This window comes from Saccopteryx leptura, chromosome X (assembly GCF_036850995.1).
Source record: "Saccopteryx leptura isolate mSacLep1 chromosome X, mSacLep1_pri_phased_curated, whole genome shotgun sequence".
NCBI lineage: Eukaryota > Metazoa > Chordata > Mammalia > Chiroptera > Emballonuridae > Saccopteryx > Saccopteryx leptura.
In genome coordinates, this window is record NC_089516.1 from 59,931,883 (window position 1) to 60,003,971 (window position 72,089).

Here is a 72,089-nt window from a genome sequence, read left to right on the forward strand (position 1 = left end):
CGCCGGTTCGAAACCCTGGGCTTGCCTGGTCAAGGCACATATGGGAGTTGATGCTTCCAGCTCCTCCCCCCCTTCTCTCTCTCTGTCTCTCCTCTCTCTCTCTCTCTCTCTCTTTGTCTCTCCCTCTCCTCTCTAAAATGAATAAATAAAAAATTTAAAAAATTAAAATATGCTTTATATATTTATATGCTCCTATATTGAGCACATAAATATTTACAATGGTTATATTCTCTTGTTGGATTGTTTTCTTTACTATTATGTAGTGACCTTCTTTGTCCTTTATTATAGCCTTGGTTTTAAAAGTTTATTTTGTCAAATATATGTAGTGCTACCCCAACTTTTTAAAAATTTTCTTTTACATAAAATATGTCTTTTTCATCACTTCACTTTCAGTCTACATGTATCTTTTTTTCTGAGGTGGGTCTCCTATAGACAGCATATATTTGGGTCTTGTTTTCTTATTCATGTAGGTGCTTTATGTCATTTTTTTTTTCATTTTAGATTTTATTTATTAATTTTAGATGGGGGAGCAAGAAGCATCAACACATTGTAGTTGTTTTCTGTATGTGTCCTGCTGAAGCAAGCCCAGAGTTTCTAACTGGAGACCTCAGCATTTCAGCTTGATGTTTGATCCACTGCATCGCTGCAGGTCATACACTTTATGTCTTTTGATTAAAGCATTTAAATTTAACCTATTTATATTTAAGGTTATTGTTGATATGTACTTATTTATTGCCACTTTATTCTTTAAAATTATAATCCCCCTCCCCTTGTTTCTTAGCATTTTTGTTTATAAATTCTCTTCTTATATCCTTTAACGTTTCTTGCAGTATTGGTTTGGTGGTAATAAACTCTTTGAGCCTTTTTTTTTTTTTTTTTTTTGTATGGGATATTCTTTATCTTTTCTTCAATTTTAAATGATAGCTTTGCTGGATAGACTGGCCTTGGCTGTAGGTTCTTGTTTTGTATCACTTTTAATATTTCTTGCCAATCCCTTGTGACCTGAAGTGTTTCTGTTGAGAAATCAGATATCAGCCTTATGGGGGCATTTTAGTAGGCAATTAATTTCTTTTCTCTTTCAGCTTTTAGCATTCTTTCTTTGTGTCTTTACTTTGGCATTTTAATTGTGATGTGTCTTGGTGTGGGCCTCTACGCATTCATCTTTAATGAGATGCTCTGTGCTTTTTGAACTTCTGTAACTCTGATCAAATTAGAAAAATTTTCTCTTATGACTTCTTCAAACAAGTTCTCTATCCCTTCTTCATTCTCTTCTCTTTCAGAAATTTCTATATCAATGTTTTTTCTCTTCATGATGTCACAGAGTCTCCAAGATTTTCCTCAGTCTTCTTTAACCCCCTTTTGTTTTTGTTTGCTTATTTGTTTGTTCTTGCTGATCTTATTCTGTGGTTACATTTACCTCATCCTTTAAATCAGTGGTCCCCAACCTTTTTTATGCCATGGACCGGTTTAATGTCAGAAAATATTTTCACAAACCGGCCTTTAGGGTGGGATGGATAAATGTATCATGTGACTGAGACAAGCATCAAGAGTGAGTCTTAGATGAATGTAACAGAGGGAATCTGGTAATTTTTTAAAAATAAAACATTGTTCAGAATTAAATATAAATAAAACGGAAATAATGTAAGTTATTTATTCTTTCTCTGCGGACTGGTACTGGTCTGTGACCCGGGGGTTGGGGGCCACTACTTTAAATCACTGATTCAATCCAGCTCTTCATCAAGCCTGATGTTGATTCCATCTAGAGCAGTCTTCATTTCAAGTATTGTATTTGACATTTATGACAGCTTCTTTTTTATGGTTTTAATGTCCTTTAATGTACTTACTGAGTTCTCTCTCTGATCATCCATTCTTACTCTAAGATCCTTGAGCATCCTAATAACATTACTTAAACTTTGTATTAGGTAATTTTTTTACTTATATTTTATTTACTCCTTTTTCTAGGAATTTCTCTTGATTCATTTGAGGCAAATTTATTTGTCCTTTCATTTTGTCTGTGTATTAGTTAGCTCTGCTCTGACTCTCAAATTTGTTTTCATGTCTTAATAAGGAAGGTATGCTCAGTGGTACTAACCTCTGGTCACTTGAGCTCCTTGTTTTAGGAATGTTTCTTGAGGGCTATATTTACCCTTCTATTGTATGTAAATCTTGATTGCCATTGGCTATTTCATGGGTTCAGTTAAACTTTCAGGTTGGCTGGCTTTAAGGGTCAACCTTGATCATGAGTATTAGACCCTATGCTGTTTCTGTTGTATGGGGTGTCATTATTCTCAGTAAGGCCTGGTGCTTGATGGACTTCTCCTTTGGGTATGCTGCTTGTGACTAGCTGAGTCTAGCAGTGGGTGATCTACTACTGTTTATGTTTGTTTTGGGTTTATTAGCAGGATTCAGGTATGGATTTTTCTCAGAAGTGGTTAGTAACCCACTGATGGCTACCTGTGTGGAGCTACCATTCTGTTTGCTGTTTGTGTCTGCATATTCAGTGCCTAAGTGTGTGTAGTACGGGCTGACCTGGCTATAAGGATTAGCTTTCTTCTTCTTAGAACTGACAGCAGCTCTGTAAAATTTCCCAAGTTCCTTCAGATTTGCCTCCAATTTTCAGCTGCTAAAACTCCTTTTGAAGTTGCCTGGTCTTCCCACAGAGTCTTCTGTAGAAAGAATGTAGAGTGGGTATAGACTGGCCTCACATTACCAACCCCTCCATAGGTCGCAAGCTTATAGGGTTAGGCCCGCTGAGGTCTGGATGATAATGTTATTGGGAGCCCCTATTTGTAGTGTCCCTTGGTTAGGAGCTCAGTATAGGAAAAATGGCCCCTACTCCAGAGATTAACCTGTCCCAGTAGAGCCCAAGCTCTATGTTGATAAGGCATCCTTGATTTGACTTCCCCACACAGTGGGACACTCCTGCTTATCAGCAGGGCTGGCAGCCTCTTTGAGACTACTCTTGAGGCAGCTATGAGGATGCTACTGATAAGTGCCGACACTAACTGCCACCAGAGGAAAGACACGACTGACACACAAATTAGCTGCAAGAATCACACAGGCAATTTCTTATTCAGAAATCCTTTTGGCATGCCTGGGTACAGCTTAAGGGGGCCCCATCAGCGTGCTTCTCTTGGCTGGCTTATATCAGAGCTCAGAGCAGCATGGAGGCAGTCCACATCAACTTTGGAGTCTGGGTGACTACTGCAGCAGGGGGCTCTCAGCTTTAGTACCTTTTTTGGCCAACACCTTCTAACTGGTGTCAATCTACAGGATTATCACCTCAAACCACCATTTTGGGAGTTCCTGCAGAAAACTCTTTTTATGTTAATCTACTGAATGTTTACATCAAACCACTTTTTAAGATGTTCTTGTTTATGTTAATTTACAAAGTTATGACACCAAGCCACTTATTATCTATGTATAACTACACACACATGCTAACTGGGCCCTGCTTTAAAGTCTGTTTATCACATCTGCACCCACTATATTTATTACTATACAAATGACATAACTTTAATTTTCTTAATTATTTTTAATATTATATTTTAATTACTTTTATATATCTTCCATATTTTTGTTTTTTATATCTTTATATATTTAATTACTATAACATTATATTACTACAACATTCCACCCCTTGATCCCAGCAAGCTATATGCTTTCAGGGATCATTACAAAACTAATTTTTATTACTTTTTAAACATATATTGCAAATGAGATTACACACCTTCCATCCAAATACAATTACAACAAACAGGCATATAAGTATTATTATTTTCTTAATTCCAGCCCATATTGATATAAAGGTATGAATACCTTGTTCAATATAATATACTGAATTTAATAAATTCAATATTGGTTTACAACTCAGTGTTGAACATATAGATCCTATAGTCTCTATAAAATTACATGTATTTTTTGTTGACTGTCATGTTCATGGTGTTGGTGATTAGTTTGCAGATGTCCACTGAGTTATCTGCAATGTTATCCATTGTCCAATTCCCTGAGTTCGCAGTGTAGTCCCAGTAGGTCAGGTTGGTGTTGCAGTGTATAAAGGCAAAGTTTCCTAAATTATAAAATGCTTCCCTCAGGGTGGTTTCCATGACGGTAGGTCAAAAAAGTTTATGACTAGCTGCTGTGTGGTTAAAACACTAAGAAATTTGAAAATAGTCACAATATCAGTAGCAGGAATAACATTATTATTATTGTTAGCATTATTAGCATTACACCCTAATATTACATTGACAAGCAGGTTAAACCACCTCATGATCATATTGGATGATTTCATTCTGGTTTGGCCAGTTTCTGAGTTGTCTCCTATGCACTCTATTTGGTGTTCTACTAATTTGCTTTCCTACTGTCTTCTCCAGAATGTTCTGTGGTCTAAAATGCAGAGAGTATTACTATTAATTTGAGAGCAGTGGAATATCTGTGTTCCATTGCTCAGGCAATTTCTATTGGCACACCAGGTTATATGTAGAATTATAATTGTATAAGGTATGATCATAAGGAGTACTAGGATCCAGATTAACAATTTTACTAAATTACACATTCTCAGTCATTTGATATAATGTTATCTACTTTGATCTGTTGTATTTATCCCTGTTTATTTACTGTCCACATGGTGTTGTGTCCTGCATTGCAAATTATTTCCTGTTGGGAGAGAGATGCATCCTTAGGGGATTTTACTATTATTTTAAAGGGTAGGTTTTTCTTAATTTTAGGTACACTTTCCATTTTAATTTTTGCTTGTTCTAAATGGGGTTTAAACAGTTCTTCCAGGGGAGAACTTCTGTTTACTCTTGGTATACTATTTAGGGAAAAGCATGCTTTGTTAAGAAGTGCTTGTAAATTGTTAAATTTTTTATCTATTACTAATGTATGATATTTGGCTTTTAATAGTCCACTATGTCTCTCTATTTACTATTCCTGATGCTGTTGAGTTATATGGCATATAAAAATTCCAATCTATATTATTTATAGCAGCAAAGGATTGTACTAGGCTGGCTGTAAAATGGGTTTTTTGATCTGAATCTATAATTTTAGGAGTTCCAAAGAATGTTTTCCACATATTTATTGTCTTAATTGTAGTGGCTGCCAATGGGTGTTTTGCTGCCAAGGCGAACATTATTCCTGTATGTACATCAACCATTGTACATGCATACTTTTGTTGGAAAGGCCATGGCAAGGGTCCAATAAAATCAATTTGGACTTAAAAATTTGGTATTTGGGGTCTATCTAACCCTGGTGGCTCTGATATCCAGAATGTATATACATTTTTACAGGCTATACATCTATTAATGCCTCTAATTTCAGGCTATACATCTATTAATGTCTCTCTATGTCTTCTAATTTTGCCTTTAAATTTCTGGTTCTAAACCATTCTATCATTGCTATTTGTCCTGGATGTCATAATCGGATATGAATTTCCTTTATACACTCTGGCAAGAAATCTAAGTATTTCTCTTGTATTTTATATTTATTCTCTTTCCTTTTAAATTGATTGTAGATATTGGGAGTACTGTATAGTCTCCTGTATCTTCATCTTTTTCTAACCTTAACTTTATCCCATATGTTTTTGTTGTATCCCTAATATTAATTTTTTTGCCTACCTTAATTCCTCTTGCTAGCTTATCTGCTATTTGATTCCCTAGTGTAGTTGAGAATTATCTATGGCATGAGCTGATATATGGGTTACATAGAGCTTTATGTGTGACGTTAATTTATCTAGTTTTTCCCAGTGTTCTCTGGACCAGAGGTCCCTTCCATTAATTTGCCAACTATTTTGTTTCCAATAATCCAATTCACTATTGGGCTTCCTTTTTTTTGCTGGGGGCCTTAATGCTAAGTATTTTGTTTACTACCATTTCTGGTATTTTCCTACCATCTGAGTTCCATTCAATTCTGAAATATTTTACTTCTGTCCCTAGGTATTGTATTTTTTCTGGATTTATTGTCCATCCTACTCCTTTCAATTGTTCTACTCATTTGTTTAAATCTTTCTGGAGGTTTTCTTTTTTCCACTATATATTATTATGTCATTGTATGGCCAGGAGCCACCATCATGGCCATTCAAATGTAGGTTCCCATTGAATTTGGACAGTCAGTAAAAAACAATGGAGCCAAGAACTGTTGGGCTATTAGTTTGAATCCTAACTTGTACCCAGTGGACAAGAAATACACATAGTGGGAAAACACTTCCCTTTTCATTCAGGGCTCCTGAAGCCACTGACTTATTCAAGTTTCCTAGAATCAAAGGTTTCTAACCTCATGAGTCTCATTTACCTCTGTTCTCCATCTCCTTCTCTCTGTAGAAACTCAGCACTAACTGGCTTCTCCCTCAGCACTCCACCATCTTGGCAGCTTCTCCTGGTCTCCTCCACGTGGCCTTTCTCTGATCTCCTCTCTAATGCTAATCTCAGGAACGACAAGCGCAAGCTCCTGGTCTGCCCCAATTTTATAGTGTAGAAATTAAAACCTTTAATTCAATATACAAACAAAGAAGTCTCTGATACAAAGTCACTTATCTGAGCCATAATGAAATTCCTCATGAGAGTGCACCACCCCACATCAAAAAGAGTGGGAAAGACTTAGTTCCAAAACCAAGCCCCAGGCTACAAGGATCCTGCCTGCCCACAACCTACCCCCAACACACATTAATATAATCACGCCCATCCCAAGCAGGAAGGGCAACTGATATCATCACGTGGGAGATGGGCTTCCACGTAGGCAGCACCATCTTTTACAAAGTGAGCATAATATATTTTATCTGCACAACAATTATTAATATATGTAATAATTTTGAATTGGTAATCTTTTGGATTTATGCTAGATGCTAATAAATTATGTACAATTGCTGGTGAATTTTTGTATCCCTGTGGCAACCTTTTAAATTGATACTGCTTTCTTTGCCACGTGAAAGTTGTAATTGGTCTGGAATCCTCATGAATTGGTATTGCATAAAACATATCTGAGAGATCAATTGCTGCCATAAATTTTGGATTGTCCTTTTGTAAAATGTTAATTACTTCTTGTGCATCAGGTAAGGTTCCATCTATACTAGGAGAATTTTGTTGATATTTCTATAGTCTTTTGTAATTCTATAGGTTCCATTTGGCTTTTGTACTGGCCACACTGGACTATTATATATGTGATCTTCCTACCTCAATTATGTCTCCATCTATTAATTTACTTATAGCCTCTATCACTTCTTGATGTCCACCTTTTAATAGGTATTGGGGGGTAAAAGAGGCTTTTAAAGGTTTTGGTAAAAATATGGGTTTTATTTGCAACTGTGCTACATTTGTTTGAAATTTATGTAATCTTGATGTATATATTTTTAATTACAAGGAATATGGTAATATACCCATTCCTATAATATTTTAAAAATGTAGGTTTACATAAAAGGTTACTTCCTTTGTTAATTGTTTATAATATATAATTCCATCTCTTGCTGCTGCTATTAATGAATCTCCTGTTATTCCTTCAACTCCAATTAATATTTTTGAATTACATACTCCCCTTAATAAGGAAACTTGGGAACCTATATCTATGAGAAATTATGTTTGAAATTTTTTACCACTATCTAGAAATTTTACTTCACAGGTAATATAAGGTCTGATATCTCCTGGTTTATGTGTTGTTGTACTGCTTAATTCCTTTGCCATTGCTTGTATTTGCCCCCTTTGTAGTTCCTTGGGGGCTACTTACTTTTTTACTGTTTTTGCTGGAATGTGTTATTTATATTTTTATTTTGATCAGAGAAAGAATTATTCTCGTTTCTCCAATTTTTATTTTGATTTTCCTGTTGTTCCCTAAATTTGAAAGGGTTATTTTTATTTTGTTGATTAAATGGATTATTTCTTTTCCAATAAGGGCTTTTTGGATTTTTTTAAATAGTTGGGGTTTCCCTGTTTAATAGGGCCCCTATATGATGATTTAAAGTTATTATTTTTATTATTTATTCTCTTATATTGGAACCTATTTGTGGTTCTTCTACCTAGGTTTGGCATAGTTGTGTAATATGTAAATTGCATAGTTGTGTAATATGTAAATTGATTTTCCCATTTAAGTCCTGATGTGATTGTATCCTTTCTCTAATATTTTCTGCTGTGGATGCCTCTTGTGTGGGTCAGATAAGTTTGCAAATAAGATCTATATGTTTGCTTGCTTATTGTTTGCATTGGGTGTGGGGGACAGGCTGTAAGCAGGCAGAATCCTTATAGCCTAAGGCTTGGTTTTAAGACTAAGCCTTTTTCACCCTTTTAATCCTAAAATCTTCTCAAAACTAAGCTTTTCCCTACACCCTTGACTGTTGCATGGTGGGGTGGTGCATTCTTATGAGGAATCCCATTATGTCTCAGATAAGTGACTTTGTATCACAGACATCCTCGTTTGTATATTGGATTAAAGGTTTTGATTTCTACAATATAAAATGGGACAGAACAAGAGCTTGCTCCCTCTCAGTTCCTGAGATTAGCATTAGAGGAAAGAGCAGAGAAAGGAGAGCAGAGAAAACCATGTGGGAGAGAGAAGAAGCAGCCAAGATGACAGAGTGCTGAAGGAAAAGCCAGTTTGTGCAAAGTTTGTACAGAGAGAAGGAGATGGAAAACAGAGGTGAATAAGGTTAGTGAGCTAGAAACCTTTGACTCTAAGAAACCAGGATAAGTCAGTAGCTTTGTGAGCACTGAATGAGTGGGTTTTGGAGTGCAGTGTGTGTTTTTACCTGCCCACTGGGTGCAAGCTAGGATTAAAGTTAATGGCCCACCAGTTTTTGGCTTTGTTGTTTCATTACCATCTGTCTGAATCAAATGTCAACCTTCATGGACCATGAGGCTATGGTGGTGGCCATGGCTACTGACTTTACATTTGGCGTAGTCTGTGGCAGGATTTGATACAGTTCTGTAAAGCCAGTAGCCAGGGCCGCCACTACAGCCGCCCGGCCCATGCAGGTTCGCATTGGATTCGGACAGTGGGTAAAGAAACAATGGAGCCAAAAACTGGTGGGTCATTTTCATTAATCCTATCTTGCACCTGGTGGGCAAGTAAAAAACGCACATTGGGCTCCAAAACCCACTCACATTCAGTGCTCACAAAGCTACTGATTTATCCGAGTTTCCTAGAATCAAAGTTTTCTAGCTCACCAGACTTATTCACCTCTGTTCCCCATCTCCTTCCTTCTCCCTGCACAAACTCTGTACAAACTGGCTTCTCACTCAACACTCCGCCATCTTGGCTGCTTCTCCTGGCCTCCTCCACATGGCCTTTCTCTGTTCTCTTCTCTGCTCTCTCCTCTAATGATAATCTCAGGAACCAAGAGCGCAAGCTGCCATTCTGCCCCTATTTTATAGTGTAGAAATCCAAACCTTTAATCTAATATACAAAATAGGGAAGTCTCTAATACAAAGTCAAAGTCACTTATCTGAGGCATTATGGGATTGTACCACCCCACATCAAAAAGGGTGGGAAAGGCTTAATCCTAAAACCAAGCCCCAGGCTACAAGGATTCTGCCTACCCACAACCCGCCCCCAACACACATTAATATCACCTGGGCAATGGCCTCCACGTGGGCAGCATCATCTTTAACAAACTGAGCATAATACCTTTTATCTGCCCAACAGTTCTGTATGGAGCCACCACCACCTTTGAGCAGTGGAGTAGAGGACTGGCTGCTGTTATGGTTCCCCATGGCTGTCCTTCTGGGGGATGAAGGCTGGTTGACTTTTACAGCCAATTGTGAGGAAATTGAGAGCTCTGTGGAAGAGGCTGCCCAGGACCTTCAAACCAAGCAGTGGAAGGAGTTGGAGCAAATGTGGGAGAAAGAGGTGCTGACTCTGGAGCTGAAGCAAGCACCGGAGGAGGCTGACCAGGTTCGCAAGATTCACTTGGAAATGGAGCAGCCACTGGAAAAAGAATCATCGGTTCATGAATTGCAGCATTCTCTGAACATTGTAGAGAGGCAGAAGCTGTGGGAGGCTGGGGATGAGAAAGGAACTGGGGCTGCAAGACCTGCTGAGCAGAAGGTGGCGGCAGCCCGGGACTTGATTCTGGCAGCAGGAGCTGTTGTTTCCACTTCCTCTTTGGAGGATGAGGAGAATCAGGCTGGAGTTACAATCTGCATTCTCCAGAAGATGAGAGCCCAGCAGCAAGGAGTAACTGCTATGCCCATGGTAGGTCTGTGATTTTGGGACGTAGGGGTGGTTGCCATCATGCTCTCAGGAACAGAGAAGGAAATGCTGACTGCCATTGCCACATGCTCTTCTTTGGCACAGTTTAAGACCTGCCAGGATGGCAGGAATGAAGGTGGTGGCTGAGGCCCCATGTGCTTGGACTGATTCCTGGACTATTACTGGAGCGAGCACTGACTCCTTTGTTGGATAGACTTATGGATTTTAGATAATGTGAAATACCCTGATGGGGGTGGGTGGCAGCTTTGCTGGCAGCACTCCCCTGCCCCAGGAAGCTTTTCCTATGGCTAGAAAGAAGTTCAAGGACATTTTGCACTTTTGGCAAAGTACTCAAAGACTGGTGAAGTGTACCTTTGTAATTGTTGAAACTTTGATTTGCGCTGTTGTTTTAATTTGTGTAATGTGCTTAATTTCCTTGTATAGGAATACCTATGCTTTAGATTGTAAGTGAGCAAAAGGAGTGGAATATCAAATAAGTTTGCAAATATGATTATATGTTTGCTCGCTTATAGTTTGCATTGAATGTAGGGGGACAGGCTGTAAGCAGGCATGATCCTTATAGCTTAAGGCTTAGTTTTTTTGTTTTTTAATTTAATGATCACTCTTAAATTTTTAGAATTTATTTATTCACTTTAGAGATGAGAGAGAGAGAGAGAGAGAGAGAGAGAGAGAGAGAAAGATAGAAGGGGGAGAGGAGAAGGAAGCGTCACCTCCCATATGTGTCTTAACTTGGCAAGCCCAGGGTTTTGAACCTGCAACTCCAGTGTTCCAGGTCAATGCTTGATCCATTGTGTCACCACAGGCCAGGTATAAGTCTTAGTTTTAAGACTAAGCCTTTCACACCCTTTTTGATGTGGGGTGGTGCACTCTAATGAGGAATCCCATTATGCCTCAGATAAGTGACTTTGTATCAGAGACTTTCTTGTTTGTATATTGGATTAAATATTTTGATTTCTACACTATAAAATGGGGCAGACCAGGATCTTGGTTTCTCTCAGTTCCTGAGATTAGCATTAGAGGAGAAAGCAGAAAAGGAGAGCAGAGAAAAGCCACGTGGAGGAAAGGAGAAGCAGCCAAGATGTCGGAGTGCTGAGGGAGAAGCTACTTTGTGCAGAGTTTGTGCAGAGAGAAGGAGATGGGGAACAGAGGTGAATAAAGCTAGTGAGGTAGAAACCTTTGATTCTAGGAAACTCAGATAGGTCAGTAGCTTTGTGAGTACTGAATGAGTGGGTATTGCAGCCCAGTGTTTTTACTTGCCCATCAGGTGCAAGCTAGGATTAAAGGTAATGGCCCACCAACTCTTGGCTTTGTTGTTTCATTACCATCTGTCCGAATCAAATGTGAACCTGCATGGGCCAGGCAGTTCTGATGGTGGCCGTGACTACTGGCTTTACACTAGTCAAACTCAGGTGTCCTCTAAGCTGCTTCGTTTCTGGAAGAGGAAAATAAATAATTATTTTGAGTTTGTCAGGATTAAATATAATTAGCCCATTTTTAAATGTGAGATAATCTATATATTACTGGGGGAATAAAGAGAATCAGAGTTTGTCCTAGAGTATAAAATATATTATCTATATATTTGATTAGAGTAAAATTTCTGTAATGTTTTATAGTATTCACATTAGCCCTAGTATCTAAAACATTAGGCTGAACTCTCCATATATTTATGGAATTCTACTGTCCAACTAAACTTATAATGTTCCCAGTTGAAACAAAAATCTATTTCTGTCTTTTTCTTTTACAGACATGCTCAAATAGGCACTATATAACTTTATTTTAAAAATATTCGCAATTTACAGAAATTGCTGTTAATATATTATGTGGATGCGAAATCACAGAATGTATGGGAATAACTATTATATTTATACCTTTGAGAAACTGTACAAATTTTTATTCTTTTTTATTTGTTTTCTTTACCAAAAAGATAGAATTACAGAGACTTGTACATGGAATTATAAGACTCTTTTAAAAGTAATATTGTATAACAGGCTTAATTTCAGCTAATGCATGAGATCTTAAAAGATATTGGTGAATCTTGCCAGTACCTGTACTGAAAAAAGTCCAAAATTGCATTGGAACAACCTGCAGCAAAACCTTAGTCTCAAGATTATTTTTCTTTAATGCAAGCTTTTTTAAAAAAATCATTATTTTTCCAATTACTGCAGTATTTGATTTATTTTTCCTTCTGGAAAATATATGTGAGCATCATTGGTTTTAAGAAAAATTTACCTTGTCAGGTTAACTGGGGTCAACTTGATTAGTATATAAATATTAGTGTGTATGTATGTGTATATATATATATGTATATATAGATATAGATATAGATATAGATAGATATGGGTATATATAATATTAGTGTGTATGTATATATATAGAGAGATAGATATAGATATGGGTATATATAATACTCATTAATATTTTCTAGTTGAAAAGAAACAGGTTCATATTTCTACCATTTGCACAGGAGCTTTACTCTGAGGTAGGAGGCAAATTAGTTGAATAGGTTTCAGTGCAGTAAGGTACCAAAAATCTACAAAATTAATATTAATATTTAGGGAAAGAAATGTGAAAGTTTTCTGGCTTGCAGAAACATACTGTATAGGAGGTTCCCTTCTACTAGGAAACTTAAAGAGCATTTTATTAGAGCCTGGAATGAAAATAGAAGTGTTTTCCCACTATGTGTATTGCTTGCTCACTGGATGTAAGCTAGGGTTAAAGATAATGGCCCACCAGTTCTTGGCTATATTGTTTCATTACCATCTATCTAAATCAAAAGTGAACCTGCATGGGCCAGGCAGCTGTGATGGTGGCCATGGCTGCTGGCTTTACAATCTCCCATTCCTTTGTCTAGAGGTACATACATCAATCACGCAATTTCAGGATGGGAAGGGGATTACATGATGTCAGAGGATAAGGGTTTGTAAATCACCCATTAAGGAGAAAGAAAGGGGAGAGAAAAGGGCCACTTAAATCTTTCTTTTCTTCCGCACCTGGCTAGCTCTTTACCTTCTTCCTCACAGGTGCGGAGAAGAGAGGAGGTCCAAGCCTTCTTCCTCCTTTCATTCAAAACCTAGTACAAAAACCTCTCTATTTACAATATAATAACCCTTCCTAAGCATGAAAGTAATTGGCCATCTTGAGTTGGTGTAAATCACACACAAGTATAAAAAACATATTTACAAAATCTCTCTGAATGCTTGGCCTAAATCATAAAGCACCTTTTAAGCCTCTTAGTAAAAGGGGGTTTCTTATCTAAGTGCATAGTATGTCCTTGTAAACTAGGAAACTACCATATTTCTCTCCCTCCACTCTCCACAGAAAGGAGAGGGCAAGAAACCTGACTCTTTCTTCTAAAATATTAATATTAAATTTTGCAATTCTTAGGTACCTTACCACAAAGGATTGAGAGAACCTAGTCAAAGTCAGTACAGAAAGATATATAATAGATGGTTCATTTTTAATTTTGACCATCTTCAATTAGAACTACTTAACTGCAAGTCTAAACAAAGAAAAAGGACACTAGACTTTTTTTCAGACTTTTCAGTATACAAAGAAACTAAAATTAATTTGGGAAATTGTGTTTTTAAGGTTGACAAACCCTAAGAACACAAGCCCTTATTAATAATCCTGCAAGTTCACATACAAATATCTACTGAAATAAAAAACAATTTTAGCTTGAAATGATCAAAGTGGGGACCTTTTAATACCTCCACAATGATTTTTTTGCACATTTCATTAGAATATGCAAGCCTTGTAATTAATACTAATGAATGTGCCTGACCATGTGGTGGCACAGTGAATAAAGCATCAAAGAGGGATTCAGAGGACCAAGGTTTGAAACCCTGAGTTTTCCGGCTTGAGCATAGGTTCTCCAGTTGGTGTCCGGGGTCATTGGCTTGAATGTGAGATCATAGACATTACCCCCTGGTCACGGGCTTAAGCCTAGAGATAGCTAGCTTGAAGCCCAAGGTTGATGGGTTTGAGCAAGGGGTCATTTGCTCTGCTGTAGCCCCCCTGTCAAGGCACATATGAGAAAGCAATTAATGAACAACTAAGGTGCTACAATGAAATATTGATGCTTCTTATCTCTCTTTCTTCCTGTCTGTTTGTTCCTGTCTGTCCCTCTCTCTGACTCGCTCTGTCTCTATCAAAAAAAAAAATTGAATAAATGTAAACCATATGTTAGTTAGAAACAAAAACTTTTATCTTTTTTTACAGTAATTGTGTTGCTTTTGCTCCTAAAAACCAGTAAATATATCCATCTGTACACCTTCTCTCTCCCTGCCAACATGGCTTCTTCTTTAGCACTGTGCATTCTCTCTCTTTTCTCACTTTACAAACATGACTTCTTTTTCCTTCTCCTTCTTCTTCCTCTTTTCAAAACTTTTTTGCAAAAAAAAAAAACCTCTCTCCAGCAAACATTAACAAAACAATGGCCCTTCTCAAGGAAGAAGATAATTTACAATTAGGCAGACCACATACACCTGCCACTGCCCAGTCCCCAATGCAAACTATAAGTGAGCAAACATAAGAATCATATTTTTGCCTGACCAGGTGGTGGCACAGTGGATAGAGCATTGGACTGGGATGTGGAGGATCCAGGTTCAAGACCCTGAGGTCGCCAGCTTAAGCACAGGCTCATCTGGTTTGAGCAAAGCTCAACAGCTTGGACTCAAGGTCACTGGCCAAGCAAGGGGTTACTCGGTATGCTGTAGCCCCACGGTCAAGGCACATATGAGAAAGCAATCAATGAACAACTAAAGTGCCACAATAAAAAACTGATGATTGATGCTTCTCATCTCTCTCCATTCCTGTCTGTCCCTATCTATCCCTCTCTCTGTCTCTCTCTCTCTGTCTCTGTAAAAAAAATATATATATATTTTACAAACTTATTTGACCAACAAGCACAGATAAATTATTTTAAAAAATAAAATAAAGACTATGCTAACATACCATTTCTCTTCTTCTACAGCTCCCCCACTATATTTTCGATCTGAGCTTTCTTGTCAAAACTCACCCTCACCCTCCTTTCTTCTATCCTCTTCCATCTCTGTCTCCTCCACAACCACTCCCTACTGACCTAGGGGAGAATAACAATATCAATGCAGACAAAAATAATCTAAAAATTCTAACAGCTACCTTTGGATAAAAGCTGGTTTTATGTAGAGGGAAACCAGAAATTGTGTATGTTCCTTGAGCTAGAACAGAATTAAGGATCTACACAAAAGACTTTCCTGATTTTATCTGAGACATTTGTAGTTTTACAGTGAAATATATTTTAATTGTTAGCACATGCAAACCTGACTATTCTGATCTAATTCAATTAATATATTTACTGGTTTTTAGGAGCAAAAGCAACACAATTACTAAATAGAGTTTACTGAGAAACTCTTGTATAAGAGTGTCTTTTTATTGTAGAAAAACAGGTCACCTTAAGAATTATTATAAGGAACTAAAATAATATTTAAAAGAAAGAATAGAAACTGAAGTAAGCATATAGTTTCCCCAAGAACTATGAAAGACCATTTCCCTTTCTCCATTTTAAGAGAAATTAGAATTACCATTAAAAAAATAAAAATAAAAATACTAAGGCCCTTATAAATACTGGGGACTACTTTATCTGTTCTTATGTTGTATAAAGTACCCGTACCTCAATTCCACAGGTTTATGTAGAGGCACCAAGTCCAGATGAATTTTAAGGAGTTTTATTAAAGGAGGATATTTATTAAATATGCCGGCTGCATATGACTAACATGCGGCATTCGCAGACCCAAATTGTGTGTGTTGGGCACAGCCATTGCGGCAGGTTATACACTTTGCTCTCACACACACAGGTTGGTGGGAAAAGGAGGAGGGGGATAGGACACAATTCATTAGCAAGCTTACAACATTTCTATAAGATTTATAAAAAACATTTCTATATATCAAAACTTATAAGGTAACACAATAGCAAAAGTGTTATTCCACATATTAAAAGATATTCCTAAATTTTCTAGTGTTTACTTTCCATTCCTTTGTTTAGAGGTATATACATTAATTACATTCTTTCAGGAGGGGAGGAGTAGTTTTCATGGCCCTAGGGAATAAATGCCTGCAAATGGCTCATCAAATAAGAAAATGTTTTTTTCAATCTTTCTCTTCCTGCACCTGGCTAGCTATTCACCTGCTTCCTTACAGGTGTGTGGGGGGGGGGGGGAGGGAATCTAAATCTTATTCCACTCTTCATGTACAATACAATGCTATTGGCTATCCTGCGTTGGTACAAATCACATAGGCATAAAATTATATCTACAAAATCTCTCTGCACCCCTAGCTCAAATCCAAAGCCACTGACTTATCCAAGTTTTCCTAAAATCAATTAGAATTACCATTAAAAAAATAAAAATACTAAAGCAGTGTTCTAGGACTAGAGACAAAGAAAGGCCATGTGGAGGGGAGGAGAAGAAGCCAAGATGGCAGAGTGCTGAAGAAGAAGCCAGTGTGTGCAGAGTTTGTGCAGAGAGAAGGAGATGGGGCACAGAGGTGAATATGGCTGGTGAGGTACAAACCTTTGATGAGACTTGTGTTTTGAAAAGGACACTGTGGCTGCATTGTGGGGGACATACTGGGAGGAGCATAGACAGCGGATGAAAGAATTCATATTTCTCTTAAAATGGAGAAAGGAAATGGTCTTTCATAATTCTTGGGGAAACTATATGCTTACTTCAGTTTCTATTCTTTCTTTTAAATATTATTTTAGTTCCTCAAGTAGTTATTACCAGACTTTTATTATCATCATCTGCTTTGAATGAATAAACGGAAGTAGTCCTTTTAATCCAATTACTTTCCAATTTTTTTTAAGGATTAGTAGGTCAACTGAATTAATGTTGCTTCCTAATATGTCAAAAGAGCTTGACCTTTCAGTAACCCCAAACCTCAAGTGCACTGGTGGGTCACAAAGCAGTTATCTTTGCACGAGGGGCGGAGGGGAGATTGCCTGGCACCAAAGGGCCCTGGATGAGCGGGGGGGGGGGGGGGGGGGGGGGGGGGGGGCGGGGAGTGTGGGGAGGCAGCCCAGGGACAAGACAATCCCAAGACGTAGGTCGCAATTTTGTCAGGACGAGTCCTGATAAGGGTGATGTCCTTGTGGCCTCTGTGCTTGAGGAAAAGCATTTGTAACCTAAGATTTGTTATGTTCTTCGCCTGCCAGGAAGAGGCAGAGTGAGTTTGTAAGAAAAAAAATCCAAGTTCAGCTGAGTACGTGTGAAGATCTAATGGGCTGTACTTACAGTTCGTGACCCGAGCAGCATCTGGTCCAGCCAATGGGAGCTGCCGGAGGAGCTGGGCGAAGTGGGCGGGCTTGGTGAACCGGGGCGCAGGGCGGGAGTGTCCTGCAAAGGGCTGACCCGTAGGGCTTGTCATGCGCGCCGGTCAGTCGCCTCGCTGGTGCTGGCCAGGTCATTCCAGATCAGCCGGTTAAAGGCCGCATTCCTGGGAGAGGCTGAAACAGCAGTGAAGTCTTGGTTGGCTGACTTGGGGCTTCGCTAGCACACTGATATCACCCAAACCTGAAACTCACTGTAGCTTGAGAGGCTGTTAGCGAGTCCATCTCACACCTCCAATCTTCTGGCCTCGGAGAAATTGTGGCCAGAGACGCTGAAACGTAAACTTGAGCCGAAGACCTGTGGTCTGATGACAGACTCAGATTGTTTCGGACGAGAGGCCTTCGCCAAGTTGCTTTGGACCCCAGAACTGAAGGAGGGTCACCAGAGCTCCTGGGTACAGAGTCCTTGTTCATCATGACCTGTGCTAAGATCTGGCAAGCTAGCAAAAGAGCTTTACTCTTGGTGTCGGGTCACGGTGATGTTTTATAGCCATTGTCTTAGAAATAAAGGAAATTCTATGTTCTGTTTAAGATATCACCATCAGTCTTGGGAGAAGCTTAGAACACCAGCCTCCATTTAACTGACTCAAGGAATGACCCCTCTGTCACGGTCACTTTTTTTTTTTTTTGTATTTTTCTGAAGTGAGAAGCAGGGAGGCAGAGAGACAGATTCCCGCAAGCGCCCAACAGGGATCCACCCGGCATGCCCATCAGGGGGCCATGCTCTGCCCATTTGGGCCATTGCTCCAGTTGCACCCAGAGCCATTCTAGCGCCTGAAATGGAGGCCATGCAGCCATCCTCAGTGCCCGAGCCAACTTTGCTCCAATGGAGCCTTGGCTGTGGAAGAGGGGGGCAGGGGAAGAGAGAGCTAGAGAGAAAAGAGAGGGGGAAGGGTGGAGAAGCAGATGGGCACTTCGCCTGTGTGCCCTGACTGGGACTTACACATGCCGGGCTGACGCTCTACCGCTGAGCCAACCGGCCAGGGCCTGCCACGGTCACTTTTATGTGTCTGTTTGACTGGGCCCTGGGTGCCCAGCTTGGCGTTATTTCTGAGTGTGTCTGTGAGGGGGTTTCTGAGTGAGATCGGCATTTGAGTCAGTGGTCTCAGTGACGTAGGTTGCCCTCCTCATGTGGGCATCTCCTGATCCCTTTAGGGTCTGAATAGAACAGCAACAACCACAGAGAGGAAGGGAGGACTGCCTCCATGCTCCTATCCTGCCTGCCGGGTGGGCCGGGCCATCTTCTCCTGCCCTTGGACCAGTTACCCCGCAGGCTCCCTTGGTTCTCAGAAATTCAGACTTGGACTCAGTGACACCACCGGTTCTCCTGGTCTCGAGCCTGCAGACAGAAGACTGTGGGACTCCCCAGCCTCCATTCTACTGTGAGCCAAGATTTTCTTTTCTGTATAATTACCCCCTGTTGGTTCTGTTTCTCTGCGGAAACCTGACTAACACCCTGTCCTCTGTGACAGCAGCGGATGAACCCTCCGCCTTGGCCAAGGGGACACATTCGAGCATGCTCACCGGGCTGCATCTCCAGGCTGAGTCACAGGCCAACCGAGAGTCAGGTAGCTTTGTCCCCGTTCTGTCGTTTCTCCTTGAGCTTGGCTGGTGTTGTAATTACTTAACTTGGTGACATTGTGTGACCCTGATGAAATAAGTTACATTTACATTATAATTTAATTAATGTAAATTAAGTGCATTCTTGACAGTCAATTAAAAGCGAGTCACTAAAACATCTAAATGTGGGCAAGTCGAGTTTAAAAGCGGAATGTACTGTATAAAAGTTGGGAGTTTGGATTCGGGTGGTTTCTAAATCTTTTGAGTTTTGTCTCTAAGGAAACCCCAAGTGCAACATAAACAATGCATTATGAACACGGTTTACACAAGCTCAGGAGAGCCCAGCATGGAGGCCCGACAGACTCAGAGACTGAAAGTGACAGCGCAGGATGGTCTGAACACAGGACTTCCTAACGGTGCGACCTGGCGGGCAGTCATGTCCCAGGCCTGCAGCTTCCTTGACAATGGTCAGTTTTTGCCTGAAGTGAGCCTGTCTGTGGTCTTTTTGAATCTGAGATCACATACCTTTGGAATGTCAGAGACATCGCTTTCCAGACCCCGAAGGCCTGGCCACCGCGCATGAGCAGAGATGGCTGAGCCCTCGTTGTTACCCTGTTACCCACATACCGGGGCCGACAGTGTAATGAACTAACCAGGACCCACCAACGTTAGAAAAGTACAGGTTTCTCTATTTTGTCTTTTTATTCAACCCCAGATATGTCCCACCCACTTAACCTACCACCAGTGGTGGAGTTCATCACCTTCTATACCTCAAGTGAACTTGTCTATTGTCCTTTTGTGTCTAAGATCACATACCTCTGATTCTAACGTGTAAAATATGCGGCAAAACTGCCCTTCTCTGAAGCATTTTCTCAACCTGTGGAGATTTTGCTTCCTGCATGATTGTCGTCAGTTTGGCTCAAATAAAACGCATAAAGATTCCCCTACAGGTTTGGCCGTTTCTTATGATGACATGGAAGAGCACATAGAGCTCCGATCAGGAAGCCTATAGTTAAAGAAAAGATCTTCATCTCTCATTGAAGACTAATAAAGTCATTTTATTTTGTTTTAGGTTAAATTAAAATGATCTTCTTTTTGACAAATGGGCCATTAGATAACAGGGATCCTACTAAATATTCTGAACAATCTGGACAGAGTGGTCTGTGGACCACTGCTCAAAGTCACCTCTCAGGGTCAGCTTGGCCAACCTCTTATCTTTTCCTCTTTTTTGTTCCTTCTGAACACCCCGAGGCTACTGAGTCTCTGGAGATCTGCAGCCCAGCTCCCCTCGGAGCTGGAGGGAGGGACCCACGAGGAGGCTGTGCCCACAGAGCACGGAGCCCAGCCCCACACAGGGGTGCTCCGTAAGTGGTAGCCATTTGTCTTCTTTTTGAATGGCCACTTTTTTGGGGGGAGGTATTTTTCAGAAGTTAGAAGCAGGGAGGCAGTCAGACTCCCACATGACCCCGAATGGGATCCACCTGGCATGCCCATCAGGGGGTGATGCTCTGCCCATCCGGAGTGTTGCTCCATTGCAACTGGAGCCATTCTAGCACCTGAGGAGGAGGCCATGGAGCCATCCTCAGTGCCCAGGCCAACTTTGCTCCAATGGAGCCTTGGCTGCAGGAGGGGAAGAGAGAGAGAGAGAGAAAGGAGAGGGGGAAGGGTGGAGAAGCAGATGGGCACTTTTCCTGTGTGCCCTGGCTGGAAATTAAACCCAGGACTTCTACATGCCAGGCCGACACTCTATCACTGAACCAACTGGCCAGGGCCTGGATGGCCACCTTTCAATCTGACTACTTGCCTGTTTGCCTGCATACAAAATAATGGCGTTTAATTCTGGCACCCAGCAAAAGAAATGCAGATTTTATAATGTTAATGGTACTGCTTCCTCCTTGGTGTCCCTATTCTTTATTCTTTAGTTCCAATGTTCCCTGATGTTCACAGAGGTGGAATTTGACTTTTCTCCTTGAGAAGTGATGCGATCTAAGCATACCCGGGGACAATAGTGTGTGTCAGAGCCTCAAGTGGTGCTGGTCCCCTCTTAAGGTAACTATTGTAAGAGAGGTCATTAGAAGTGTTCAAGCAATGGAAGAGGATTCTTTTCTTTCCAAAAAGGAAGCAAGGGGCGGCTGCTTTTGGCCAAGGAGTTTCAGGGGATTGGGGGGCTCAAGATTTTCAGATCCATTGGACTCCACCCAGTGTCTCCTTTCCAAGGTGCAGGATCCACTTCTCTCACCCACTTTCACTAAGGACCATGGTAGTGCTGTGCCTTCTACCTGTGATGTAACCCTGAACCCCAGAGGTCAGACTCTTCTGCCTGTGATGTAACCCTGAACCCCAGAAGGTTAGATTTGGGGGCTGCTTTTCAGTGCTATCAGCTCTGTCTCCCCCAAACTCAAAATGCCTATTAGGACCTGTATAGGGGCTCTCAAATTCTCTGGCAAAATGGTTCAGTGTAATATTTGAAAGCCCTAATTTTATTTTCTTTTTATAATATCTCCAGCAGAGTCACAAGCTACTAGCCTAACCTAAAGCTTTTGGGGTACTAATTCCCACCATGGTGATCAAGTTCAAAAGTCCCTTGTTCTCCCTAAGTCTTGCTCTGGATAAGCACCTCATTTCAGGTACCTGCAGCATGGTTGAAGTAAATATTTTGCCACTGTGCGCTGTGGCAATAGATACTATTGGCACCCTGATGTTCCTGGACAATAGTGCCGTGAATGTGTTAACCCCAGTCACATAATTTAACAGAGCATACAGGCCCCTATTCAGGCATTTATTTCCTGGGTGTTGTCTACTCATGGCTTCAGGTAGAGTATTAATCTGTTTAGTCAGCACAGCAGGAACCACAGGAGGCATATCAAACCTGTAAATCCTGCAAGTACTTCGGGAAAGGGTGGTTACATTTCTACACTTTGCAGTTAGAGTTTAAGACCTAGTGACCACTGCTTCTATCTGGAGCTAGCAGCAGGTCCCAGCCTACAATAGCCATGGGGCATTGAGACAAGAGGAATAAAGGAGATACTATACATTAAATAAAGTAACAAACTCAGACTGTCAACATCCACAGTAGAAATCTTTGAGGGATAAATAAAACTCAAATATTCAAGCGAGGCATAGTAGATGGGCCCTTGTATTTACAAGAAATGAGATGAACTTATCTGCTACTTGGAAGAAATACCTTAGGATCCTGAATGATGTCCTTGGGCCTTCAGTGGTAATTCCCAGCATGCTGGGCAAGGAAGGTCAGGTCACAGGTAGCTGGAGCAGGGCTAGAAGAGACTGAACCCTCTCTCCATGGAGCAAAGGGGCAGCTTGCCTTTTCGTGTCCGTCTTTCCACAGCAATGATGTGTCTCTTGATCGGGCCGGGAAGCCTGGCAGGCTTCAGTTTAATGACCTTTTTTCCACTCTTGAAGTAGGGCCCTGATAGAATCCTATGAAGCCTTTTAGGGCACTGGAGCTGCACCAGTCTGCATTCCCACCAGCAGTGCAGTAGAGTTCCCTTTTCTCCACACCCTCACCAGCACTTATTCTGTGTTGTTTTGTTGATGAGCACCATTGTGACAGGTGTGAGAAGGTATCTCATTGTGGTTTTAATTTGCATTTCTCTGATGATTAGTGATGTTGAACATTCTTTCATATGCCTATTGGCCATCTATATGTCTTTTTTGGAGAAGTGTCTATTCAGTTCTTTTGCCCATTTTTAAAATTAGATTGTTTACCTTCCTGGTGTTGAGTTTTAGAAATTCTTTATAAATTTTGGTTATTAACCCCTTATCAGATGAATTGGCGAATATGTTCTCCCATTGTGTGGGTTGCCTTTTTATTTTGTTCATGGAGTTTTTTGCTCTGCAAAAGCTTTTTAGTTTGATATAGTCCCATTTGTTCATCCTGTTCTTTATTTCACTTGCTTGTGGAGATAAATCAGCAAATATTGCTACAAGTGATATCAGAGAGTTTACAAGCCTATGTTTTCTTCCAAGATGTTTATGGTTTTATGACTTACATGTAAGTCTTTAATCCATTTTGATTTTATTTTTGTGAATGGTGTAAGTTGTTGATCTAGTTTTATTTCTTTTGCATGTACCTGTTCAATTTTCCCAACACCATGTATGAAAGAGAGTGTCTTTACTCTACTGTATGCTCTTACATTTTTTGTCAAATATCAATTGTCCATAAAGGCGTGGGTTTATTTCTGGATTCTCTGTTCTGTTCCACTGATCTGTATGCCTGTTCTTATGCCAGTACCAAGCTGTTTTCAGTACAATGGCCTTTTAGTATAACTTGATATCAGGAAGTGTGATACTTCCCACTTCATTCTGCATTTTCAGGATTGCTGAGGCTATTGGTCTTCTTCTTTGGTATCATATAAATATCTGGAATATTTACTCTGTATCTTTGAAGTATGCCATTAGTATTTTAATAGGTATTGCATTGAATTTATAGATTGCTTTGGGTAATATAAGCATTGTAATGATGTTTATTCTTCCTATCCATGAACATGATATATGCTTCCACTTGGACTTCCAGAACTATGTTGAATAAAAGTGGTAAATGGGAGCACCCCTGCCTTGTTTCTGATTTTAACGGCATTGGTTTTAATTTTTGCCCACTGATTATTATGTTGACTGTCTGTTTGTCATAGATGGCCTTTATTATGTTAATCTATGGTCCCTGTATTCTCACTTTGCTGAAAGTTTTGATCATAAATGGGTGCTAAATTTCATCAAATGCTTTTTCTGCATCTATTGATATAATTATGTGATTTTTATCCTTCCTTTGGTTTATGTGATGAATCACATTTACTGATTTGCTAATATTATACCAGCCTTGCCTCACTGGAATAAATCCCACTTGATCATGAAGTATGATATTTTTAAGGTATTGTTGGATCCAGTTTGCTAATATTCTGTTGAGAATTTTAGCAAGTCTGTTCATCAGGGATATTGGCATATAGTTTGTTTGTTTTTCTTTCCGGTGTCTTTACCTGGTTTTGAAATGAGGATCATGCTTGCATCATAAAAAAAGCTTGTAAGTTTTTCCCCCTCTTGAATTTTTTGAAATAGCTTGAGAAAGACAGGTGTTAGTTCTTCTTTGAATGTTTGGTAAAATTTGTCTGTGAAGCCATCTGGTCCAGGACTTTTGTTTGCTGAGAATTTTTTGATAACTGTTTCAATTTCATTTATTGTAATAGGTCTGTTTAAGTTTGCTGATTCTTCCAGATTGAGTTTTGGAAGATTTTATGATTCTAGAAATATATCCTTTTCACCTAGGTTGTCCAATTTTTTGGCATTTTGATTTTCATCGTATTTTCTTACAATCCTCTCTATTTTTGTGGTGTCAGTTGTTACATCTCCACTTTCATTTCTAATTTTATTTGAATTCTCTTTTTGTTTTTTCTGGATGAATCTGGTTACAAACTTGTCAATCTTGTGTACCTTTTCGAAGAACCATCTCAGTTTCATTGATCTTCTGTATTTTCTTTTTAGCCTCTATATATTTATTTCACTCTGATCTTTTAAATGATTTTTTTAATTTTTTTATTTTTATTTATTTCTACAGAGACAGAGAGAGTCAGAGAGAGAAATAGATAGGGACAGACAGGAATGGAGAGAGACGAGAAGCATCAATCATTAGTTTTTCTTGCGACACCTTAGTGTTCATCGATTGCTTTCTCATATGTGCCTTGACCGGGGCCTTCAGCAGATTGAGTAACCCCTTGCTCGAGCCAGCGACCTTGGGTCCAAGCTGGTGAGCTTTTGCTCAAGCCAGATGAGCCTGCACTCAAGCTGACAACCTCAGGGTCTCGAACCTGGGTCCTCCACATCCTAGTCCGTCACTCTATCCACTGCGCCACCGCCTGGTCAGGCTCACTCTGATCTTATTAGTTCCTTCATTCTACTTCCTCTGGGCTTTATTTGTAGTTCTTTTTCTAGTTCTTTTAGGTGCAGGATTGTTATTTATTTGAGTTTTTTCTTGCTTCCGAATGTTGGCCTGTAATGCTATGAACTTCACTCTCAGGACTGCTTCTGCTGTGTCCCATAAATTTTGGGTTGTTATATGTTCATGTTTATTTGTTTCAAAAAATTTTCTGATTTCTTCCTTGATGTCATTGTTAATCCATTTGTCATTTAATAACATGCTATATAGCCTCTAAATGTTAGAATGTTTTTCAGTTTTTCTATTGTAGTTGATTTCTAGTTTCATGCCATTGTGTTCAGAGAAGATACTTGATAAGATTTCAATCTTAACTTTATTGAGACTTGTTTTGTATCCTAAGATGTGTCTATCCTAGAGAATGTACCATGAACACTTGAAAAGAATGTATAGTCTGCTGCTTTAGGGTGAAAGTTCTGAAGATATAAATTAAATCCAGGTGATCAAGTGTGACATTTAAGGCCTCTGTGTCTTTGTTAGTTTTCTGTTTGGAGGATCTATCTATTGATGTTAGTTTGGTATTAAAATCCCCTATTATGGTATTGCTGTTGATCTTGCCCTTTATGTCTATCAAAAGCTGTTTTATATATTTAGATGCTTTTATATTACGTGCATAAGTATTTAGAATGGTTATATCCTCCAGTGGATTGCACTCTTTGCTATCATTATGTAGTGACCTTCTTTATACCTTACACTAACCTTTGTTTTAAAGTCTATTGTGTCAGATATAAGTATTGCTACCCCAGCTTTCTTTACCTTTCTATTTGCATGAGTTACTTTTTTTCATTCCTTCCCTGTTACTCTATGTGTATCGTTTGTTTTGAGGTGAGTCTTCTGTAGACAGCATAAGTACCAGTCCTGTTTTCTATCCATGCAGCTTACCCTATGTTTTTTGATTGGAGCATTTAACCAATTTATATTTAAGGTTATAATTGATACGTACTTATTTATTGCCATTTTATTCTTTAAATCTACATTTTTCTTTTTCTCAATTTCTCTTTTTTTATACTATGCCCCTTAACAGTTCTTGCAGTACTGATTGGGTTGTAATGAATTTGTTCAGTGTTTTATCTTTTTAACTTTTTTATTTCTTCTTCAATGTTCAATGACAGCCTTGCTAGATAAAGCAATCTTGGTTGTAGGTTCTTGTTTTGCATCACTTTGTATATTTCTTGCCAAACCCTCCTAGCCCCAAGACTTTCTGTTGAGAAATTGGATATCATCCTTATGGGGGCTCCTCTGCAGGTAATTGCTTTTCCTTGCAGCTTTTAGTATTCTTTCTTTGTCTCTTAACTTTGGCGGTCTCTGTGCTTCTTGAACTTGTGTGACTTTTTCCTTCATCAAACAAGTTTTCTAATTTTGTTCATTCTCTTCTTCCTCAGGAACACCTATGATGTGGATGTTGTTTCTCTTCATATTGTCACTGAGGTCTCTTAAAGTTTCCTCAGTCAGTTTGCACCTCTTTCCATTTTGCAGCTTTGCTTCTTTATGTTTATCTTGTCTTTTTTTTTTTAAATTTAGACAATTAAATTTGACAGGGTGACATTGGTCAACCAGAGTACAGAAATTCATAGAAATCATCTCCACATCATTTGTATGATCCATTATGCTGTATATCCATCACCCAAAGTCAAATCATCTTCTGTTACCTTATATTTTGTTTCTCATTAAGTCCCTCTCCTTTCCCCCAACCACCTTCCACACCTCCCTTTCCCTCCCTCTGGTAACCACTGTACTTTAATCTATGTCCATGAGTTTCGATTTTGTGTCCCACCTATGTATAGAATCATACAGTTTTTAGCTTTTTCTGGTTTACTTATTTCACTCAGTAGAATGTTCTCAAGGTCCCTCCATGTTGTCATAAATGATACTATGTCATTATTTCTTATGGATGAGTAGTATTCCATTGTATATCTGTACTACATCTTCTTTATCCAATATTCTATTAAAGTGCATTGAGGCTGTTCCCATGTCTTGGCCACTGTGAAAAATGCTGAGATGAACGTGGAGGTTCATGTGTCTTTATCTTGTCTTCTAAATCACTGATTTGATCCTCTGCTTTATCCAGCATACTGTTGATTCCTTCTAGTGCAGTCTTCATTTTTGATATTGTATTTTTTATTTCTGACTGCTTTCTTTTAATGATTGAAATGTCCTTTTTGATGTTTGCTATCTTTTAATTTACGTGCTCATTATGTCCATCTATTATTGCTCTAAAATTCACAAGCATTGTAAGAATCATTATTTTAACTTCTGTGTCTGGTAGTTTGGTTACTTTCATATCATTTAGTTATTTTACTGGAGATTTCTATTCTTGATTCATTTGGGTCACATTTCTTTGAGTGCCTTTTTTTTCTGTGTATTAGGTAGCGCTGTCTTTGAAATTTTTGTGTTGTCTTTATGAGGAGGATGAACTTGGTGGTACTGACCTCCAGGCCAGCAATTTTTCTTGTTCTAGGAATGCTTCTTGAGGGCACTATATTCCCTGCTGTTTGTGAATATTGAATGCATTTGTTCATTTTGTAGGTACTGTTATTCCTTCAGGCTTCCTTGCTCTAAGGGTCAACCATTATCATGTGTATTACACACTTCCCAATGTCTGTGCTATTGTGTGTATTTATTCTTCGTACTGTGTGGTGCCTGTTAGAATCCTCCTTTGCACATGTTCCTTGTGTAGCTAGCTGAGTTTAGGGTTGGTGCTTTCTGCTACATACTACTAGTTCAGGCTTCTTATAAAAAACCCATAGCTCCATTAGATTTCCTCCACTTCCCAGCAGCCCCACCTCTTCTTGTAGCTGCCTGTCTTCCCAATGAGTTTTCTGTAGAAAGACTGTAGTGTGGTCTCAGACTGGCCTCACCCAATGAACCCCTCTACAGGTTGCAAGCTTGTTGGGTTAGGGCAGCTGAGGTTGAGAATACCATTTCAGTGGGACCCCTACTTCAGGGGCCTCTTGGTCAGAAACTCAATATGGGGAATGTGGCCACTTCTCCAGAGCCTAATCCTTCAGTCATTGTTGGATACTCAAATTTTATTTCTCCTCAACAAGATGAGCAACGGTCAGATCGAGTGGGGCCGACAGTCTCCTCTATAGAAGTTCTTACAGCTGGTGAGACCTTGGTCTCAGGGAGGAAGACTGAGAGTGTCCTCTCCTGGGGCTGACTCGGCCCCCCCAGCATGTGTCAAAACCCCTTGACCAGATCCAACAATAGGCTCACAGGGACCCACACTTTAAATGTTCATGCTCTAAGCCTCCTTTCGCCTTCTCTACCTGTCTCTTTCCCTTTCCCTTTCCCTTTCCCAGCAGGGAAGGACATCAAGCACCCAGGCCAGCTGAGTGAGAAGCTATACCTTCTCCAATGTATATAAGCCACAGTGCTGGTGCGGATCATAGAAAGCACAACTTAACTCATCCGGGCCAGGTGTGAGGAGCCATTCCTTAGGATACCACTCTAGCATGGTTGTTAGGTCCTGAACTGATGTTCTCCATAGCTGGGCACTGCGTGTGCCAGCTGTGGGCCTCCCTTTCATGAACCAGGTGCAGACCAGTGGGAGACACTGCCCATGACTGGCCCTCAGCAATCTTCCTAGAGCTACAAGCATATCCGAGTTTGTGGCTGCCTCTACTGGACCCAGATGCACATGAAAATATCAAGCTGCGAACATAGGCTGGCTTTTACCCACACTATGCTGGAAAAGGTCTGCATAAAAGGCCACAGGGCTCTTATTGAGGTCTCCTACAGCCTCTGTCTGCAGTCTGCTTGTTGGGCTCGGCTACTGAAAAAAAGCTCTGGTAGAGTATCATGTCTGAGGCCATTCAGGGATTAGAAAGCTGCTGGGTGTGGCTCCGTATCTCTACCCCAGTTGTCAGTCGGTTCAGACTTTTTTCACAGACCTCTGTAGGGTGTGTCCCAGGTGTCCAGTGGGTGTGAGCTCTGAGGCCTAGACGTGTGATCTGAGTGCACTCCATACAGTTTCAACTGAGTCTCCTGTGAGGAGGATGCTCCAGTCATAGACTCTGGAGTACGTGGGGGAAAGCTGCAGCCACCAGAAAACTGAGTCCATGATGGGTCTTTCGATTCCTGGCTTCTCAGCATGACTCAGTCCCCATGACGGGTGCAGGACAGTCTCCCGAGCGTGGAGCAGTTGCTTTTCCCCAGGCTGGTGCTGCTCAGAGGGGATTGCACCACCCACAAAGGATGGTGACTGCAGTATTGGAGAATGACTCAGCACAGAGTCTCTCCCTAGGTCTCCCCCACAGAGCCTCTCCCTAGGTCTCCAACTTTAAACTCTCCTCATGCAACTCTAGTCTCCTTAGCTCTCTCCCCACTGGAGCCCCGAGTAAGTGGCTGTGAACAAGACCTTCTGTGCAGGCCCTTTAAGATGAAGCCTGAGTCACCAATAGCTCCATCTCATTCTTGCAGACAGAAAACTGACTCTTTTCACCTTCAAATACTGTGTAGGCACCACTTCCAGGCTCTGGGGCTCTAGGCTGGGGCTGCCGGCCTGAGGTTGAACACTTCTCAATGAAACCCTCCCCACAGTAAGAGTGCCTCCCACCCCTCAGCCACAGCTCGCCCCTGGAAGGGGGGCAATCTTTTCTATGTCTTCTCCCCTCCTACCATTCTCTGTGTGGCTTCTTCTTTGATCCTTGTTTATATACTCCACTTCATTCAGTCCAAAGTTGGTTTATTCAAGATGACTGTCTGAAATTAGGTTAAATCTATTTGCTTCTGGAAAGTGGCAGTTGGAAGGTCTGCCTATGTCATCGCAATCTTGGAATCTGTTATTTTATTCTTTAAATCTACAATCCACTTTTACTTGAACTATTTTTTCATTTTTTCCCCTTTGCTCATTTTACAAAAGAACACTTAAATTTTCTTGAAGTGCTGGTTTGGTTGTAATGAATTCCTTGAGTCTTTTTTTGTATGAGAAGCTTTCAGTTCTTCCATCCATTTTAAATACCAGCCTTGCTGGAGAAAGCAGTCTTGGTTGTAGGTTCTTGGTTTGCATCACTTTGAATATTTTTTGCCAGTCCCTTCTGGCCTCAAGTGTTTCTGTTGAGAAGATGAAAATCATCATTATGAGGGCTCCTTTGCAGGTAATGAACTGCTTTTCCCTTGCAGCTTTTAGTGTTCTTTCTTTGTCTCCTAACCTTGGCATTTTAGTTATGCTGTGTCTTGGTGTAGGCCTCCTTGCTTTCCTCTTTAATGGGAGTCTCTGTGCTGCCTGAACTTGTGTGACCTTTTCTTCACATTTGGGTAAATTTTCAGCTATAAATTCTTCAAACAGGTTCTCTAACCCCTGTTCGTTCTCTTCTCCTTCAGGATCCCCTATGATGGGGATGTTGTTTCCCTTCATGTTGTCACCGAGGTCTTGTAGGGTTTCCTCAGTCTCTTTGCTCCTCTTCGCATTTGCTGCTCTACTTCTGTGCTTCTGTTGAACTTATCGTTTAAATTGCTGATTCATTCCTCTGCTTTATCCATCCTGTTGTTGATTGCTTCTTGTGCAGTCTTCCTTTCTGATATAATATTTGTCATTTCTGATGGGTTGTTTTTTATGATTTCAGTGTCCTTTTTGATGCTTGCTATCTCTTTATGTAGGTGCTCATTATACCCATCCATTGTTACTCTAAGATCCTTGAGCATGCTAAGAATCATTCTTTTAGGCCCTGGCCAGTTTGCTCGGTGGTAGAGCGTCGGCCTAGCGTGCAGGAGTCCCAGGTTCAATTTTTGGCCAGGGCACACAGGAGAAGTGCCCATCTGCTTCTCCACCCCTCCCACTCTCCTTCCTCTCTGTCTCTCTCTTCCCCTTCCTCAGCCAAGGCTCCATTGGAGCAAAGTTGGCCCGGGTGCTGAGGATGGCTCCATGGCCTCTGCCTCAGGCACTAGAATGGCTCTGGTCACAACAGAGCGATGCACCAGATGGGCAGAGCATCGCCCCCTGGTGGGCATGCCGGGTGGATCCCGGTCAGGTGCATTCGGGAGTCTGTCTGACTGCCTCCTCGTTTCCAACTTCAGAAAAATACAAAAAAAAAAAAGGGAAAAAAAGAATCATTATTTTAAACTCTGCATCTGGTAGTTTGGTTACTTCTATTTCATAGTTCTTTTTCTGGGAATATCTCCTGTTGATCATTTGGGTCGCATTTCTTTGTCGGCCCATTTGTTCTGTGTATTAGGTAGCAATGTCTGACTTTGAATTCTTGTGGTGTCTTTATGAAGAAGATAGGCTTGTTGGTACTAACATCCAGGCCACTTGTTTTCCTTGTTCTAAAAATGCTTTTAGAGGGTAGATTTTCCCTCTGTTGTATGTGAGTCTTGAATGCAGATGGTCCTTTTGTGAATGTGGTTATTACTTAAGGCTGATTGGCTCTATGGGTCAACCTTGATCATTTGTATTCCACATTATGCGATGTCTGTCCTGTTGAATTTATTTATTCTTCATATTGTCTGGTGCCTGCTAGACTCCTCCTTTGGGCGTGGTGCTTGTGTAGCTAGCTCAGTCCAGGTTTGGTGCTGTCTGCCACCCACTACCAGTTGTGTTGGTTCTAGATCTTCCTGGGTTGGTGTCAGCTGTTGTTTGTCACCTGCTGTGGAATACTTGTCTGTGCTACTGCTCTTTATGCTGTTTGTATCTGTGTTTTCTGGGCTTGGGTAGTGTGAAGGGGCCAACCTCTGTGTAAGGATCAGCTTCCTCTCGCTCAGAGATGACTGCAGCTCCATAAAAAATTCAATCTACATGAAAACCTCAAGCTCCACAATATTTTTCTCCATTTCTCAGCTGCTCCACGTCTTCTTGTAGCTGCCTGTCTTCCCAACGAGTTTTCTGTAGAAAGACTATAGTTGGTCTCTGACTGGCCTCCCCACAAAATACCCCTCCACAGGTTGCAAGCTTGTTCAGTTAGGGCAGCTGAGGTTGGGAACACAAATTCAGTGGGACTCCTACTTCAGGGTTCTCTTAGTCAGGAGCTCCATATCAGGAATGTGGCTCCTCCTCCTGAGCTTCATCCCTCAGTCATTGCTGGATACTCAAATTTTGTTTCTCTGCAACAAGGAGAGCAGCAGGGTCACATCAAGTGGGGCCAACAGTCTCCTCTGTAGAAGTTTTTACAGCTGGTGAGACCTTGGTCTCAGGGAGGAAGACTTAGAGAGTCCTCTTCTGGGACTGACGTGGCCGCCGCCCCAGCATGTGGTTAAGCCACTGGACAAGATACAACAATAATCTGACAGGGACCCACACTTTAAATGTCCATGCTCCAAGCCACTGTCCTTTCCCCTGTGGGATCTAACCCTGGAGAGCAGGATATCCAGCACCCAGGCTGGCTCAATATGAAGCTCCACCATATCTAATTCTCATGAGCCGCTGTGCTGGTGCTGATCACAGAGAGCAGAACTTGCCTCAGCTGGGCCAGGTGTGAGGAGCCATTTCTTCGGATATCACTCTAGCAAGGGTTGTTAGGTTCGGAACCGATGTTCTCAGCAGCTGGGCACTGGATGTGCCAGCCCTGGGCCTCCCTGGCAGAACATGGTGCAGACGAGTGGGAGACAATGCTTGTGATGGGGCCTCAGCAACCTTCTTGGAGCTACGAGCAGTCCAGAGTTTGTCTGCCTCTGCTGGGTCCAGGTGCAAAAGGAAATCCCAAATTGCAAACCTAGGCTGGCTTTAATCCACATGGGGCCTGGGAGAAGGTCCGCTTAAAATGCGAAGATTCCCTGGGTCTCACCTTCTGAAATGTTTTTCTGCAAACTGCATTTTATACTCCACCACTGGAAAAAATTCTAGAGCCTGCAGCAATTCAGGAATTAGGAAAGGCGAGGAGTGTGACTTTGCTGCTCTGCCCCAGGTGTCAGTCTGTCCAGAATTTTTCACAGTCCTCAGTTAGTTGTCCCAGGAGTCTGGTGGATGTGGCCTCAGATTCCCAGAAGTGTGGTTTGCTTGCACTCTGGACAGTTTGTAAGAAGTTATCCATGAGGTCGAATTATCGGTCTTAGACTCCAGAGTGCATAAAGAAAAGCTGCAGCCTCCACAGCTAAGAAACTGGGTCACTGATGTGCCCATTTCTTCACAGCTTCTCACCCAAAAAAAGTCACCATGACTCATGCAGGAGAGACTCAGAGGACAGAGCTGTTACCTCTCCCTAGGCTGATGCTGCTCAGAGGAAATGTTTCAACCAAGAATGATGGTAACAGCAGTATTGGAGAATGACTCAGCACAGGGTTCCTGTGGCCATCCCCCACAGTGTCTCTCCCTGGGCCTCCACCTTTAAACTCTCCTCATGCAACTCTAGTCCTCTCAGCTCTCCCTCTACTGGGGTCCTGGGTAAGTGGCTTTGAACAAGATTTTCTGCGTGGGCCCTTTAAGACTGAATGGCGTCTCTCAGAGCTCAGTCTCTTTGCTGAGTAACCTGACTATTTTCACCTTCACATGCTGTGTACTCAGTGCTTCTAGGCTTTAGAGCTCTAGGTCAGGGATCCCCTACTTTAGGTGTATCTTAGTAAGAGCTCGGTATCAAGAATATGACTCCTCGCCTGAGCTTCATCCCTGTCATTGCTGGATACTCAAAATTTGTTTCTTTGCAACAAGGTGAGCAGCAGGGTCACATCAAGTGGGGCTGACAGTCTCCTCTGTAGAAGTTCTTACAGCTGGTGAGACCTTGGTCTCAGAGAGGAAGACTTTGAGAGTCTTCCTCTAGGACTGATGTGGCCCCTGCCCCAGCATGTGGCTAAGCCACTCAACCAGATCCAACAATAGTCTGACAGGGACCAACACTTTAAATGTCCATGCTCCAAGCCTCTGTCCTTTCCCCTGTGGAATCTAACCCTGGAGAGCAGGATATCCAGCACCCAGGCTGGCTCAATATGAAGCTCCACCATATCTAATTCTCATGAGCCACTGTGCTGGTGCTGATCACACAGAGCGGAACTTGCCGCAGCTGGGCCAGGTGTGAGGAGCCATTTCTTCGGATTCCACTCTAGCAAGGGTTGTTAGGTTCTGAACCGATGTTCTCTGCAGCTGGGCACTGAATGTGCCAGCCCTGGGCCTCCCTGGCAGGAACACGGTGCAGACCTGTGGGAGACACTGCCTGTGATTGGCCCTCAGCAACCTTCTTGGAGCTACGAGCAGTCCAGCGTTTGTGTCTGCCTCTGCTGGGTCCAGGTGCAAATGGAAATCCCAAATTGCAAACCTAGGCTTGCTTTAATCCACACGGGGCCTGGAGGAAGATCCGCTTAAAATCCCAAGATTCCCTGGGTCCCACCTCCTGAAATGTTTGTCTGCAGGCTGCATTTTATACTCCACCACTGGAAAAAAACTGATAAATTCTAGAGCCTGCAGCAATTGAGGAATTAAGGTGAGGAGTGTGACTTTGCCTCTCTGCCCCAGGTGTCAGTCTGTCCAGACTTTTTCACAGTCCTCAGGTGGGTGTGGTCCCAGGAGTCTGGTGGATGTGGCCTCAGATTCCCAGAAGTGTGGTTTGCTTGCACTCTGGACAGTTTCTAAGAAGTCTTTCGTGAGGTGGAATTCTCGGTCTTAGACTCCAGAGTGTATAAAGGAAAGCTGCAGCCTCCACAGCTAAGAAACTGGGTCACTGATGTGCCCATTTCTTCACAGCTTCTCACCCAAAAAAAGTCACCATGACTCATGCAGGAGAGACTCAGAGGACAGAGCTGTTACCTCTCCCTAGGCTGATGCTGCTCAGAGGAAATGTTTCAACCAAGAATGATGGTAACAGCAGTATTGGAGAATGACTCAGCACAGGGTTCCTGTGGCCATCCCCCACAGTGTCTCTCCCTGGGCCTCCACCTTTAAACTCTCCTCATGCAACTCTAGTCCTCTCAGCTCTCCCTCTACTGGGGTCCCGGGTAAGTGGCTTTGAACAAGGTTTTCTGCATGGGCCCTTTAAGACTTAATGGCATCTCTCAGAGCTCAGTCTCTTTCCCACACACAGTAACCTGGCTCTTTTCACCTTCACATGCTGTGTACTCAGTGCTTCTAGGTTTTAGGGCTCTAGGTCAGGGAACCCTACTTTAGGTGTATCTTAGTAAGAGCTCGGTATCAAGAATGTGACTCCTCGCCTGAGCTTCATCCCTCTGTCATTGCTGGATACTCAAAATTTGTTTCTTCGGAACAAGGAGAGCAGCAGGGTCACATCAAGTGGGGCTGAAAGTCTCCTCTGTAGAAGTTCTTACAGCTGGTGAGACCTTGGTCTCAGGGAGGAAGACTTAGAGAGTCCTCTTCTAGGACTGACCTGGCTCCTGCCCCAGCATGTGGCTAAGCCACTCGACCAGATGAAACAATAGTCTGACAGGGACCCACACTTTAAATGTCCATGCTCCAAGCCTCTGTCCTTTCTCCTGTGGGATCTAACCCTGGAGAGCAGGATATCCAGCACTCAGGCTGGCTCAATATGAAGCTCCACCATATCTAATTCTCATGAACCATTGTGTTGTTGCTTATCACAGAGAGCGGAACTTGCCTCAGTTGGGCCAGGTGTGAGGAGCCATTTCTTCAGATTCCATTCTAGCAAGGGTTGTTAGGTTCTGAACCGATGTTCTCTGCAGCTGGGCACTGAATGTGCCAGCCCTGGGCCTCCCTGGCAGGAACACGGTGCAGACCTGTGGGAGACACTGCCTGTGATTGGCCCCCAGCAACCTTCTTGGAGCCACAAGCAGTCCAGCGTTTGTGTCTGCCTCTGCTGGGTCCAGGTGCAAATGGAAATCCCAAATTGCAAACCTAGGCTGGCTTTAATCCACACGGGGCCTGGGAGAAGGTCCGCTTAAAATGTCAAGATTCCCTGGGTCTCACCTCCTGAAATGTTTTTCTGCAAACTGCATTTTATACTCCACCACTGGAAAAAATTCTAGAGCCTGCAGCAATTCAGGAATTAGGAAAGGTGAGGAGTTGACTTTGCCTTTCTGCCCCAGGTGTCAGTCTGTCCAGACTTTTTTACAGTCCTCAGGTGGGTGTGGTCCCAGGAGTCTGGTCGATGTGGCCTCAGATTTCCAGAAGTGTGGTTTGCTTGCACTCTGGACAGTTTGTAAGAAGTTTTCCATGAGGTCGAATTATCGGTCTTAGACTCCAGAGTGCATAAAGAAAAGCTGCAGCCTCCACAGCTAAGAAACTGGGTCACTGATGTGCCCATTTCTTCACAGCTTCTCACCCAAAAAAAGTCACCATGACTCATGCAGGAGAGACTCAGAGGACAGAGCTGTTACCTCTCCCTAGGCTGATGCTGCTCAGAGGAAATGTTTCAACCAAGAATGATGGTAACAGCAGTATTGGAGAATGACTCAGCACAGGGTTCCTGTGGCCATCCCCCACAGTGTCTCTCCCTGGGCCTCCACCTTTAAACTCTCCTCATGCAACTCTAGTCCTCTCAGCTCTCCCTCTACTGGGGTCCCGGGTAAGTGGCTTTAAACAAGATTTTCTGCGTGGGCCCTTTAGACTGAATGGCATCTCTCAGAGCTCAGTCTCTTTCCCACAGACAGTAACCTGGCTCTTTTCACCTCCACATGCTGTTTAGGCAGCGCTTCTAGGCTCTAGGGCTCTAGGTCAGGGAACCCTTACTTCAGGCTTCTCTTAGTCAGGAGCTCCATATCAGGAATGTGGCTCCTACTCCTGAGCTTCATCCCTCAGTCATTGCTGGATACTCAAATTTTGTTTCTCCTCAACAAGGTGAGCAGCAGGGTCACATCAAGTGGGGCCAACAGTCTCCTCTGTAGAAGTTCTTACAGCTGGTGAGACATTGGTCTTAGGGATGAAGACTTAGAGAGTCCTCTTCTAGGACTGACCTGGCCCCTACCCCAGCATGTGGCTAAGCCACTCGACCAGATCCAACAATAGTCTGACAGGGACCCACACTTTAAATGTCCATGCTCCAAGCCTCTGTCCTTTCCCCTGTGGGATCTAACCCTGGAGAGCAGGATATCCAGCACCCAGGCTGGCTCAATATGAAGCTCCACCATATCTAATTCTCATGAACCACTGTGCTGGTGATGATCACACAGAGCAGAACTTGCTGTAGCTGGGCCAGGTGTGAGAAGCCATTTCTTAGGATACCACTCTAGCAAGGGTTGTTAGGTTCTGAACCGATGTTCTTTGCAGCTAGGCACTGAATGTGCCAGCCGTGGGCCTCCCTGGCAGGAACACGGTGCAGACCAGTGGGAGATGCTGCCTGTCATTGGCCCTCAGCAACCTTCTTGGAGCCACAAGCAGTCCAGTGTTTGTGTCTGCCTCTGCTGGGTCCAGGTGCAAATGGAAATCTCAAATTGCAAACCTAGGCTGGCTTTAATCCACATGGGGCCTGGGAGAAGATCCGCTTAAAATGCCAAGATTCCATGGGTCTCACCTCCTGAAACGTTTGTCTGCAGGCTGCATTTTGTACTCTACCACTGGATAAAACTGTGGTAAAATCTAGAGCCTGCAGCAATTGAGGAATTAAGGTGAGGAATGTGACTTTGCCTCTCTGCCCCAGGTGTCAGTCTGTCCAGACTTTTTCATAGTCTCAGTGAGGTGTGGTCCAGGAATCCGGTGTGTGTAGCCTCAGATTCCCTGAAGAATGGTTTGCTTTCACTCTGGATAGTTTCTAAGAAGTCTTCCATGAGGTGGAATTATCGGTCTTAGACTCCAGAGTGTATATAGGAAAGCTGCAGCCTCCACACCTACAAAACTGGGTCACTGACATGCCCCTTTCTTCCGGCTTCTCTGCCAAACCAAGTCCCCATGACTCATGCAGTGGAGGTTCGGTGGATGGAGCTGTAGCTTCTTGTCTGCAGTTACTGATCTCTATGATGTTTGTGTCTGTATTTGTGCATGTATAGTCAGCGACGAGCCAAATTTTGTGTAGGGATCAGTTTTCTCCTTCTTAGTGATGACAGTAGCTCCATAAAATCTGCAAGCTGCATAAGATGGGCCTTCAGTTTTCATCTGGTCCACCTCCATTTGCTGCTGCCTGGACTTCCCAAGAAGTTCTGTAGAAAGTCTGTAGTGTAAACTGAGACTGCTCTCAGCCAGCCAACCTCGTCTACAGGTTGCAAGGTGGTTGTGTTAGGGCAGCTGAGTTTGAGAGTGCCATTTTAGTGGGACCCCCTAGTTCAGGGGTGTCTTGTTCAGGACCTCAGTATGGGGAATGTGGCCCCTACTCCAGAGCCTAATTCCTCAGTCACTGCTGAATACTTATATTTTATTTCTACCCAGCTAGGTGAATAGCAGGTTCAGATTGAATGGTACTGACTGTCCCTTCTCCTGACGTTCTTACAGATGGTGAGACCCAGTCTCAGGGAGGAAGACTGATAGAGTTTTTTCTTGGGCCTGACTGTGCTCCCCCACCAGAAAGTGGCTAAGCCCTAGACCAGATCTATCCGTAGGGTCAGAAAGGCCTTGTTGTTAAATGTCCATGCTCCAGGCCTCTCTTCCTCCCCCTTTGGAATCTAGCCCACTGGGCAGAATATCCAGCACCCAGGGCAGCTGAATGTGAAGCTCCACCTTATCTAATGTACATGAGATGCTGTGCTGTTGCTGGTCTCAGAGAGCTGAACTCGTTTACAGGTATCCTTAGGATGCCACTCTAGCAAAGGTGTTAGGTCCAGAAGCGATGCTCTCTGCAGCTGGACACTGGATGCCCTAGTCCTGGGCCTCCCTCATAGAAACCCAGTCCACACCAGTGGGAGACACTGCCCATGACTGGTCCTTAGCAACTTTCTTGGATCTACAAGCAATCCAAAGTTTTTTGGCTGCCTTTTTTTGTTCAGGTGCTTGGAAATGCCCAGCTGCACACCTAGGCTGGCTTCTGCCCGCTCTAGGTCTGAGGTAAGGTCTGCTTAAAATGCCAGGGTTTTGTGAGTCCTGCCTCCTGCGGCCTCCATCTGCTGGATGCTTGTTGGACTCGGTCACTGAAATAACCTCTTGTAGAGTCTGGAGCACGCAGCCCTTCAGGGATGAGGAAGGGTAGTGGGTGTGGCTCTGTACCTCTGTACCAGGTGTCAGTTTATCCAGACATTTTTCAGAAACCTCAGTAGGGTGTGGCCTCTGAGATCCAGATGTGCGGTCCACCCACATGCTGGACAGCTGGTACTGAGTCTGCCGTGAGGCAGGATTACTGGTCTTAGACTTTGTGGTGTGTGAGGGAACGCTCCGGCCTCAACAACAATCTGAGTCACTGACACAGCCCTGCCTCCTGGCTTCTCAGCACCACCTGGTCACCATGATTGGCACAGGAGAGACTCCCGAGGCAGAGCAGTTGCTTTCCCTCAGGATTGGTGCCTCTCGGAAGACACGCTCCATCCAGGACTGATGATGACTGTGGTGTTGGAGAATGACTCGGCACAGGAGTTCTGTTGACTGTCCCCCACCAGGTCTCTCCCTGGGCCTCCAGCTTCACACTCTCCTCTCAGAACTCCTGTCCTTTCAGCTCTTCCTCCACCGGTGCCCCGTAAGTGGCTGTGAAGGAGATTTTCTGTACATGCCCTTGAAGGACAGAGTCTGCATATCTGAGAACTCCATCTCTCTCTTGTAGGCAGGAACCCTGCTCTCTTCACCACCAAATGCTGTGGGGGCTCATCTTCCAGGCTCTGGGGCTCTAGGCTGGTGCTCTCGGCCTGGGGCTGAGGACCTACACCTCTCAGGGCGACCCTCCCCTCAGTGTGAGTCCCTCTAGATCCTCACGCTCCGCTTGCTTTTCAGAGCTGGGTGGTACCCTTCAAATCTCCATCTTTCCTACCCATCTCGTTGTGGCTTTTTCTGTGATCCTTGGTTATAGACTCCTGTTCCTTTAGTCAAAAATTTGTTGTTCAAGAGGTTGTTCTTAAATTACGTTGTAATCCAATTTGGTCCTGGGAGGTGGCAGCTTGTGCACCTGCGTACTCCTTCACCATCTTGGAATCTTGAACTGAAAATTTTGATACAAGCAGTCAAATTCAGTCTGGTAATAATTACTAAGTCAAATTGAGTTTTATTTATAATTAAAAAGGGAGAAAAAAAAGACTAAATATACAAGAAAGAAATCTATTTTCTTGAATCTATAATTATAGTGGCTTAGTTTTCTTCATTTGTTCTCAATTCAAAAGACAGTATCTCATGGGAGTTTTCCTCTGGAGAACTTAAGGATAAGTAATGAGAAATAGATAGCCCTCTTTAGGTAATCAATATTAGGCATTTGCAAATTCAGAATTTTAGTGTGATCCTTTAAAGTAAATAATTCTAAATCAACTCTGGTCATTTATTGTATGTAATTCATTCCACTGTATAATTTTATCTGAACTATTGCATTTTTATACAATACCCATAAAAGCTTGCCTGCACTCCTCCCTCGGGTTCCAGTTTATAGTATTTACTCCGGTTCCATCTATTGTGTAAATATCATGTAGTTATCCCTTCTCTGCTATAACTTGGCCAAACTACATTTTAAGATGTAGAGTAGTAATTATAGCCAAATCACCCCTTTGCACAGATAAGGGTGAGCCAAGACTTTACTTACACATTTCAAATAAAAAGAGGTCATCCCTTGTCCAGGAAACTGGTATTCTAAAGACCTGTCATCTGTATTTGTTAAAAGTGAAAATAAAATGAAAGTCTGCATCCTTTTCTCCCCAATTTCTCTCCTTTAATCTCTGCCCAACACTAGTATCCTCTGAAATAAACATTATCTTGAGGAGTGCTTTTTTTTCTCCTTTTCCTTTTTAATGCAGGAGTAGGCATCTGGATGCTTAAAGCTGCCAGGTGCATCCCATGTAAAACCACAGCTGTTCCTTCTGACAACTGGAAACATAAAGAGCAAAGAGCTAGACATTTGGAGTCAGCAAGAGACAATGCACTATTATAATTAGACAGGGCTACTGATTTGTATTGTAATTGCAATATTATATTTCTTAAAAGTTCATGGTATTCATGGAGAAACACCTAGTATGTCATTTTCATTAGCTCTAAAGGTTGCCAATAAGAGCAATATTTAGGCACATAACTCGGGAGAGAAGGAAAAATGATGATCGCCACAGTTTCTGAAACTCTATTTTAACGTCAATATGACTGGGAGATTAATAAAACAAATAGTGAAAATTATATAGATTCTCTAGTTACTCTGTCAAGACATTATTTTCATGATCACTTCCTATTATGATAGCTTTATCTGAAATTTTCCTACATAAATGCATTATTTTTAAAATGTATAGCTTTTAAAATATAATTTTACTTATAAGTTATCATTGCTTTGGGTTCATATCTATGTTTACTTAAGAAATGATGGTTGTAGAAAATTGCATTGGCTTATATTAAAAAATCAAAATTAAAAAAATATTTAAAAAATAATATAGGTCTCGTTTATTTGGATCAATCATGATATACATGTAGACTTCACTAAGATTCACTATATTATTACAGTTAATCTAAAGTAAGATTTCAATACCATAACCAGGCCCTGGCCGGTTGGCTCAGCGGTAGAGGGTCGGCCTGGTGTGCGGGGGACCCGGGTTCGATTCCTGGCCAGGGCACATAGGAGAAGCACCCATTTGCTTCTCCACCCCCACCCCCTCCTTCTTTTCTGTCTCTCTCTTCCCCTCCCGCAGCCAAGGCTCCATTGGAGCAAAGATGGCCCGGGCACTGGGGATGGCGCCTTGGCCTCTGCCCCAGGCGCTAGAGTGGCTCTGGTCATGGCAAAGCGATGCCCCAGAGGGGCAGAGCATCACCCCCTGGTGGGCAGAGCGTCGCCCCTGGTGGGCATGCCGGGTGGATCCCGGTCGGGCGCATGCGGGAGTCTGTCTGACTGTCTCTCCCCGTTTCCAGCTTCAGAAAAGAAAAAAAAAAATACCATAACCACATGAGTCAACAGATGGTTGATTTAGCAGATTTTCTTATGGCAGTACTGTGTTAATCAATATGATTACAAGTACAGATTTAGTAAAAGATTTTTAGATTCAGAGTTCAGACCATGGCAAAATAATTTACTTAGAAGCACATTTCATGCTTTGGGAAACATTCTTTACATTGGATGTACAATCATTACATTTAACTGTTATGCTTTTCATTATAAAAGTTAAATCAATATTTAAAATGTGTTGGAAGATTTTAGGAATGTGGACTAATATGCACCCTCAGTCACACTGTTTACAATGTAAACTTACAATCATTTTATCACTTCTAAGAGGCTTGTATGTGCCAGGCACTATTCTTAAGGAGCTGACATTCTAGCAGAAGTGCTGGGAAAGAAGCCATAGGAGCTCAGTAGGGAAGGGAGGTTGTCAAGCAAACCAGCGTGAGATGGGAGAAGGGCGGTGAGCAAGAGCATGCTGTACCAGAGGCCTCGGTGGGAAGCCTCTCAGGTTCGGTTTGGTCTTTCTAGAAAAGAACTAAGGCAAGTGAGAGGTTAGGACGTGCAAGTATCCTGGACAAGAATCAAGTTCAAATAAGAAGTAGCACTCTCTTATACATAAATTACTATAAATATTTGTTTGTTGTAAAGATATTTATTGAGCACTTCTAAGTCCTAGGGACTGGGCTCAGCAGCAGGATTACAAGGGTGAATAAGATATAGTACCTGCCATCAAAATAGTCACAGAAAAACAAAAAAGGTAATAATAACAAAAATGCTAATTATCATGACTGGGGCTATGCATAGGCGTTAAGGTACAATTTCTCCACCTTATCTTTATTATATTAGTAATAATATAACTCCCATATCAAACTTATCTTTAATAAAGTCTTATAGTGATTAATATAATTACATAATCAAAGGGACTCGTTCAAGTTCTGGCTCTAGTACTTTATTTTTTTAATTTTTAAATTTTTTTATTTTTTTGTATTTTTCTGAAGCTGGAAACGGGGAGAGACAGTCAGACAGACTCCCGCATGCATGCGCCCGACCGGGATCCACCCGGCACGCCCACCAGGGGCGACGCTCTGCCCACCAGGGGGCGATGCTCTGCCCCTCCAGGCATCGCTCTGCTGCGACCAGAGCCACTCTAGCACCTGGGGCAGAGGCCAAGGAGTCATCCCCAGCGTCCAGGCCATCTTTGCTCCAATGGAGCCTTGGCTGCGGAAGGGAAAGAGAGAGACAGAGAGGAAGGAGGGGAGTGTGGAGAAGCAAATGGGTGCTTCTCCTATGTGCCCTGGCTGGGAATCGAACCCGGGTCCCCTGCACGCCAGGCCGATGCTCTACCGCTGATCCAACTGGCCAGGGCTTCTAGTACTTTATTAATCAGGACTTTTCCTATAGTGTCTATAGAAATCCAACTCTAGTTTTTATAAAAGTAGCACTTATTGGCTTTTGATATCGGCAAGTCCGAGGAGTGGCCTCAGCCTCAACTGCTCCCAGGGTCAGCAGGTGTCGTACTGTTCACCTTCTTTCCATCTCTCAGCTCTGCTTTCCTCAGTATTGGCTCCACTCACCACAGGCTGTGTTTGTGTAATGAGAAAGAAGGCCACTAGTACCCTAACTATATGCGACTCATACTGCTGTCATAAGAGTAGAGAGATCATTCCTTTCCCAGCATCCATACCCACTGTCCTGGTGTCTGGTCCTGCAAGGAGCACATAGTCGCTCGTACACCCATCACTGCATCCATCCTGACTATCCATTATGGTGACTTAGTCACTTGCTAAGTTAAGTCAGGGACAAGCAGAGGCATGTAAGTAACATATTTACCAGAATCCTATCCAGTTTGAAATGGACAGTATAGAAATGGTTCACTACTACCAGAATAAAGGCACAGAGTACTGTGCGGGCAAAGACCAAAATGGACTACTGCAGGTAGATTAATTCTGTGACCTTAGTCAAATCATATTACCTTTCTGAGTCCAAGTTTCATGATCCATAAATACACCAGCCTCATAGTGTCAAATTAAAGTTAAGCATATAGAAGATATGTTTAATAAATATGTCATCATTATCACTAATGATAAACAAGTGCTACATGAGTGGTAGCAAGTTGTGGCTGGTGGAGCCAACAATTTCAGAAAAGAGGAAAGGTAGACTTTTCCCCTGAGAATGAAAAGGTGACAGGGCCACCCAGAGTCTCACTACTGTGTGGTTGACTGAGAACCCTCAGCCTTTGGCTACAGGGGCCACTTAACTGCACAAGGTAGCTCCACATGGAACTGATGCCCAGAGATCAGAAAGCTCTCTTTTTGCTATTTCTCAAACACACTAAGATGTTTAACATTTTAATGACTTAGAGAGAATGCAGATTCTCTGGTAACATTCTTATTTACTGGAGTTGATCATTTAAACTGTAACAATATATACACTTCCTTGTTATGATACTAAATTATTTTCATTTAGAATGAAATGTAAATGTGGCATTTTTATACATTCTGTTTTGGCTCGTGGTCAGATATGACTGCTTGCCACTGCTCTAAGCCAGGGTAACAAACCCACTGGCTTAATGACCAAGTGTGGCTGTCCATCTGTTTTTGCATGAGCCCCACACTAAAAATAGTTTTATGTGTTAACCAGCTGTTTTGAAAATAAGTTTGCTGACCTGCTTCAAGATTATGTTTTCTCTGAGAATTTCATTCCCTTTCTTCACAGTTACCATGTATCTTGGTAAGCAGCACAGTTTATATCCTCTGTGCTGTTCTAGGCAGTTGATACAAAAATATGTGTCTGAACAGGAAAGCCATTTTGCTTCAGATATAGTTTTGGCACATTTTGTTAATGTTACCATTTAATATGCTCCTTCCCCAATATTTTTTTTTTTTTTTTTTTTGCATTTTTCTGAAGCTGGAAACAGGGAGAGACAGTCAGACAGACTCCCGCATGCGCCCGACCGGGATCCACCCGGCACGCCCACCATGGGGCGACGCTCTGCCCACCATGGGGCGATGCTCTGCCCATCCTGGGCGTCGCCATGTTGTGACCAGAGCCACTCTAGCGCCTGGGGCAGAGGCCACAGAGCCATCCCCAGCGCCCGGGCCATCTTTGCTCCAATGGAGCCTTGGCTGCAGGAGGGGAAGAGAGAGACAGAGAGGAAGGCGCGGCGGAGGGGTGGAGAAGCAAATGGATGCTTCTCCTATGTGCCCTGGCCGGGAATCGAACCTGGGTCCTCCGCACGCTAGGCCGACGCTCTACCGCTGAGCCAACCAGCCAGGGCCTTCCCCAATACTTTTAAAGTAATTCTGTGTGCGCCTTCAGTCTCCCGGGCTCTGAAGATGGACATCGCCATCAGAGCTTCTGAGCTCTGAACCTGCCCTTTGAGTCTCCACTCTGTGTCACTGTGCACGTGCACCGATGCAGTTTGCCACATGGTTGACGGTAAACATTCTCAAATATACACACCAGGCCCCTTTAGTTGCTTAAGTCTTTCAGAGCAGCAGCTCATCATTCAGCAGACCCGCAAGGAAGAGACTACAGAACAGGTCTGGATAAGTAACGGTGCACAGCCCACTTTGGGTTCTTTAAGGGGCAGACACAGAAGATGGGTTAGAGGGAAAGTGCAAGAGGCTGGGAGAGCTTCCAAGTCATGGTGCAGATGCAGCTGCTGTGAGAGAGAGAGGGCAGGAAGGGAGGGCAGGACAGTCCTAGTGCTACTGTACTGTTCTAAGAAAGGTTGACAAGGCCTATGCGTAGTTCCTGAGCCGAAGGTGCCTGTTAGAGGAGTTTCATCTCTGGGAAATGAGCCTACATCAGTATTCCTGCCACACTCAGTCATTGCTGCCAGCAGCCTGTGGGAAGTCTGGGCTTAGCACAGTGGGGGTTTCAGAGAGGCAGCTGGGTCCCTTGGTCAATGATGCTCCCGTGGTTGGAGTTTTGCAAGGTACATTCTCATGTCTGCCACACCCACACGGAACAATAAAGGAAAACAGGACGTGCTGCTAAGAAAGCAGGTCATACAAACAAATGAGAAAAAGGGAGGTCATTGGAAGACAGTGTTTCTGTCATTCACTCTACCTAGACTTGATTCTACCTGGAGATATGGCTGCTGGGAAAGGAAGACTGGAAATCATTGTCCTTCATCACCGACCGAGTTGAGGCAGTCATGGAAAGCGGCCGGTGAGAGTGTGGCCCGAACCAAAGAGGTAGACGAAGTCTGGCTAACACATAGACAGGAAACTCAGATGTTCCACTCCATAGCTAGAGAGTAGGACTGTATTTTGAGGTCTGGACTGGACTTTTGCAATCTTCTCTCATTTTTTTCCCATTTCTACCTGTCTCTAAGTGGTCTGTTTGAGATGCTGCTGTTCAAATAGCTCTTCTTGATGGCCGCCACAGCTGGGAGAATGTGGACGTGGGGGCTGAGCTGCAGTGGGGGGGGGACTGAGGCCCGGTTTCTACAGCTGCCAGCAGTGACATGGCAAGAGTTTCCAGATCTGGGAAGACAGTTGAAGAATGATATCTAGTCTTATTTAAAAGAATGTCCTTTCAATGAGCTTGTTCTTCAAATTGTTCAATTTCTTTTCATGTGTTAATTAATGCATTTAAAGTGAGAGTAGTCCTTCCTTAAAAAGAATAATATATGTAAGATTTTGAAATTTTGCATTTCTCATTTTAAACATCTCTAAGGAAATTTGACATTGACCTGCACTTTACAGTATAAATTGGCAATATTTGATATTCTATCAGCTTTGGGGTGTGTGTGTGTGTGTGTGTGTGTGTGTGTGTGTGTGTGTGTGTGTATTTATATGCTACCTTTCCCAAGGGATAAGCCGTTTAGCTGACGTGCTCACTATTTTCTTGAAACCAACTTAGCAGGTAATAAAGGTGAATAGTATTTACTTTTTCAGTGTCCTTCCATCTATCTTGTAAAGACTAAGAAGTGGTGAAACATCAGACAATGCTATTTAATATTTTATAACTTTAAAAACTATAAAAGATATAACTACCTCTCTGCCTTTCTCATTTCCTGACTCCTTCCCACTTCTGTAAGCACATCCAATACCTACATGTTCTCTCAGTTTCCCAGTGACTGTCCTGGGCTTCCCTCTTGTGAGTGCACATAGTGGAGTAGCAATTTTGACGTACTAAGAAATTAAATGAGAATTGGGTGGATAAACTCTACTAATTTAAGGATTATGGACATTTTTTCACAAATAATACTCTTTTGAAGAACAAGAACTATACCTCTTAGGAAGATAAATGATCTTACTTTCATTTCCCCCCTCCCCTTTGGGCTTTTGATATTTGGAAATGGTTTTAAAGTTATTGTACAACTAATTTCTTCTGGAAGAATATGTCTACTGACATTCTTATCCATTAGAATCATAGAAGAAGTTTCTATCTTTTTACCTCTTTTGTTTTTCTTAAGTGAGAGGCAGGGAGGCAGGGGCAGAGAGAGGGGCAGAGAGACAGATTCCTGCATGCACCCCGACCAGGATCCACCAGGCAAGCCTCCTACAAGGCAATGCTCTGCCCATGTGTGGCTGCTCCTCCCTTGCTCAACAACCGATCTATATTGGCACCTGAGATGAGCCCATGGAGCCATCCTCAGTGCCTGGGGCCAGCTTGTTCAAACCATTTGACCTCATGGCTGCTGGAGGAGACAAGAAAGAGAGAGAGAGAGAAAGGGGAGGGGGCGGGGTGGAGAAACAGATGGACGCCTCTCCTGGGTGTCATGCCTGGAAATCAAACCAGGAACTTCCACATGCTGGGGCAGACACTCTACTGCTGAGCCAACTGGCCAGGGCCTCTTTTTACCTCTTTCAAAAGTGAGAGACATTAAGTCATTAAAAGTACTAATAAAAATAATATCTTATGAGAAATAACCCAACTTTTAAAATGGTTGCTGTTTCTTTTTAATTCTAGGACCGTAGACTGCAATTATTTATATTTTGTTCTCTATTATCAGTGATTGTGGAAAATATTCTTATTGTCTAATTCAATGTTAATATTACTCTGGTATCCAACACATATGATGTTTGAGGTTATTTGTGCCAACTTATTGGTTAGAATAGAAAATTCTCATTTCTAACTAGTGAGAATTTATATGAAAAAAGAAAATTCTAAAGCTCACACAAAGAATAATTTTATACGAGCATCTCATATAGTATATGTGACCTTTGTACTCTCAAAACTACAAATCAATAATAAACTAAGATTAATACAAATTACTTTAAATTTTGTTGTTTTTATTAATTTCTTCTACTGCTAATTTACATTTTCACAATATAATTATTATCTTTGTCATAAACATTCAAACCTCTATTAATTAACTATAATATGCACTGGCACATAGTAGCATCCATGTAATAATAGACCTTTCAATAAAGAAAAGACTCTGGATAGTTCATTTTGGAAGTTTGTTTTAAAAAATTAAAGTATTCATGTTACCTTACTCTTTTTTGCCCATCTGGCTTTGGTGTGTTTAGTTGCAGTAATATTGGTGGAGAGTTGAAATGAAAAGAACTTGAACTGCAGAGCTCAGGAATCTGGAGACAGACGTGGTGGAGAAGGAGAGGTGGGCAGATCCTGGGGTCGCCCCGGGCCGTGCAGGCTTCCTCTTCGGTCCTCCTGGGCTGTTTGGGTCTTTGCCTTTTGTCAACAGAGTTGGAAGACATGACAGGAGTATAATTATGTTTGTCATTTAAAACATCTTTGTATCTTTTTGATTTCTGCGAAAGAGTGGAAACACTGGTTTGAAAATATTATGGTCCCGTTTTAAAAAGTAAAATACCTTTTTTTTTTTTTAATGTTTAAAGATGTTAGCAATGTTTGCCTTTGTGGAACTAGTTTTGAAGAATTTTATCTTAGTGATTAAAATCTTTTTAACTTTGTTAAAAAGACTTCTGTAATTTGAAAGTGTTACAAATCAATAAATAGAGATAATATTAATTTTCATTGTTTCTATTAATTTCTTATATTACCTGTTGGATTTTAACAATATAATTACTCTATCACCAATATTAACAAAATTAAATATTTATAATAATGATTTATAGCCTGACCAGGCAGTGGCACAGTGGATAGAGCATCGGACTGGGATGCAAAGGACCCAGGTTCGAGACCCAAGGTCACCAGCTTGAGCAAAGGCTCATCTGGTTTGAGCAAAAGCTCATCAGCTTGAACCCAAGGTCACTGGATCCAGCAGGGGGTTACTTGGTCTGCTGAAGGCCCGCGGTCAAGGCACATATGAGAAAGCAATCAATGAACAACTAAGGTGTTGCAACGCGCAATGAGAAACTAATGATTGATGCTTCTCATCTCTCTCCATTCCTGTCTGTCTGTCCCTGTCTATCCCTCTCTCTGACTCACTCTCTGTCTCTGTAAAAAAAAAAAATGACTTATATATCAACTATAGTCTTCAATTTTAAGGAGTTTTATGGTGGCAGAGAAGTTAAAATTTATTTGAAAGCATAAAAATTTTGCTCTTTTAACTCTATGCTTAAGTATTTTGACAAAAATAACTGCTAGGTTCCATTTCAAACAACCAAAAAATTATATATTTCAGAAGTTACTTATAAATAAAGTAGCCAGATATTTCATCTTATAAACCAGGACAACTAAAGATAAAATATTAATAAAATAAATATAGGAATTTTTAGGAAACTATTTTAATTAATATAATTTAATAAATAATTGTGTAGTGCAAAAAACACTTCTTAAGGTCTCATGTTAATACTTGAAGGTGATATATGAAAAACATGTTACTAAGCTAATCAGAATAATGCAGAATTCAGTATAAAGCAGGTGGGTTCATCCCCATGTCGCCAAAGGTTTCATCACTGAGGTGCCCACTGGCCTCACTGTGATACTTTTCTGCTCCGTCACCAGGACTTGAGGAAAGTGCTCAGAGGGAGGCTTCAAGGTGGTCTGAGTGCGTCATGTTCCCTCTAAGAATGCAACTTCAGTTTCCATGCTTACAGCTGTGCTGCTCCTGTTTCTCTACCCAATTTTTCTGATATAGTTCATCTGTATAGACATTATTCACAGTCCATTAAAAGAGGGAGAGAGATGAAGGGAGTGACTGTGTGAGGGTGAAGTTTAACATAATTCTGAGAGAACTTTTTTTTTTTTTTTTTTTTTTTTGCATTCCTCTGAAGCTGGAAACGGGTAGAGACAGACAGACTCCCGCATGCGCTGGACCGGGATCCACCGGGTACATCCACCAGGGACTACGCTCTGCCCCACCGCAACCAGAGCCACTCTAGCGCCTGGGGCAGAGGCCAAGGAACCATCCCCAGTGCCCGGGCCATCTTTGCTCCAATAGAGCCTCGGCTGTGGGAGGGGAAGAGAGAGACAGGGTGGAGAAGCAAATGGGCGCCTCTCCTATGTGCCCTGGCCGGGAATCAAACCCGGGTCCCCCGCACGTCAGGCCGACGCTCTACCGCTGAGCCAACCGGCCAGGGCCCTGAGAGAACTTTTAAGGAAAAATAATACAGTACATTTGAAAAGGCTTTTCTTACTCATTATTCCTTTCTGCTAAGTACAGTGATACCTCAGTTTTCGTCAAGAATTCGTCCAAAAAGAATCAGCGAAATCCGAAACTAATGAAAACTGAGGCAATTATTTCTATATGAATCAATGTAAATCCAATTAATTTGTTCTAGACACTCCAAAATGCATACCAAAAGACATTTTATAGAGAATAAATGTAGTGTTTAATACTAAAAACAATAAGAAATTAACATAAAATGAATATAGAAGACTAATGTAAAAAATAAATGAACATTTAACATGGAATTTACCTTTCTGAAGATTCTTCTTGGTGTATGGAAGATGGTGAGGAGGGGAGAGAGGTGCAGATACTGCATACGCAGTGATCACTTACAGGTCATTGTAGTACTAGCACTTGCAAGCAATAAGAAAAGCACAAAAACACTGGGAAGCAATGGAATTGTTGGGCTAGACATGCAGGGTGATGGTCACACAGTGAGAGGCAATGCCACACTGAGCAGGAGAATGCCGGGGTGGCCCTTTGTTTTTGCAAAATTAGCAGTGAGGTCATGTGGGCACAAAGATGAAATCCACGGCAACTGACAAAAACCAAGACAAATGTTTCCTAGAAAAAAGCAACAATAACCGAAGTCAGTGAAGACTGAGGTATTACTGTAGTCCTACTTATCATGTCTTAAAAGAGACAAGGCAATTTCACACAGAATGTGACAAAAATCAAAAGCCTGTAAAAAGAAAATAATTTACTGTCAAGGTGCTCTATTGGGCTTATGTGTTTTTATATTGTCTACCATATCATTTCTGAAACATTAGCCACTGCATCATATCCATGGAAACCTCCCTAAGCTCAAAAGACATTTTAAAGATGGTGGATGCCATTATTTTCTCAGGCCAATAGCTAGGATCTGATTGGTTATTACTCTATTTCAGGGAAAGTTTCAGGAGCTAATCAGCAGTGTTATCAGCTATGACTTTCATTGCTGCTGTACTATAAACTTAGTAATAAAGAAAACTGTAAATTCAGAATTTATTCTTTGGAGGAATGTACTTCATGCTGAGAAGATTAATGAAAAATTCCTGGCCTATTGTTTATTAAAGATACACCATTTTATAGCAGTTTAATTGTAAATTTGCTCTTTGACATCCTAACTAATAGTTCTTGCTAAATTAATAAAAGCAACATATCAGGTTTAAATCCCAGATAGGTAGAGATTGCTGTTTTTTTAGTTTTTTTTTTTTTGTATTTTTCTGAAGCTGGAAACGGGAAAGACAGTCAGACAGACTCCCGCATGTGCCCGACCAGGATCCACCTGGCACACCCACCAGGGAGCGACGCTCTGCCCACCAGAGGGCGATGCTCTGCCCCTCTGGGGTGTCGCTCTGTCGAGACCAGAGCCACTTGAGCGCCTGGGGCAGAGGCCAGGGAGCCATCCCCAGTACCCAGGCCATCTCTGCTCCAATGGAGACTCGCTGCGGGAGGGGAAGAGAGAGAGAAGAAGGAGAGGGTGAGGGGTGGAGAAGCAGATGGGCGCTTCTCCTGTGTGCCCTGGTCAGGAATCGAACCCGGGACTTCTGCATGCCAGGCCGATGCTCTACCACTGAGCCAACTGGCCAGGGCCTAGAGATTGCTGTTTTAATATCCCCTCAGTATCCTTTCTCTTTCTACAGGGGCTGTTAGTCCAGTAGTGTTGATAACATGCATGAGTGAAGATGTTCTTTTATAACTCTAATGGTGGCAAAGAGTTTTTCCTTTATATTAGCAGGCAATCAATTCCAATAGATTTTTAATGCTTTCTTAAAGAATCAATTTTAAAACAGAAGCTCTTCAGGGGACCCTCTTAAATTTCTGCACAATCCTAATTTTCCATTACAATGCAATCTAAAGCAGCTACAAAAATACTGAAGATAATGTTTGCTGGGAAATGGTTTTCAATCTCCCCATGGCTTGTACCCTGTTATTAGGAGAATCATCTAGGTTGTGTAAATTAATTTTCAATTCACTTCAGGGGAACAGGGCAATGATTTATTTGGCAATAGTGTTGAAGAAAGTGTTGGGAGGATTTTAGCAATCTGAAAAACAAAATCAGTTTGTTCTGATTATAGCCATATTAAAGGGTAAAAAGGGGAGAAACAAAAGTTACTAGGATTTGTGTCTGGACTGTTGCAAGCACACTAGAAGCATGATTTGATGGTGGGTTGTCCCTTCATACACGTGCTTAGCAAGAGAATGGTGCTCAGTGATTCATCTCAGCTTGGAGATTACACAGTGAAATAACCAGGAATATTCCTCCATATGCTACTCCAGTTAAAGATCTTCTAGGCAAGATAGCCAGCAGTCATATTTCTTTGAAATAAAGAAGTATCATGCTAGGTTACAATCAAGGAAGAATAGTTTTCCTGCATACAGAATAATTAGCCAGGTTGACCGAATGTAAAAGAGGAGCTGTCAAAGCACTTGTCTCATAACTATAAGAAAGACAACATTTTTCTTTATTATACTTTATCTCCAACAAAAATTTTCAGGATTGTGGATAAACTATGGCCCTTCTATTGCAAATAGGCTGTCCTTTGTAAAGGATTTATTGAACATTTGCTTTAATGAACTTCTATGTGTTGGTCACTGTAGTTAAATTTAATGGTGTCCAAGTACAAATGCAAATTGATGTCCTCCCACCCCCATTCACTTCACCAAATCACTTACCTTTACTCAGCAAACACCTATGAGTCTCTCTGCGGTGTCCTGCGCTGTGCTGAGCACATAGAGAGACGCTAGACAGACAAGCAAACTGCTGTAGGTGTGACACAGCCTACAGCAGCCTGCGGCACAGCCTGTGAAGAGGCTCATGGTACTCTAAGGACATACAATATTTTCAGTAATTTAAGATTAATAATTTAAAGAATCAATCATAAATTTAACAAAGTCAGAAAGGACAGTGGAGGTTTGCCCAGGAACTGATGGTCAGAATTGTTGAAGTCTAACCAAAGGGTCAGGAAAACTAACTAGAAGAGGGGAGGGAGCAGTGCCCTAGGACTAGAGACATGATCAGACTTGTGTTTTGAAAAGGACACTGTGGCTGCATTGTGGGGGACATACTGGGAGGAGCATAGACAGCGGATGAAAGAATTCATATAGAAGACTGTTACCTCCGTCTAGAGAGAGGAAGCTTGCCAGTACTGTATGCTTACTGATGTTGCAAATCTCTGCTCCCCTAACTGTAGGCGGCCAGGTTGGACATTTCTTTCTTTTTTTTTTTTTTGGAAGTTATCTTTTTATTATTATTAAATTTAATGCAGTGACATTGATAAATCAGGGTACATATATTGAGAGAAAACATCTCCAGATTATTTTGACATTTGATCTTGATTACATGTAACTGATGGTGAAGGCCCCGATCTGTGTGGATTGTAGTGAAGTGGGCTCAGTTGGATTCCAGAAACTCGGTGCATTTAGGATGAAGGTTGTGCTGATAAGTAGGAATGGATTTAGGATCCTTGACTGAGCGGTGGACAGTCATAGGAAAATGCAGAAGTATGAGTTTGATTTATGAAGCTAAATCTTTGTTTGGTTTGATTTGTATATTATTTTGGGTTACCACTGATAAAAGCTCTTGTTTCTATTGAGTAGTTTTCTTAATAACACACAAATGTACTTTCTTGGCCAGATTCTTTTTCCAGGTCAGACTTCAGCTTGTCTTTCTCATAAGAAGTGGTTTGTGAAGTGATTATATAGGCCATGCTCAGCCTGAGGTGTGCAAAGCCAGGCTTAGTGACTTATTAGCTCTATGACTCAGGAAGCTCCCCAATCCTTGAGGCTCAGTTCCCTCTCCCGTAGGGTGAGCACACTCAGTACTCCCTCATATGAGCTTATAGGGACTAGGTAAGGTAGAGCTTGTGCAGCTCCAAGCGGAATCCCTGCCATTCAGTCATCAGATCACACACACCTTTGCTCTTGTTAATCCAGAGTTGTCTGACTATAGATAAGCAGTCAGGAAAAATAGACGTTTTGGCACCAGATGGCAATGTTCTTGGTCAGAGTTGTAGTCAATCTAGGTTGGACAGGTTAAGATGACCCACTTTAGGCAGTTCTATGGCACTCAGAACAGATGTGACCCAAGAATCCAGGAACCAGGGCAGTGGCAAAACAAGTTTCCTGAAGTTGTGTAGTAAGGGACACAAGATGACTGTTGGAGAGTCTGTCAGCACCAGAGTGTCCTGGTGAAGATGGAGTTCTGTGGCAGTTATCACTGTGGTTTCTGCTTCCTTTATAATGGCTCAGCATAGGCCAGCGTTATGAGACCTGCTCTCAGGACACACCTGGGCTCTCAGTCGTGCCCATGATGTGTCTCAGACAGCACTGCCTGTAGCACTTCAAGAGAGCATGAGCACCTAAGGACTGGCCCCTGGAACCCAGCACCTGCACAATGGTCTGACTTCTAAGAGCCAGACAGGAACCTGGGCCATCCTACTCTTTAATGTGTCCTCTCTTCCATTATCCAATGTGCTTTGACCTCTTGATGTTGTTTTTGGCATTGGATTAACCCTGTGGTAAATGGCTTCAAAGAAGACCAAGAACTGGGACATACATATTCACAGACATGTATTCTTGAATCATCCCTTTTAGTCTTCTTAAAGACATAAAGTAACAATAAAGGTAGGTAGGCTATCTAGAAGATTGAAATATGAGCTCAATGTAAATAATATGGAAACTCAAGACAACAGGGTTAGTGGGATTTATTATTTATGGTCTCTCAACAATGCAAATGTAAATGAATAATTAACATGTGTGTGTGTCTACTAGTTTGGGCTGTTCAACAGAAAAAATATTTTTAATGTTTAAAATTTTTATGAATGTTAAATGCTGTTGTGGAAATAGAACTACTATATATTTCAAAACTGCATTTATGGGAGCTAGTGGTATTGATTTTTTTTTTAATATCAGCACTTTTTCCCTAGGCTTACTTATCAAAAGAGAAGAAGCTATCATGATTTCAAAGAGCATGCAAACTATGTTTATTAATCTTCCGATTATTTTTGAATTATAACAATAAACAGATTGCTTGAGTTAGAAGTAATCACACAGTCCTGGCCGATTGGCTCAGTGATAGAGCGTCGGCCTGGCGTGCAGGAGTCCCGGGATTGATTCCCGGCCAGAGCACATAGGAGAGGTGTCCATCTGCTTCTCCACCCCTCCCCCTCTCCTTCCTCTCTGTCTCTCTTCCCCTCCTGCAGCTGAGGCTCTATTGGAGCAAAGTTGGCCCAGGAGCTGAAGATGGCTCCATGGCCTCTGCCTCAGGCCCTAGAAGGGCTCTGGTCACAACAGAGCGACGCCCAGGATGGGCAGAACATCGCCCCTGGTGGGCATGCTGGGTGGATCCTGGCGGGTGCATGTGGGAGTCTGTCTGACTGCCTCCCTGTTTCCAAATTCAGAAAAATACCAAAAAAAAAAAAAAAAAAAAGAAGAAGAAGAAGAAAAAAAGAAAAGCAAAAATAAACCTTTAAAAAAAAATCACACATAAATATTCTGTGCTTGAGGATGACTACCTCCATTTACTGAATCTCTCAAAACCATATAAAAGTTAAACCTGCTTGTTTACCAATGCTTCATGAGAAAATGGATATGTGAATAGTCACCAAATTTATTGGTTATGTTTGAAATGCTGATATAAAAATGTAAGCTGTGTAGCATCTACAGAATTCACTTTGGGAGGCTCTGAAAGCAGCTCAAAAAGAGGGATTATGAGGACGGCTATTAGTATATATGAAAGGTAAGTGGGAGGTCGTCTGACTTTAAAATGCAGATATAATTGAAATTCATGATATATTCCCTTTTGAGGGCAACTGTAGACTCCTTACATGGAGAAAAATCCAACTTCCAGAGGTTAAAAGTGAGGTCCATATGCTGCTCTTTGGAAAAGAACTATCTTACATTTTAAGATAAGCTGGATTGTGTGGACAGTCAGTAGTTTTAACAAATAATAGGACAGATGCTCAGAATTCCAGGCATTGGTTTGCATTTGAGCTGTTTCTCATAGGGGCAACTTTGCTGCCTACTCAAGGACTAATTGCAGAATTGTGGCAAGGATTTTAAACACACACACATACACACACATACACACACACAACACAAATCATGGTTAATGATTTTCCTAAGAAAAGTTGGAAAGTGCAGCTAAGAGAAAATATACCTGTTATTCAGCATTTAAAATACTGACCTCACCCGCATCTTGCCTCGGCCATCAACACGTCAACCTGGTGTGACTTTTGCCATTCGGACTGTTGACTTTGTCTTGGATTGGCCACAACAGGGGCATTTTAAAAATCCTCTTAAGAACCTCCTGGTCACCATCCACCAGCCGTGGCAGTGGCCAGGAGAGGCTGGGGTCCCACCATCAAGCAGCCCAGTGCTTTCTTCTTGGGTGCTACTCCCGCAGCTGGTGTTATTGCTGCTGGGAGTTGGGGGGGAGCGCACAGGGTCAGGCTGGAGCTCTGGGCTGCAGGCAGCTTTCATGTCCTCTTGGCCGGATGGTGGAGCGCTGGCCCTGGACACTAGGCCAGATGGTGGAGCGCTGGCCCTGCCCTCATGGGTGGATGGTGGAGCGCCGGCCCGGGAGGCTGGGCCGGATGGTGGAGCGCCGGCCCGGGAGGCTGGGCCGGATGGTGGAGTGCCGGCACAGGGGGCTGGGCCGGATGGTGGCGCTCTGGCCCGGGAGGCTGGGCCAGATGGTGGAGCGCCGGCCCGGGAGGCTGGGCCGGATGGTGGAGCGCCGGCCCAGGAGGCTGGGCCGGATGGTGGAGCGCCGGCCCGGGACTTGGGGCTGGATGGTGGAGTGCTGAGCCAGGACTTGGGGCTGGGTGGTGGAGTGCTGACCCGAGAGGCTGGGCCAGATGGTGGAGCATTAGCCTGGGAGGCGGGGCCAGAAGGTGGAGTGCTGGCCCGGGACTCTGGGTTAGACATACCTTCTCCTGAGATACTGGCAGAGTTCTCCTCCACCGAAACCTGGGCTGAGGAAAGGACAATGTCAAGAGACTGAGGGCAGGGCCTTAAGGGGACAGTGCTTCCCTTCCTCTTATATTTCCTGGCCTCCAAGAGAAGGTAGGTCCCCATTATGTGATCATATGACTGTCCCATCAGCGCCTTCTGTATCTCACGGTGCTGGAAGCCGATGCGGTTCATTTCTGCTACAATTTGGGGGTCCAGGTTCCCCCGGGGCATGTCGCCGTATGGCTCTAGTTGTTCCTTTTGGCCGTTAATTACCCATGGATGTTGGAAGAGTTCGTCAGCGGCTGACCTCTCGCTGGGATTGAGAGCCATTAAGTTCTTGAGTAAGGCTTGACACTCCACCAACAAATAACCTGGTATTCTGAAGTTCCCAGTCATGATGTCCTTTTTCACTTTAATTAAGTTCTGGCCCCTAAATGGTGACCGTCCCGTTACCATGTGAAAGAGAATTACACCGAGGCCCCAGATGTCCACCTTTCAGCCCTCATAAGTTTGCTCCAGCAGCATCTCGGGCGCCATACAGTTCACAATCCCACAGTATGTTTTCAGTTCGTCCCTTTTCACCTTCCTCCCTAAACCAAAGTCTGTTATTTTAATATTTTTATCCGCATCGACCAGGATGTTCTCCAGCTTCAGGTCCCTGTGCACGATATTCAGCCTGTGGCAGTACTGAAGGGCCGAAAGGAGCTGTCTAAAAATGCGTCGTGCTTCTGCCTCGGTGCTCGGGTGGTCCCTTGGTAAATAGTCAAAGAGGTCACCACCACTGACGTACTCCATGACGATGTATAATTTGAAGTCCTTGACAATCACCTCCACCAGCTTGACCACATTTGGATGGTTTAATGCCTTAAGGAACTCAACCTCCTGGAAGGCATTAGGGCAGTCCCTTAAATTTACAATTTTTACGGCGACGTATATGCCTGTTAGGACGTGCCGGGCCAGCTTAACTGTGCCAAATCCCCCTGTGCCCAGGGTACGAACAAAGAGGTAGTTTCCCACATCGCCTGTCATCCACCAAGGTATTGCTCCATAGTTATCAGACATGGTGCTTGACGATGTTAAAAATTCATGCCTTAACCAAATCAAGATCCAGATAGACTAGTCTAAGTCACAGTCCAAGTTCTAAATACAATACAATCAATCCGAGTCCACAAATCAAAATCCAAAGAGAATTGTCCAAAACAATCCAAATCACAGTCCAAATGTGTCTAAAACCTCAGGTCACTGTAATGCTCCCTGGGCTGTAACAGACAAAAGGCTCAGCCCAGCCAGGGCCTTATATAGGTTACTTTGTAATTCCATCACAATGGTGCCCTTATGAGGTCAGAGCCAATCACAGACAATCATGGCTGAGCATAAACCACAGTGTTTTTTCTCCCTTTTGTGTTCTGTGACCCTTTTACTAAAGAAAATAAATAAAAGAACCCCCCAAAAGCTTTCTGTTTATGTGAGATAGTAAATAATGATTAATATTGACTATATTGGAAATAAAAATCTATGATGCAAAAAAGTAAAATAAAATAAATAAAAGTAAAATGTCTGGCCCTTGCCTTTGGGGCATTGAGGACAGTTGTTCCAGCCCAAGGACATCAGTTCCAATGTGAGGTTGCCAGTTCGACCTTGGAATCATCCCTGCTGAGGTCATTAGCTCTAACCCTGTGGCACTGGCTAGATCCCCAGTCAGGGCACATATGAGAAGCGATCAAAGACACAACACAGTGGAACAATGAGTTCATGCTGTAGTGTTCTATGTGTCTAGCACAGTGAGTGGCAACACAGTACAAAATACTGTGTTTCCCCATGTATACAACACACCTATGTATAAGATGCACCTTAATTTTTTTAAATTTATTAAATTTAATGCAGTGACATTGATAAATCAGGGTACATACATTGAGAGAAAACATCTCTAGATTATTTTGACATTTGATTGTGCTGTATACCCCTCCCCCAAAGTTAAATTGTCTTCTGTCACCTTCTATCTGGTTTTCTTTGTGCCTCTCCCCTCCCCCAACCCCTCTCTCCTTCTTCACCCCATCCCCCCTCCCCCCCACCCCCCACCCCTGTTGCCATCACATTCTTGTTCATGTCTCTGAGTCTCATTTTTATGTCCCTTCTATGTATGGATTCATATAGTTCTTAGTTTTTTTTCTGATTTACTTATTTCACTCTGATAATGTTATCAAGGTCCATCCGTGTTATTGTAAATGATCTGATGTCATCATTTCTTATGGCTGACTAGTATTCCATAGTATATATGTACCAAAGCTTTTTAATCCACTCGTCCTCTGACAGACACTTGGGCCGTTTCCAGATCTTCGCTATTGTGAACAATGCTGCCACAAACATGGGGGTGCATTTCTCCTTTTGGAGCCGTTCTATGGTGTCCTTGGGGTATATTCCTAAAAGTGGGATAGCTGGGTCAATAGGCAGTTCGATTTTCAGTTTTTTGAGGAATCTCCATACTGTTTTCCACTGTGGCTGCACTAGTCTGCATTCCCACCAGCAGTGCAGGAGGGTTCCCTTTTCTTCACATCCTCACGAGCACTTATTCTGTGATGTTTTGTTGATGAACGCCATTCTGACTGGTGTGAGGTGATATCTCATTGTGGTTTTAATTTGCATTTCTCTAATGATTAGTGATGTTGAGCATTTTTTCATATGCCTATTGGCCATCTGTATGTCCACTTTGGAGAAGTGTCTATTCATCTCTTTTGCCCATTTTTTGATTGGATTGTTTGTCTTCCTGGTGTTGAGTTTTACAAGTTCCTTATAAATTTTGGTTATTAACCCCTTATCAGACGTATTGTCAAATATGTTCTCCCATTGTGTACTTTGTCTTTTTATTCTGTTCTTGTTGTCTTTAGCTGTGCAAAAGCTTTTTAGTTTGATATAGTCCCATTTGTTTATCCTGTCTTTTATTTCACTTTGCTCCGAGAGATGTCCGAGAGCTTACTGCCTATGTTTTCTTCTAAGATGCTTATGGTTTCATGGTCTACATTTAAGTCTTTTATCCATTTTGAGTTTATTTTTGTGAGTGGTGTAAGCTGGTGATCTAGTTTCATTTTTTTGCAGGTAGCTGTCCAATTTTCCCAACACCATTTGTTAAAGAGGCTGTCTTTACTCCATTGTATTTCCTAACCTCCTTTGTCAAATATCAGTTGTCCATAGAACTGTGGGTTTATTTCTGGGTTCTCTGTTCTGTTCCATTGATCTATATTCCTGTTCTTATGCCAGTACCAGGCTCTTTTGAGTACAATGGCTTTGTAGTATAACTTGATATCAGGAAGTGTGATACCTCCCACTTTATTCTTCCTTTTTAAGATTGCTGAGGCTATTCGTGTTCTCTTTTGGTTCCATATAAATTTTTGGAATATGTGGTCTATATCTTTGAAGTATGTCATTGGTATTTTAATTGGTATTGCATTGAATTTATAGATTGCTTTGGGTAATATAGACATTTTAATGATGTTTATTCTTCCTAACCATGAGCACGGTATATGCTTCCACTTGTTGGTATCTTCCTTGATTTCTTTTATCAATGCTTTGTAATTTTCTGAGTACAAGTCTTTAGTCTCCTTGGTTAAGTTTACTCCTAGGTACTTTATTTTTTTGGTTGTAATTGTGAAGGGGACTGTTTCCTTAGTTTCTCTTTCTGACTGTTCATTGTTGGTGTATAAAAATGCCTCTGATTTCTGAGTATTGATTTTATATCCTGCCACTTTGCTGAATTCATTTATCAGGTCCAGTAGCTTTTTGACTGAGACTTTAGGGTTTTCTATATAAAATATCATATCATCTGCAAATAATGATAGTTTTACTTCTTCTTTTCCAACTTGAATGCCTTTTATTTCTTCTTCTTGTCTGATTGCTGTGGCTAGGACTTCCAGGACCATGTTAAGTAAGAGTGGTGAAAGGGGGCACCCCTGCCTTGTTCCTGATCTTAAGGGGATTGCTTTTAATTTTTGCCCATTGAGTATGATGTTGGCTGTGGGTTTCTCATAGATGGCTTTTATCATGTTGAGGTATGTTCCCTGTATTCCCACTTTGCTGAGAGTTTTGATCATGAATGGGTGCTGGATTTTATCAAATGCTTTTTCTGCATCTATTGAAATTATCATATGGTTTTTCTCCTTCTTTTTGTTTATGTGATGAATCACATTGATGGATTTACAAATATTGTACCAGCCTTGCCTCCCCAGAATAAATCCCACTTGATCATGGTGTATGATTTTTTCCATATATTGTTGGATCCGGTTTGCTAATATTTTGTTGAGGATTTTAGCATCTATATTCATCAGAGATATTGGTCTATAATTTTCTTTCTTTGTGTTGTCTTTGCCTGGTTTTGGAATCAGAATTATGCTTGCCTCATAAAAGGAGTTTGGAAGTCTTCCTTCCTCTTGAATTTTTTGAAATAGTTTGAGAATGATAGGAGTTAGTTCTTCTTTCAATATTTGGTAGAATTCCGTTGTGAAGCCATCAGGCCCCGGACTTTTCTTTGTTGGGAGTTTTTTGATAACTGTTTTGATCTCATTTGTTGTAATCGGTCTGTTTAGGTTTTCTGATTCTTCCAGATTGATTTTTGGAAGATTGTATGTTTCAAGGAATTTGTCCATTTCATCTAGGTTGTCTAGTTTTTTGGCATACAGTTCTTCATAATATTTTCTTACAATATTTTGTATTTCTGTTGTGTCAGTTGTTATTTCTCCTCTCTCATTTCTAATTTTATTTATTTGAGTCCTCTCTCTTTTTCTTCATGATTCTAGTTAAAGGTTCATCAATCTTGTTTACCTTTTCAAAGAACCAGCTCCTAGTTTCATTGAACCTCTGTATTCTTTCTTTAGCCTCTATGTCATTTATTTCTGCTCTGATCTTTATTATTTCCTTCCTTCTACTACATTTGGGCTTTACTTGCTGTTCTTTTTCTAATTCTTTTAGATGCAGGGTTAAGTTGTTTATTTGAGCTTTTTCCAGCTTCTGAAAGTGTACCTGTAGTGCTATGAACTTCCCTCTCAGGACTGCTTTTGCTGTGTCCCATAAATTTTGAGTTGTTGTATGCTCATTGTCATTCGTTTCTAGAAATTTTTTTATTTCTTCTTTGATGTCATTCTTAATCCATTCATTATTTAACACCCTGCTATTTAGTTTCCATGTGTTTGAGAATTTTTGAGCTTTTCTGTTGTGATTCATTTCTAGTTTCATGCCGTTGTGATCGGAGAAAGTGCTTGATATGATTTCAGTCTTCTTAAATTTGTTGAGAGCACTTTTGTGCCCTAACATGTGGTCTATCCTAGAGAATGTACCATGAGCACTTGAAAAGAATGTATATTCTGCTGCTTTAGGGTGAAAGGTTCTGAAGATATCTATTAAATCGAGTTGATCTAGTGTTTCCAATAAGTCTGCTGTTTCTTTGTTAATTTTCTTTCTTGAGGATCTATCTAGTGATGTTAGTGGGGTATTGAAATCCCCTACTATTATAGTATTGCTGTTGATCTCGCCCTTTAAATCCATCAAAGTTTGCTTTATATATTTGGGTGCTCCTATATTAGGTGCATAGATATTTATAATAGTTATATATTCCTGTTGGATTACTCCCTTTATCATTATGTAGTGGCCTTCTTTATCTCTTACTATATCCTTTGTTTTAAAGTCCAATTTGTCTGATATAAGTATTGCTACCCCAGCTTTTTTTTTATTTCCTTTTGCATGAAATGTTTTTTTTTATCCTTTTACATTCAATCTATGTGTGTCTTTTGTTCTAAGGCATGTCTCTTGCAGACAACATATGTATGGGTCCTGTTTTCTTATCCATGCAGCTACCCTATATCTTTTGATTGTATCATTTAATCCATTTACATTTAAGGTTATTATTGATATGTAGTTGTTTATTGCCATTTTCTTCTTTAAAGGTGTATTCTTTTTTTGCTATATTCTTTTCCCACTTTGATCTGTTTACAACAGGCCCCTTAACATTTCCTGCAGCATTGGTTTGGTTGTAATGAATTCCTTGAGTTGTTTTTTGTCTGGGAAGCTTTTTATTTCTCCTTTGATTTTAAACAATAGCCTTGCTGGATAAAGTAGTCTTGGTTGTAGGTTCTTGTTCTGCATTACTTTGAATATTTCTTGCCATTCCCTTCTGGCCTCAAGTGTTTCTGTTGAGAAGTCGGATGTCATCCTTATGGGGGCTCCTTTGTAGGTGATAACTTTTTTTTCTCTTGCAGCTTTTAATATTTTCTCTTTATCGCTTAGCTTTGGTATTTTAATTATGATGTGTCCTGGTGTGGGTTTCTTTGGGTTTCTCTTTAATGGAGTCCTCTGTGCTTCTTGGATTTGTGAGAGTTTCTCTTGCATTAATTTAGGGAAGTTTTCAGCTATGATATGATTGAACAAAATCTCTATCTCTTGTTCTTTTTCTTCTTCTTCAGGAACCCCTATGATGCGATGTTATTTCTCTTCATGTTGTCACAGAGCTTTCTAAGAGTTTCCTCTGACTTTTTGAGTCTCTTTTCTCTTTTCTTCTCTGCTTTCATGCCTTCATTCCAGTTGTCCTCTAACTCGCTGATTCGATCCTCTGCTCTATCTATCCTGTTTTTAATTCCTTCCATTGTGGTCTTTATTTCTGATATTGTATTTGTCATCTCCAACTGATTCTTTTTTATACTTGCTATTTCTTTATTTAGGTGTTAATAATGACCATCCATTGTTGTTCTAAGATCCCTAAGCATCCTTACAATCATTATTTTGAACTCCGCATCTGGAAGTTTGATTATTTCCGTATCACTCAGTTCATCTCCTGAAGGTGTCTCTTGTAGTTTCATTTGGATTGCACTTCTTTGTTTTCTCATTATCTGTTTTTGGGTGTTTTATTTGTAGAGTTGGTTTAGTCAAGGCTTGGTGTTGTCTGCCTCCAGTTTTCAGTTGTGTTATTTCTAGGTCTTCTTGGGTTGGTATCAGCTGTTATCTGTAATCCACTTTCGGATTTGGGCAGCTTTGAAATCTTGATTTGTTTGTTTTCTTAACAGGTGATAGTCTTGTTTACTGATCTCAGCAGGGGGCTTCCTTGAAACTGTATCCAGGAATGCGATGGGTGTAACCTGAGACTCTGAAGGCCTCTTTAGCCAGCTAATCTCACTGGGGGCAGGGTGTTTTCTCAGCTTCAGTAGGGGGAGGTGTATCTCAAATCTCCATGGAGACCTGAGTTACTGCCCCTCCTCCCCACTTCTTGTTTTCAGCTGTGTCTTGTTGTGCTGATTGGAGCTGGATAGATGTCCGGAGATCTCTGATCCGGAAGCACTACAGCTCTGTTTTGTGAAAGGTTCAGTCACTCCCCCAGCTATGGCTGCCTCCAGCATGGATGAGTCAGCTTTTTTAGTTCGTTTCCTGCATTCCTTAGCCCCTCACAGTCTGTCCCTCTCCCTGTCCTTTCCACTTGGGAGATAAGCTGGTCTTTTCAACACACCTCACTCCCTGGTCACCAGGCAAGTGGCTGTGAGCAGTAGTTTCTGCTCTTTTCCCTGTGTGAGATCCCCTCTGGGCTCTCAGCCTCACCCCCCCTCCATTCCTGTAAGCAGAGGAGATTCAGGTGCTCCCTAGCAGGTTTGTTGTGACTTCTTCTTTGCTCCTTCGTTTTTGAGAGCTGTTCTTGCAGTTCGGAGTTGGTTTTTCATGCTGATTTTTCCTAAATTGATTTGTATTCCAGTTTGGTGGTGAGAGCTGGGTGTCTGTGCGTCTGCCTACTCTGTTGCCATCTTTTTTTCCTGCACCTTAATTTTGGGCCCCAAAATTTGAAAAAAATGTATTACATAAAGTTATTGAACTCAAGTTTTATTCATTATAAAATTTATACAATTCCTTATCACTGTCAAAACATGTCTATTAGCTTGTCCTCATCTGTGTCTGATGAAGAATCACTGTCTTCTTATATTGCCTCGTCCTCAGTTCCATCTATGGCATTTGAAATGCCACACTTCTTAAATGACTTGACAAAGATCTCAAACTTGAAATTATTCCAGGATCTATTCACCCAGGTCCAACTTCTCCTGTAGTTTGTTTCTTCCCTCTTCCAGCTGATGTCCAGTTGTCCCCAGAAGACTTCATCCATTGGTTCCATTCATCTCTCATGGCAGCATTGAAGGGTTTGTTAATGAGGACATCAAGTGGTTGGAGCTAGGATGTCAAACCTCCAGATATGATGGCAAGTTTTGTCTTTGCTCTGCAGCAATCTTTGTGTTTTTTGTTATGTGTGCCCTGAACTGATCAAGCACCAAGAGGGCAGGTTTGCATAAGAGCCCACCAGGTCTCCTCCAAACTTTCTCAGACCAGATCTTCATCCCATCCTGATCCATTCAACTCTTGTCAAGAACGTAGGCAATCACTTCTCAAGGAATGTCTGCTTTTGGCATTGTTTTGCATTTGAAAAATCAGCATAGGAGGCAGCTTGTTTCTGTCCACACTCAAACTAGAACAACAGTGTAATGGCTCTTTTCATGTTCACTTGTCTTCACAGTTGCAGTTCTCACCCCCTTCTTATCAATAGTTCTGTTACTTGAGACATCAGATTGAAGGGGTACTTTGTCCATATTTTCAATCTGTCCCAACTCAAACTGATGTGTCTTCCAATATTTAATGGCAAAACAATGAATTTCAAGGACCTCCTGCTCATAGCTTTCAGGCATCTTTTGGGCAAGTCTGGTGCATGTATGCATGCTGAGTCCACTCCATTTCATGTACCTGAAGCACCAGGTGTGTCCTCCTTTGAATCAGTACTGTATTTTTCTCCATAAGACACAGCTGACTATAAGACCCACCTATGGTTTTAAGGAGGAAAATAAGAAAAAATATTCTGAACCAAATGGTGTGTTAAAATATTTAATAAAATATTGTACTTTTTGCTCCATAAGATGCATGGGCATCTTCCCTTCCACTTTTGGGGGGAAAAAACTGTGTCTTATGGAGCAAAAAATATGGTAACTTCTTTTTCATCAATAATTCTTCTTGCCTCATGCTGAAACATCTCTGTGGACACAGGAAATCTTTATTTTGCCTTTATTCTTTTTTTTTTTTTTTTTTTGTATTTTTCTGAAGGTGGAAATGGGGAGAGACAGTCAGACAGACTCCCGCATGCGCCCGACTGGGATCCACCAGGCACGCCCACCAGGGGCCACACTCTGCCAATCAGAGGCGATGGTCTGCCCCTCCGGGGCGTCGCTCTGCCATGACCAGAGCCACTCTAGTGCCTGGGGCAGAGGCCAAGGAGCCATCCCCAGTGCCCGGGCCATCTTTGCTCCAATGGAGCCTTGGCTGCGGGAGGGGAAGAGAGAGACAGAGAGGAAGGAGGGGGTGGGGGTGGAGAAGCAAATGGGCACTTCTCCTATGTGCCCTGGCCAGGAATCGAACCTGGGTCCCCTGCACACCAGGCCGACGCTCTACCGCTGAGCCAACCGGCCAGGGCCTTTATTCTTAAGGATACTTCCTATGAGCATACAATTCTATGTTAGCTGTTTTGTGTTTTTCTCACAAAAGGAAGGATTTTATTTCACTGACTTCTGATTTGACCATTTCTGTTGAATAGTCAGCTGTCTTTTATACTCTCATGTCTTTAAAAGTAAGGTATCTTGCTTTAATTCTACTATTTTTAAGATTTCTTTCTTTGTCTTTTCTAAGCATTTGAAATTATACTGTACCCATTTGTGTTTTTCTTATATTTGGGGGGAGGGGGTTTGTAGAGCTTTTTGAAGCATGTATTGAAGCCTTTTCCAGTTTTGGACAATTCTTACCACTGTCTCTTAAAATATTCCTTCTGCCATATTCTCTTTTATTTATATCTAAAACTCCAATTACAGGCATACCTCATAGATGTTCTGGGTTTGGTTCCAGACTGCTGTAATAAAGCATGTGTTGCAATAGAGAGAGTGTCCACATGAAATTTTCGGTTTCCTGGTGCACATAAAAGTTATGTTTATACTGTAGTGTAATCTATTCGGTATGCAATAATATATGTCTCACGAATGTGCATATCTTAATTTAAAAAACACTTTATTGCTAAAAAATGCTCACCACCATCTGAGCCTTCAGTGAGTCATAGTCTTTTAGCTGCTGGAGACCCTCCCTTGATGTTGAAGGCTCCTTACTGATCAGGGTGGTGGTTGTTCATGGTCGGGGTAGGGCTGCAATTTCTTACAATAAGACTGATGAGATTTGTGGCATCAATTACTTGTGAATAACTCCTTATCTGTGATGCACAATAAAGTGCAGTAAAACTTAGTATGCCTGTATGAATTCACTAACCTTGCCTTTTCTTATGTCCAACGTGCTCTGAGTTCCAATAGTAAGTTCTAACGCCAGATGCAGTGTGAGGAATTCAAAGAACAAAACAAACACAAACAAAATAGAAACAGACACATAGATACAAAACGCAGACTAATGGGTGACAGAGGGGAGAGGTTGGGGGGCTGGGTGAGAAAGGTGAGGAAAAATGAGATACGTTGTGCATGGAGGAAGCCCATAGGGACTTCCTCAGCCTCAGCACTTCCTCAGCCTCCCTCAGCCCGCTGGGCACTGCCGTGGGCTGACAAGACGTGGCCTCCTCTGCTGGCGCCAGTCCCATCCCTGCCTGAGAAGGCCACCACCCAGCTCCACTGCACGCATGTGCTGCACGCCCCGTGTGGTGTGTGGGACCTGGACAGCTCCCAGGGAGGAGAGGGGAACCAGAGCCCGGCATCCTCCCCCAGCTGGTCGGGGCGTGGAGTGGCTGCTCTGTGCTGAGCTGGGAAGTTGGCTTGCAAGGAGAAGAGTTCAATGTCAAAGAAAGCCTATCATCAAATACTTCAAATTCTGCCAGAAAAATTTTAACTTAACTTATCTGACCCTAACAGAGAGAATAACGTCCAAGTGTGTGCCAGGTTCTGGAAGATGAATCCCAATGCGACATGAGGAAGCTCTTCCCAGCAACCAGTCAGGTCCAGAAGGAAGCGGGCTCACATGATGGGACACGCGCTTGTGTGTGACCACGTGGCACCGACGTTGTTGCGGAATTGAGGCAGACAGTGATCTAACGTCCTCTGAGGTCCCCTCCAACCAGGAGGCACTATGAGTCCACAGCTCTGGGTGGAGGCCCATCTCCTCCTGCAATGCGCGGCCACAGGGCCCGGCACCCAAACACCCGGGGGTGACAGCGGAGAACTGAAGCAGATAGGGTGGGAAGAGGGAAAAGGCAGAAAGGGAGGGGGGAGGGACTGAAGGCTGTCTTCTGAGTGACAACTGACTATCGTGAGTCACATGCTCAGGTGTTCTGCATGGTGTTCCACATCAACTCTAATTTGAGTAGCATTGCCATTTATATAAGAAGTAAGGCGCTTGCCCAGGTGACATGGATGCTCTCGGGCAGGGCTGGACTACAGTCTGGCTGTGTGGACTCTCCCCCGGTCCTGCCTAGCCAGTGGCCATGATCTCCATGAGCCACATAGGGACCCCTAAGACGTCTCGCTGTGAGACAGTCTGCATGCCATCATCCACGTTTCCGATGGCCTGGAACTTATCTGAGCACCAGCATCCGAGGCTGCACGGTGCCCTTTCTCTAATCCAGGTACCTAGTGCTAACATCATCCTGCAAAACCCCCTCTGCTTTGCTGATGGGTCACCTGCTTCTGTCCAGCCGAATGGATGCCTGGCTTGTCATTGGGCAGGCTTCACGGCTGCCCACCTGAACCGCTCCCTGTCCTCTGCAGGGGGACCTGAGAAAGTTAGTCTGGGCACAACCGGCCTGCTTCCTCCGTGCTACCAGAAGAGAGCATTCTGGGGACAGTACTGACTTACAGCACAAAGGAACCTGATAAAAGATTGAGAAGTACTTCCGACGTGAATTACAGTGACTCATCCCATTAGGTGGATTAAATGACCATGGAGCCCTGGATCGGATCAGCCTCTGGTCACACTCCTGAACACGCAGGCAAACACCCCCCACAGTGCAGCGATCCGTGCCTGAGAGACAGATTCATAATGTAAGGCAGCTCCATTGAGAGCCTCCCCTTCCATCTCTGCGGCATCTCCCCCCAGGGGCGCACTGCTTCTGCGGGTCACTTGAGGAGGAGGGGCTCGGGGAAGCCCCGTGGCGGGCTTTGCTCCTGTGTGAGTTCGTGGATGGGAAAGCACAGAATGACTAGGCAGACCCAGCGCTGTAAGTGATCTGCAGTCTCACCACCCCCCTTAGCTGATCGTTTTCATAAGTAATCCCCAATAGATTCCAACATCATTTCTCTTTGGCAAGTGACACTCTACTTGCATCTCACCTGGTGTCCCCTTGCTCGGGGCGTGCCAACCTGGTGTCTAGAAACAGAGTCAAACCCAGGGTGCAGGTGTGTAAAGCTTCCCAGTGAGAGGCAGCCAGGACCAGCTCTGGGCTCCTGGGAGTGGAGTCAGGTTTTATGACTTTGGCCACTTTTAAGCGGCCCTCCACGGCAACTCCGGCAAAGGACAGAGGCAGGGGAAGTGTGGGGGCACCCTCCCCTCAGGTTCTCACTCATTCTTACCTGGCTGGCTGGCACTGAGGAAGCCCTCAACTGGCTCTGCTCCTTGGTGTCCTCATCTGTGACATGAGAGCACCTGCATCCACCCCATAGGGACGCAGCTCCTCAAAGCCACCTGGGGCTGAGCACAGCTCAGTGGGTGTGAGCTTCCTCCCCCCCTTCCCGCCATGCTGTCTGTCATGGACAGTGGTGCCCTTGATGTCCTCCTCTGGTTTGGGCCAGCAGGGCCTGGGATCTGAGAACAGGCTGGAGGTGGAGGCCGTGGTGCTAAGACCAAAGCCGGGGATGGGTACATTGAGCTCTTAGAAGAAACGAGAGACCACCTCAGTCTCCCCAAGTCAGCCGGCAGCGCTGCCAAGTCTCCATCATGCAGGGAGGAAGCAGTCTGCACCGGGACAGGCGCTGGAGGTTTATAGGTTGGGTTTTCCCATGAATTAAAAACATCAAGCTGTAAGGCTGGCAGCCTCCATGGCGGAGTGGCTGTGTGGTGAGGACCCTGTCGAGGGAGCCACGCACTTGGCCAAGGTTGGACTAGGGTGACGCCTGGTCCCTGCCGATCATTCCCAACTAGAGAGACCCGTCCATGGCACTCAGCATGTTGAGTCAGATGACAGAATTACACAGCAGAATTGCAGACAGCAACTTTCAAAGCCGTGTTATGTCTCAAGGAGTTCCGGCATTCTCTTAAGATTGATGTAAGACAAGGATAATTTGCAACTAACAAGAGACTAACCAAAGAACTTAGAAAAGTGAGGTGTCCCTGGGAGTCACTAAAGAGCTCTAACTTATTCCTAAGAAATTAGAAAGAGCAGGCTTTTGTGGGGGCTTTCGATATCTGTCCCCACTTGTATTTCTGGCTTGTCGCTCCCGAGCGCCCAGCCTCGGTTCTGTAAGGCAGGGAGAAAACCACCCCCCACTGTCATTATTTGGGGTCCCTAGTCAGTGTGTCTTCTCTCTACTGTTCAGTCATCTTATGATTATTTTATATACAGTGTCCAGGGCATTTAGTTGTACTCAGTGGGGAAAATAAGGAAAAGTACATCTACTCCAAACAAGAAGCAGAACTTAAAGGTATAAATGTCGTGATTGACATTGCCTTTTCTTTTTTGCCGGTTAGGATTATTTATCTTCCCTTTATTTTATTAACAACTTTGCATCTTTATTTGAAAAGTACCTGTCTCTAGAGAGCTCCTGACCAACGAATTGGAAAATGTCTCCAAATTCACAGCCATGCCCTTGTGTGCCCTGCATGGCCATCGTCACGGTCACGTCTCTCTGAGAAGCCTTCCTGTTATCCACAATGGCTACGACAATGAGCCACGGCTTTCTGAGAGAAGGGAGCTTTCAACCTGCAATGGTTTGTTACTTTCGAATCAGAAACCCTTGTCCCCTGCTGCCTACCCTTGGCCTTGGCTGGTCACAGTACAGCAGGTCCCTTGAATAACACTGTTTTGTTCAACACAGTTTCTTTATAAGGTTGATGAGATGCTGTGATCACTCTTGTTCCTATCCAGTCACCCTCAGGTGAAGTCGGTTTTGTTGCCTGTCATTTCGCTTCAAGTGGCAGAACCTACTGAGGATATGGAGGGAGGACTTACCACACAACCAGGAATTTAACCTCGTTCTCGTGCATTTGCCTTTCCGCACTGAATAGTCAGGGGTATCATAGCCTGGATGACCTTTGTAACTACAACTTCTGTTTCATAAATGCTTCCCCCAAAGGGCGGCCCTGTCTCCTGAACCTACTCACTGAGGTGAGGTAAACTGGCCCAGGCAGGGGCAGAATTCCGCCGTCCTGTCCTGGCAGCCCCGAGCATGGCACCTGTGTGAGCCAGGCAAGGGTGCCGCAGGCCTGCTGGTCTCCCCGAGCCCCCTGCTCCCCGCTTCTTTAAGAAAACAGGAAGCAGCAGTGCCGATGGGAAGGACCTCTGGGTCAGTGCTCTGAGTGTGCTGCTGTCCACTGACTGGTCAGCAGAAGAAAAGGAGGAAAGAAAAGTGGATTCTATGTCTGGTGTTCTCACGTGCAGAGGTACAAACAGGCAGCTCCCCCACGCAGCCAGGATGCTTTTGCCCCCAGGAAGATGGGTTGCCTGTTTCCCTGGCATCTGGGTGCACCCAACACCATGCTGATGGGGCACCCTGACCACAGGCAGAAATGTCTAGGACCACAAGACAGCAGGACGAGAATGCTCCTGAC